Source organism: Silurus aristotelis, assembly GCF_946808225.1.
Source record: "Silurus aristotelis genome assembly, chromosome: 24".
NCBI lineage: Eukaryota > Metazoa > Chordata > Actinopteri > Siluriformes > Siluridae > Silurus > Silurus aristotelis.
Genome location: NC_139597.1, coordinates 14,539,628 through 14,611,716, shown reverse-complemented (window position 1 = coordinate 14,611,716; position 72,089 = coordinate 14,539,628). Strand labels below are relative to the sequence as shown.

General features: G+C 35.8%; 3 protein-coding genes across 5 annotated transcripts; 2 read left to right on the top strand and 1 right to left on the bottom strand.

Moving 5' to 3' along the window:
• The first annotated feature begins 2,213 nt into the window (after positions 1-2,213).
• pfkfb3 (6-phosphofructo-2-kinase/fructose-2,6-biphosphatase 3) lies at positions 2,214-12,183 on the top strand. 3 transcript variants are annotated; one of them, XM_083528490.1, is made up of 17 exons: positions 2,214-2,466; positions 4,165-4,299; positions 4,451-4,547; positions 4,642-4,708; positions 4,791-4,865; positions 4,956-5,012; positions 5,131-5,255; positions 5,587-5,794; positions 6,887-7,033; positions 7,121-7,225; positions 8,001-8,130; positions 8,232-8,294; positions 8,526-8,590; positions 8,697-8,876; positions 9,176-9,198; positions 9,863-9,913; positions 11,073-12,183. In XM_083528490.1, exons 1-17 carry the CDS (start codon positions 2,385-2,387, stop codon positions 11,077-11,079), a joined length of 1,617 nt encoding a protein of 538 aa, XP_083384616.1. In that variant the 5' UTR covers positions 2,214-2,384; the 3' UTR covers positions 11,080-12,183. The 3 variants fall into 3 exon arrangements, with proteins under 3 accessions (XP_083384616.1, XP_083384615.1, XP_083384617.1); XM_083528489.1 differs by lacking the exon at positions 9,176-9,198 and having other exon boundaries at positions 2,215-2,466; positions 4,171-4,299; XM_083528491.1 differs by lacking the exons at positions 9,176-9,198; positions 9,863-9,913 and having other exon boundaries at positions 2,216-2,466; positions 4,171-4,299.
• An 18,933-nt stretch (positions 12,184-31,116) lies between these two features.
• On the top strand, positions 31,117-35,581 carry LOC310718778 (FERM domain-containing protein 5-like). The gene is made up of 2 exons (XM_083527770.1): positions 31,117-31,457; positions 32,830-35,581. The coding sequence occupies exons 1-2, from the start codon at positions 31,241-31,243 to the stop codon at positions 33,375-33,377; spliced, it is 765 nt and encodes a 254-aa protein (XP_083383896.1). The 5' UTR covers positions 31,117-31,240; the 3' UTR covers positions 33,378-35,581.
• An 8,772-nt stretch (positions 35,582-44,353) lies between these two features.
• Positions 44,354-71,541, bottom strand: prkcq (protein kinase C, theta). The gene is made up of 18 exons (XM_083528408.1): positions 70,893-71,541; positions 62,621-63,251; positions 58,804-59,003; positions 56,920-56,980; positions 56,448-56,631; positions 52,507-52,538; positions 52,295-52,380; positions 51,379-51,508; positions 50,803-50,912; positions 50,493-50,646; positions 49,503-49,663; positions 48,429-48,602; positions 48,210-48,301; positions 48,026-48,088; positions 47,813-47,951; positions 46,707-46,895; positions 45,213-45,341; positions 44,354-44,892 (listed from the first exon to the last, which is right to left on the bottom strand). The coding sequence occupies exons 2-18, from the start codon at positions 62,736-62,738 to the stop codon at positions 44,734-44,736; spliced, it is 2,181 nt and encodes a 726-aa protein (XP_083384534.1). The 5' UTR covers positions 62,739-63,251; positions 70,893-71,541; the 3' UTR covers positions 44,354-44,733.
• Positions 71,542-72,089: the final 548 nt, after the last annotated feature.

Below are 72,089 nucleotides of genomic sequence, written 5' to 3'. Positions count from 1 at the left end.
AGACTGTCTAAAACTTTGAAAGTTTGAGGTCTCAGTGTAGAGGAAATATCAATGTGTATCCACACTACATGCATCATTTTGATGGAATCTGGATGCAGTCTGACTTTCGATTGTCATTGCAGCAGGTGTTAAACCCAGCAGGTCTAAAGTACACAGTGGTCAGAGGTGATGTTGAAGAAGCAGAGGCACTCTACATGTCTACACGTTCACGCGCGGATACGTGCGGGCTCGCGCGTCCGCCAGGAGGGGCTTGGGTGGTTTTTTTTTTTTTTTTTTTTTTTTTAATAAACAAAAGGGTGAACAGCTGCACATTAATATACCAGGTACAACAAAGAAAAAGTTGCAGTCTAGACAAAATAAGAGCTATTTTAATTTACAAGAAGACACAACAACCAAACATCGCATTTCTTTTCCCGCAGTCAATGAACTACAGTAAACCGTTACTCCGACACGTGTCGGTGCGTATGATCAGGAAATGAATAAAGGGTCGGTTGTCTGTTTCCATAGAAACCGATCATCCCACGGGTTGTTGGGGGAGGGGGGGGGGTGGCTTTATGACACTTTGTCAAAAATTATTTTTTTTACGATATCGGTTTGCCATAAAAAATTATAGTCGGAAATTGTTTTAAATGCATGCTTTATTTAATCATAAGCTGAAACCCAATTCGGTATTTTAAATATAGTCACTTCTATAACGCTTATATAACCCACAAAAAAATAAATAACATACAATAATTTCTACATATTTATTTTTATGCTTTTTCTTTCTTTTTTTTTTTTTTTTTACCTACAAATAATTTCTTTATATATATATATATATATATATATATATATATATATATATATATATATATATATATATATATATATATATATATATGAAATTCTAATTTAAGTCAAATGAGCTGATCAAACAAGCTTGGTGAAATCAGCCTATAGTAATAAGTATTAGTATAATATAGTATTAGTTCTATATTTTTTTTGATATTATATAGTAATAGAGTTATAATTATTTTATTTTATATTTTTTCTTTATTATTATACTACGTATTTAATGCTTTATTATATTGTGCGTTATATTGTACGCTATATTGTTTATTATATATTTATTCTCATTAAATATTTACTCCTAACTTGGTATAACATTTTGTTTATTGGAACTTAATCAATACATTATGCTTAATAGGCTGCGCATTTATGCAAATTGTAATTGTATTAAATTCTGTGGTGAATGAAAAGCCGAGATTCATTTCGTTATGCAATGTACTGAAAATGAATGTATGGATGTTATAATATTTTTTTTTGCCTTTAAAGTAATCCGTGCAAACATGTTTGCATTTTTATTTGATTTTAATAACATGTTTTTATAATTATGGTCAGTGAAAAAATGACTTTTTATAGACCAAACAGCAAAAGAGAAGAATAAGTTTAATATGAGAAAGAGGAATGCAGAAGTGGTGTGTTTGGTGTGTGGTTTTTTTTTCTCCTGGTGATGCAGTGACAGTCAGCACGTAGGCACTTGGTGGAGAGAATGATTTGGTGCCCTGGTCAGATTCATGGTTTAGGCAGGTTTTGGAGTGTGTTCATCTCAGGGCATTACAGTCCAGATCAGCCTACAGCTGATACACACCTGGTGCATGATGGATCATGCATCTAATAAGTAAAAATAACGTGCATATTATGTAGAAATGTACTATAATTCGTCTGAATAAAAAGATTTTTGGTTCTCGATTTGGTCTTTTTTGGCGTCTCATGATTTCTTCGTCTCACCACAGCGTGGCGCAGCTTGATCATGCCCCGCGCACGTGCACACTCACGGCTCCCAACGAGGTCACGTAGGGCGAGGGGATGGGGAGGGGGATGGGGAGAGGTTGTGGGGGCGGGGTTATTCCCCTAACTCTCGTCTGTATTCTTTTAAGCCCTCTTAAAAAGAATTGCCATTTTCCTGGGCTGTTTGGTTAAACACACACACACACATATATATATATATATATATATATATATATATATATATATATATATATATATATATATATATATATATATATATATATATATATAAATAAAATGTTAAAACTCGGAACAGGAAACAACTTCCGCTTTAAGTGTTGCCATGGTGATGTGAATGGCTCCTAAAGCAGCCAATGAACGCGCGTGTGGGTGTGGTTTTTAGTGCCGGTAACACTTATGGAAGTCACGAGGGAGGAGAAGAGGTTTAAAACAGCTCGCACCTGCCGGCTCCGGAGTTCAGTGTGAACAGGATCGTGTTTTGAAAGAGAATACGGGTTTGATCATATTTTAGATTTCATTTTCATCTTCTGAAGAAGAGTGAAAGATCGAATAAGCTGTGCTTTGGGTTTTCTTTTCGCTGATATTTACAAGAGATGACAAGAGAACTAACACAAACTAGGATCCAGAAGATCTGGGTTCCATCCAAGGAGGAGAAACCCACAGTGCCTCGGAAATGTAAGTGGGTTTATCTGACCACTTGTCTGATGATGATGATGATGAAGATAATGATGATGCAGTGGTTCACACAGGGCTTTACAGCATCCCTCGCCTAATAACACTGATGTTTGGAATCAGGATCAAATGAACATCCTATAACCAAGAATGTTTGATAAACTTCCAGTTTGCCATCCTGATATACAGGTCAATCTGGTCATGTTTCAAAATGGATGTAAAGCATTTTTTTTGTGTATATTTTCGATTTTCTGTGAGCTTATATAATTCGGATCAGTGCACATATGGGTGTGTGAATATAGATCACGGATTCGCATCATTAGCAATTCATGACTCGATCAGGAGGCTCTCAGGGTAACAGAGGTCACCAAGGCAACTGCCTAGAAGAACAGTGTGTCACGCTTAGGCTTAACACCATTGAGTGCAAATGACTTAGTAGTGGACAGGATGCTCTACACAGGGTGTGAAAACTCCTGTAGAAACTTTATTGCCAGCCTGAATTAGAGTGACATACTGTATAAAAGAAGGACACAGGAGGTCCCTCAGACCCACTTAGTCTGGATTCAGAGGAGATCTTATATCGTAAATCCATAAAACCATTCACTAACATTTTTTAGTTGAAAGCAGGTGTATTGCTTGTATGTGTATGCTTAGCCTAAACTTGTGCACGGTACTTCACAGTTCTGTCAGAACAATCTGAGTCAACACCGCAGAATATGGATGCCCTCCGTGCTCATTTCTGCATAGACACAATGCTTAATGAGGCTGGAGAAGTTAGAACGTACTAACCAGACGCATCGCTGTCTAACCTATGACTGATCAGTCAGAGCCGGGGAGGTTAATGAGATCAGCAGGGTTCTGCTGACTGAGTGGAGTTGCTTTGTCCTGAAGGAGAACGGATTACTTACTTTTTTTGGGACCATTCATGCTTCTGCCTCAGTAATTGATGCGTGCAGGCATGCGCTCACAGCTGTAAAGGCACTCGATCTTTGCTTTATCAAGATTTTTATGTACAAAATGAACATTATTATGCATCACATAGACAATGTAACATTGGTGTTAAACTTTTTCTATGATATAGTGCTTTAATACAGACGTTTTAATACTGACAGAAATGTATTGATTGTTTTATACAATCAATAGTCTGATTGAAATATTTATTACACTGGGAAAAGAAAATAAATTCAGATGTCCACCTTGGTTTAGTGACTCCTCAAAATCTCGTGTGCGACTTCCGTCAATTAGTTGGAGATTAGAGTAAAGAAAATGATGGAGAAGTAGGAGAAAAGCTTTTGTCATTATTTGTTCTCTCTCAATTTATTCAGTCTCTATGAGAAAATGACCTGATTGAAGGAGACGATGTGCTAGGAGAGGGTGAGCTGATCAGAAAGGACAAAATATCACATGCAGACCATAATCCCTCGTTCAGTTTAAGTCATTATATCATATATAACTTGTCACCTGAAGTTGAAACATTGTGTGTGTTCAGTCACTTATATTAGATAATGTCAATATAGTAGAAATACTTTTCCTGATACTCCAAGAAAAGTGAATTGCTATAATTTGTTTCCCCAAAAATGTTTTACCCAACTCTGGGATGGATGGATGGAAAGATAGATACAAACAATAGCATTGAAAATATGCTATAGCCCATGACATTTGTTCTACCCCCTTTTTATTTACCCCTTTCTCACTTTTCTGTTACAGCTGGTGGAGGCCCTCACCTGGCCAACTCCCCCTTGGTCATAGTAATGGTTGGTCTGCCTGCCAGGGGCAAAACATACATTTCAAGGAAACTCACTCGCTACCTCAACTGGATCGGCATCCCGACAAAAGGTAAAGCTAACCAAATTTCACATTTTGCATTTATACAAACGTAGCATGCGCATGATCAGAATCCAAAGTCCAAACTGAAGGCTAAAGTAAGTTGTTTCCCGAAGATGTGTCGTTCAATGTTTAATGCACTGTCCTGCTTTATTTTTTGCAGTCTTCAACGTTGGGGAGTATCGCAGAGAGACAGTAAAGAACTACAGCTCATATGACTTCTTCAAATCAGACAACAAGGAGGCAGTGAAAATAAGAGAGTGAGTCAGAAATCCTTTTTAGTACACTGTAGTCAGTAAAATGAGATTGTAATAAAGGAAATAACTTATCTATTTTTTTTTTTTGCTTGCTTAGAAAATGCGCCTTAGCTGCTCTCCAAGATGTCAAGCTGTACCTCAATGAGCTGGGTGGACAAGTTGCTGTAAGTGCTTTCTCCTCAGATGAGTTACAGTATGTACCTATATACACGAGGTACAGATTCTTATTGATGTCATCGTCTATAGGTTTTCGATGCTACAAACACAACCAGAGAAAGAAGAGAGATGATTCTGGGGTTTGGTGCTGAGAACAGCTTCAAGGTTGGTTATTTTTATCATTTCTCATTCATTCATAATAATCAATCTTAAACTTAAATAAGGCACAGTCCAAAACATTCGTTCATCTTACAGGTTTTCTTCATTGAGTCTGTATGTGATGATCCAGACGTCATTGCTACCAACATCATGGTACGTTTTTACAATAAAGATGTCAGTCTGGAGTTTATGCAGTGATGAGGTCCTGTTTCGATTTTCTAAAAGTGTTAAATGTGAACTTGTTTTACAAAAAAAAAAAAAAAAAAAACAGGAAGTGAAGGTCTCCTGTCCTGACTACCAAGACTGCAACAAAACGGACGCTGTGGAAGATTTTCAGAAGAGAATCGAGTGTTACAGAGTAAACTATCAGCCTCTGGACCCTGATGATTATGACAGGTACTCAAACACACAAGTCAAGGCGCCCCCTAACCCCAAACGCTGTCTTCATGTGCTTTTGAATGTATCATATACATATAGACATTTTCCTGAGCTTACAAATCTCCTTTTAAATCCATAAACATTCACATCAATGATAATGTCAGTGCTTGATGGTAGATATTCATATAGTTCTAAATAAAACCTAGTAGACATTTTGTTTCATTTATTTATTAATAATAAAATCAAAAGGTGACTAGTACGCCGCAAAATATGCATCCATTAATATAAAAAAAGAAGTATACAGTGTTCTCTCTCTCTCTCTCCAACCTGGGTTTTTCTTTATTTTCAGGAACTTGTCCTTTATTAAAGTGATCGACGTCGGCCGCAGATTCCTGGTGAACAGTATCCAGGATCACATACAGAGCCGCATTGTCTACTACCTAATGAACATCCATGTCCAGCCACGCTCCATCTACCTGTGTAGACATGGAGAGAGTCAACATAACCTGCAGGGCCGATTGGGAGGAGACTCTGGCCTCTCTACTCGTGGTAGAAAGGTACGCTTATACAGGAATGACATGTCTTTCATTTCATTGGGCTGAGCTATGCACCGAATAAGCGTTTAACAACTTACCACACAATTATTCTTGCATATCAATTTATGTAGAAGCTTATATAGTAATCTGGCAGAATCGGCCCTGTGATATGAAACAACTTTAAACTATTACAGAACGATGTTATAACCAGAAACTTACCTTTCTATCTATCTATCTATCTATCTATCTATCTATCTATCTATCTATCTATCTATCTATCTATCTATCTATCTATCTATCTATCTATCTATCTATCTATCTATCTATCTATCTATCTATCTATCTATCTATCTATCTATCTATCTATCTATCTCTCTATCTATCTATCTAAATGAGCCATACTTGAAGTTACTCTTCTATATCTAAAATGTTGACAACCAAAGCCTTTGCTAATGAAGCTAGTTTATTAGCCGTGTCCCAGCTGGCTAGCTGTGTGCTAATGTGAACTAACATAGGAGAATGGTATTCCATACACTCTTTCAGTCTGTTTATCGTACCAGATGTCATACCGGCTCAGTAAAGAAAATGGCAAATCTTGTCCTGTATGCTTTGTATGTGTTGACAGTATTCCGAACACATGCATGCAAGAGAAGCAACAGTAATCCGTACTGGGAATCGCTGCACAACTGGGACAGCACTAAGTGAAGTTACATTTGAATACTTTTTTTTTTTTTATACTGATTAGAGTACTGTTTGTACTGAAATGATCATGTTTTGTTCTCTTTGTCAAAGTTATCCTCTGTAATACATTTCCTCATGTTTAATCAGTACAGGCAAAAAAAAAAAAACCTTGTGTATGGAATACGCACTCTTACGTTAAAGCAAAGTTCAGTAGTTGAGTTGTAGAACACGCTGAAGAAATCTGAAGAAAAAAACCTTACCATTCAGCAACTTGCTTTTCTAATTCCCAAGTTTAAGGTTTAAAATACTATTGAATTTCCTCAACATGGCTTTTTTTTAATCAGTAGTGTAGCGTGTTAAACTAGAGAGCACATGTCAACCAGGAGACAATGGTACGTGTTTCTAATTTGCATTTTATCTTCCTTCCTGCAGTTCGCCGGCGCTCTGGCTAAGTTTGTCGAGGAGCAGAATCTTAAGAACCTGAAGGTTTGGACAAGCCAGCTAAAGCGAAGCATTCAGACCGCCGAGGCGCTGAACGTGCCGTATGAGCAGTGGAAAGCCCTGAACGAGATCGATGCAGTACGTTCATCAACATGTCCATCTTCTATTCAAATCTGGCTAAATAGTCTGTCTATTAAGTCTAATGTTTGTCGTGTATATTGACAGGGTGTGTGTGAAGAAATTACCTATGAGGAAATGCGTGAGCGATACCCTGAAGAGTTCGCACTCAGAGACCAGGACAAGTATTATTACCGCTACCCTACTGGAGAGGTGAGTGCTACTGAGTCACACATAATCCACCATTACATTACAGCAACAGAGCCACAATTATTTCCAGAGGTGAAACGAGTAATAAAATATTCTACTCAAGTAAAAGTAAAAAGTAGCTCATCTAAAATTAATTGAAGGAACGCTTTTTTTAAATGAAATAATTCTAATGAGTTATGCACTTTTGCAACAACAAAAAAATATGTTATAATGTCATTTAAGATGAGAGAAATCCCAGATTGAAAATTCAGACAGTGAGCACACGCATTGAACAACCTTCGATTCGATGGTATTTCCCTTTCAGCTGGGTCTGCATCACTGGCGTCTGTCTCCAATGATTGCATGAGTTTAGTGCATTTGTTCTCCGGCCATCAATCAAACAGTGCAGTAGGCGTGGCTTTTTTTTTGTTTTTTCACCTTGCATTATTCTTGTTGTTATTATAATTTTTTTTTAAACTCATTAACAAATATGATTTTAAATGTAGTTAAATAGAATACTTCAAACAAAAACATACAGAAGTAAAATAAAAGATTTTGAAAACTACTTTAGAAAGTACACAAAAAAACTACCTGATTACAGTAACACGAGTAAATGTAAGTCGTTACACCTCTGATTAGTAGCTACACTGTACGAACCTACGGAACAAAAATATACATAAACAACACCAACACTATAATTTGTATATTAATGGTAATAGGGAACTTGTATCACACATGGCCAATGCAACAGTACAAGCAGTAAAAGGAATAAAGGAAATCCAAATTTTTTCCCCTGCAGTCCTACCAGGACCTGGTACAGCGTGTGGAGCCAGTGATCATGGAGCTCGAGAGACAGGAGAATGTCCTAGTCATCTGTCACCAAGCTGTCATGCGCTGCCTCCTTGCCTATTTCCTAGACAAGAGTGCTGGTGAGACTATGTATATAACGCATCACTCCAAATGAGCTTCTTTTATTGGATGCTTTGTGCTTGAGGCTCATGTGACTAATTCTTTGGCTTTCTGGCTGCAGATGAGATGCCGTACCTAAAGTGTCCACTTCATACCATATTGAAGCTGACCCCAGTGGCCTACGGTAAGTGCCTTGAGATTTTTCACATTTTTTATATTAAATATTAAACACACCCCAAAGATTTTATAATCCCATGGTAAGGTCAGATCTTGATGTAAAAACGTAGAAAAATGTTAAACTTATCAGTGCCTCTGGAGAAACAAATCAGTAGGTTATTGTCCAGACAAGTTTATCAGCAGTGTTAATTTTGATATTTAAATCAATAACTGCTATTGTTTCACACATTTTTTTCAGGATGTAAAGTGGAGTCTATCTCGTTAAACATCGAAGCAGTAAACACACACCGGGACAGACCTGAGGTAAACGCAACACACGTAAAAAAAACAAACAAACAAAAAAACGCATACAGGCGCATACCAACTTGGACCCCAAGCCTGATTATCTTGATTATTTTTGTCTTCCTAGGAGATAAAGAGAAGTCAAGGCACTCTGATTCGAAGGAACAGCGTGACTCCTCTCACGAGTCACGAACCCACTAAGAAGCCTCGCATGGATAGCCTAGACGGCTCGGCCATCCCGGAGCTCAATCCAGCACCAATGAGTTTCTGCACCAGCGCAAACAACTCCCTTGCACTGTCCACACAGGTATAAACTCTATAGTGTGTGTATCTTTGTGTGAGCTGTGTTTTTGTTTAAATGTGGCAGCCTGGAAAAACCTCAAAGTTAAATATTGACACCTCCTACTTTATATGAATTATATTCATTATTATACTATATACCAATTGTGGTCAAAATTAGACAACTTGGAAGCACATTATACAGGGTTTTCCACACTGCCACAGTGCTCCTATCGTTTGTGTGCTACTAACAGATCTGAAGGCTTTAATCGTTTAGTCACATTCTTCCCCATTTTCCTCATTTTCTCTCCTCTATTAACACTTAAGCACTGGCTTGGCCTAGCTTGTCTGTAAGTATCAATGTTTGTCGTTCTCTTCATTATTTAACCAGAGCTTGTAGATCAGTTCAGATAGCTCATTTCACTGGTGATATTCGGTCTTCATGAACACATCATAGTAGTTTCGCTAGATGCACCATGTATTAATATTATAATAGAATTTTGCAGTGTGTTCTGAGGTAAAAACTCATTAGGAATTATAATGTCCTCGTATAACCTCACCCAAGCCCTCCCTTCTGCAATTACATCACTTCCATAACTGGCATTTTCCCCCCTGCATCATTATAACACATCATTATATAACCCTGGTGTGTGTGTGTGTGTGTGTGTGTGTGTGTGTGTGTGTGTGTGTGTGTGTGTGTGTGTGTGTGTGTGTGTGTGTGTGTGTGTGTGTGTGTGTGTGTGTGCGCGTGTGTGTGCGCGTGTGTGTGCGCGTGTGTGTGCGCGCGTGTGTGTGCGCGTGTGTGTGCGCGCGCGCGTGCGTGCGTGCGCGCGTGCGTGCGCGTGTGTGTGCGCGTACACGCGCACGTGTGTGCGCGTGTGTGTGCGCGTGTGTGTGCGCGTGTGTGTGCGCGTGTGCTTGTTCCAGCTGTCCGTTAGTGTATTGCTCATATTTCTTTTGAACACTGTGTAACGCTCCTCTCGTCTATCCTGCCTGTGTTTTGCATGCCTAAAGACGCACCATGTTCCACTACCTGACCGGCATGACCGTGTTGCTGTTTCAGAGGTAATAGTGTTGCCACTGGTCCTAGATAGAAAAGCTTTTATTTCAGTGACTGGACAATGATATTCCAATGTTCCTAACGAGCGTTTTTGCTACTGTAGGTCACATGAGAACACACACCCACAGGTTTTTACTGATGCAACCTCATATGACCTTGGTTTACTCTATGCCACTACATCTCCGTTCCACCTACAAATTAGGTTACACTGTACGCTGACGGGAGGGGCAAGTGAACAGAGCGTACCGAACAATTAGACCAGTTATAACCTACACAAAAAGGAAACGAAATGTTGCCGGGGCTCAGCGTCAGATCTGTTTAAAGAACACCCCACGAAAATGTTTCTTGGAATGTGTGTCATGTTGGAACATTTCTGGAGAGTAGAGTACTCCTTGTGTTGTATGGGTTTATTTATTAAGCATTTAGCATAATCAGGTTGATTGCTATTAATATGCACTCATGGTCACTTTATTAGGAACATAATAGTTATAATAAAAGTTAATTTATACAATTAATTATTAAATGGCGAATCGTTTCAATGCCACCGATTGTTTTCTTCCTGTCCAGTGAACCTTCAGAGTGTTGTCTGTCTGCCTCAATGTTTAATTTGTTTTGTGTAGGGATACTTTTCTGTTCACCGAGGCTGCACTAGAGGAAAAATTTGAGCTACGGTAGCTATCCTGTGGTGGAGCTCACACCAGTTTGGCAATTTACCTATGATATCTCTAATCTCTAAGGCATTTGCAAACCCAGAACTGGATTTTCTTTTTTTTTTTTTTCTTTTTCAGCATTTTGAATGAACTACTGGGACTATTATGTATTAGAAAAAAAAAAACAACTCTGGGGATCAGCAGGTTCTGAAATACTCAACCTAGACCATCTGGCAAGAAAAACCATACCATTGTCAGTCACTGAGATCACACACTTATTTCGCTTTCTGATGTTTGTTGTGAATATTAACTAAAGCTCTTGACCTGTATCTGCATGATATGCGCATTGCGTGGCTTCCACATGATTGGTTGACTTTCTAAGTGCATGCATGTGCCATTTATTCGTTTCTTTATAGTAGCTTTGCTGTTATTTCCTGGTATATTAACATGTCAACATCATTTACATTTTCCTATTAAACATTTATTGAATTCGTTGTTGTTTTTTTTGTTGCAGGAACTGAATCACCACATCACAGAGAATCATGACTTTGCCCAGCTCTGCCAGTGAGTTGAAAGATCTCTGACTTCATTATGATGGAAGTTAACTCAACCAAAAACTTGCAATGGACCAGTTGAGTCCTTTTTTTCGTCAAGGACAAAATGAGCACTGAGGGTCTTTCACCTTCAACGAGGATAAAAAAAAAAAAAAAAAAGCGTGTGTGTGTAAATAATGTACACTATGCCTCATGTCAGGCATCCAATACTAAGTTCTTTACGTCATTTTTATCTTATGATGTCGTATATTGTTTTTTTTTTTTTATTTACTCCTGAATACTGCTGCTGGCTTTAGGGAAAAAAAAAATTTGTTGTTAATGTTAGTTTTTCATTTATCTGTTGATTGTGTGAATGATGGAATGTGTGTTTAAGCAAGAAATATTCTGATGATGAGAGGTGTCTGCACGATTGAGAACACCATTATGTGTATTTAAATGGAATTTATTTGTATTGACAGGGTATTTTATAGTTGTTTAATATGAAGGAGAAAAGATGATTTTCCTTTTTGCTTGATAAATGACTGAACAAATTCCGTTGAGTGCCTAGTGCTTCGGCTTTCAGGCGACAACTATTTTCCGGTACTATAGATCTAAGAACATACTATTTATACTATGTAATTTAAATTTTATTTTTATTTTTTTTTTAAGAAGGAAGTGTCATTTAATTTTCCATATACAGTTCATACAAACCAAATGTTTACTGTTTGACTTCTGAGGTTAAAAAAAGCTTTACTAAAAGCTTTACTGTTTGCTATTTTGGGCAGTATTGTATTATTTAGCGAATGTAGTGAAGATTTTAATGCACTTTGAGGAGTCTTGGCTTGGCTCAAATGCAAGTTATGTAAAAACATAACACAAATGTACTGTGTTGCTCCGAACTGTAAAAGTACTTTTTCTTTCCCCCTTTTTTTCCTCCTCTCTAATTCTGTATTTTGTAATGCTTTTCTGTTGATCTATTTATTTTTAAAGTGCAGCCTAAATTTGTATTTTGAGTACAAAGCACCTCTCTGTTAAGTTTATTAAATAAACATACATGTTCCTTTAACTGGACCAATAAATAACCTGAAGGAAGTAGGAATGCCTGGGATTTTTTTCCCTCTTTCAGAGATCTGTCTCATTTCCTTTTAATTGTTTTCTCAAGATTGTCATCAGCATGACATCATTACCATGCACTCAGCATCTTTCAGCCCACAACTTTTCCTTTTTTTGGCACCGTATCTGTGGTTAATTTAAAATTTCTCCCACACTTCAGCATTTAACTTTCTAATGGATTATGTTATATTCTTATATGAGGGAAGACAATGCAGCCCAAGTCAATTTTGTCTATCAGTTCAAGACACTTGCCAGTATTTCCGGTTGATGCAACATGCTAGCAATACTAAATGAGTCAGTGAAATTCTATGATCTCTTTAGAAAAAGGGAAACAAGTAAATGAAAGGGAAATGTGTTTTTTGCATGTTATTTCTTTTTATGTGGCCTAAATATACCTAGCATTTCAGGGATTTCCAGCAGAGCTGATGAACATGAGAAAAATGAGTCTAGTTTTCTGAACAAGAACCACAGTTTCTCTGTAAGATCATTTGTAGCCACATCCTTACATCATACACATTTATATAGTAAATTATTTACCTGAACGTGGCTCATGGGATGAAAGATTACTGTAACTTCAGGGCTAAAGTCTGGGGAGAGTATGATAAGAAATTTGGAAATATCATTCTTGCGGCATACCTTGCTTAAAAAAAATTCAAAGATGCATGGACATAGTATGTTCTATGTTCTAGCATTGCCATATCAAATTAGATGTATCATCCTTGCTCTGATGTGAGTCATGAATGACTAAGATGAAATAAATGCAATTACAGTGGAGACAATTCTACTGTATCTGACCTTGATGCATAAACATGCTATTTCAGATCTGGATGACAAAAACACCCTACGCTAACGAGCCTCTCTACACCCAGTGAGTTGGAAGATTTCGTTTCAGTTCCTTACACGAAAAGGAAGATAGCAAATCCATTTATGGAAAAAAGAGATTTGTATCCACCCATTGTTCACTGTCTGACTCAAATCATCTTAAGAATGTAAAGGGTGAAATCTGTTCCCTGAATCCAAGCCAGTTATTTAGCTCATTGCCACTACAACAGGCCTTTTCACATCCTATTTTGAGGTGACAGAAAGACTGATGTATTACTGTAATAAACAAAAAGAAACGTTTCCTTCGTCACTAGGTAACTATAAACGTATCATCAGTCATGCAACAGCCAGCAATACTGCATGAGTAAGCTTTTGAAATCAAGAATAGTTTGTAACTGGAAAGTAAACAAGCAGACATGCACAGGAAATAACTTTGTCCAATAAAGCAGTTATGAACAAATATATTTACATTCTGTGTAAATATTCTGTGGCTTTTTATTGGACATTAAAACAAAATTTACATTTACATTTGCAGCATTTAGCAGACGCCCTTGTTCGGAGCGACATACAAAAGTGCTTTGAGTCTCTAGAAATGAATAAATCTACACTGGTACGCAAGATTACAAACTTAATATAAATATAACTCCTGAATTCTACAAACTTGGAAAGTACTAATTCTAGTGTTTCAAGAAGAGGTATGTCTTCAATCGTCGCTTGAAGATAGTCAGAGACTCTGCTGTACGGACATCTAGGGGAAGTTTATTCCACCACCTCGGTGCCAGAACAGAGAAGAGCCTTGAAGTATACTTATCTCTCATTCTGAGAGAAGGTGGTACCAGTCAAGCAGTGCTGGAGGATCTCAGACAGCGTGGTGCAGTGCGAGATGAGGTCTCTAAATTCTCATTAAATGCTGTAAAAGATTATAATTATATACAATAGGCTAATATACTGACATCAAGGTAAATTCTTTGTGAATTGTAACACGCCCTGCCCAGTTATTATCTTATCCACAAAACCTAATAATGGTTCTCAAGACAAAAGTTGTTGATAAAAGCTTGACTCATCAGTTTAGATAGCTGTGTGGATGTGACATTAGTCAGGCACAGCATTATGAGCTCTAATAGCTATTTATAGGACAACATCCAGTTAGCCTGAAGACTTTTAATGATGAATTGTGTGTGGTCAAATGCCACAAATCGAGAGTTTAAGTTACCACTCATGCACACACTTCTTTATTTTATGTGCAGTCACATACCTCACTGGGTGTAATTAGGGTGAACTTGGGTATACTCAAGACACATTCAGTTAAAAGGGACGTTTAAACTTAGCAGCATTTATTTCTGTTCTTGTCTTGCAATTCACAGTAAAAATGTATGTAATTAAATCATTGCATAAAAATTGAAAAAATGTTTGCCTATTGCTGTAATTCTTTATGAACAAATATGATGACCAATAAATTGCTTCCCACATACTTATTAAGTATGTTTAATCTATTCAATGATGAATAATGAATAATGTCAAGAATGATTCTGCTTAAAAACCTCTAAATAGCAAAAATAACCAAGGAAATGTTTTGGTTTTGTCCCATTATACCAAACGCCACTGTGTTTTTCAGTTTAATTTAGTTTGAAAACATATTACTTTCATTTGCATTTTACACCTTGAGTATTTCAGAAATGTTTTTGAGGTATTTAGTTGTTGCTTTAAAACAGTGCCATTTAGTTCACCCTACAATGACAATTTGGATAGTTATACCATTATTACTTGGGATGTCACCTCAGTTTGCTTTCATTCTTTTCCCATAATACTATTATCTATCAAAACATGTGCCTGGACTAGTGCAGCATTAGCTTTAAAAGGAAGAAAACAGGAAGCTCGATTTGGCAGCAATGTTAAAACCACAGCTTCCTCTTACAAATGTAAGCATCCATCTGTCCTAACCTCTAGAACAAATTGCTGCATTTATTCTTGTGTATTATTGTTGGAGTCCCATTAAACACATTGAAAAAGAAGTGTGGAGAGTATGTGTGGTTGTGGACCAAACCCAGGCAGCTGGAGACTCAACATTTGTTACTGACTTGACATGACTGTATTAATGAAACATTTGCATCATAGTGGCAGTTTCATTTAATAGTGTGGAGTGTGGATGTGACTTCTCTCATGTCCACTGGTGAGAGCGGTTTCTCGTCTTAATTCACAATATTTTGGAAGCAAATGGGAGAAAGGGAAGGAAAGCTTTGCGTTAGCCTGGGAAAGAGCTCAGAGAACATGTTTTCATTTTATATAGCAGTTTATGCAGGCAAGGGAATGAGGTAACACAAATCCATTTTTGGACTTCAATGGCTTGGACGAGGCTCCTCACATTCGTATGCCTGATCCGAGTCTTTGCTTTGAGGTCTTGTATATCTGAACTGATTTGTTTTATTAAGTGTCTTACATTTACACATGTCTGTACAAGGGGTTTGATACGATCCACTTAGGTGTGCCTGCTTGAAATAGATAGATAATGCTCTTCATGCAGATTAGCTGACTGACTAATTACACTCTTACACCCGCAAATGTTCCCACGCTCCTTAGCATAATCGTCTTCAACATATGAAGGCACCAGTCCTTAAGAGCCTAAAGAGACTTGGACCCATGTTGGAAGAACAGGTCACTGAGTTCTTTAAGACCAAGCAAACAGACAGAGCTGAGTCACCCTCAGAACAAACACCTTCCTGGTCTGGGCACAGTGACTTCTTATACAAGTGCTCAGTGGATTTTTCAGGTTTCATGGTGATTTGAATGCTAAAGAACAAGCAAAGTAATGCTGTCTGTCAAAGATGTTTGTAAGGCAGCACTTTTCCTGAGTCATAGGAATGTAAAGCTGAGTGACTTACTTGCAATACAATGAGAGACAGGATGTTCTTGTGTGGCCTTTTGTGACTTCTCTGACTGCAATACAGGGCTTTATTGTTCTTGCACAAATTTCAAAATGTCTCAGTAATGAAACACAACTAGTGAGTTGGTGCACAAATGTCACGTTATAATTATTGGGTAATTGACTCTAATTATTGTATAATTGATTCAATAAAATATATTTTTTTGGTTTATAGGTTGTGATTTTCACCACTGTATAACAAAATAAAAAAACAAAAAAACAAAACTGCAAACTGTGTTTTTTGTAATTTTCCCCTTTGGGATTAATAAGGGCACCTGTCTGTCTGTCAGTTTGTCAATCTGCACATGTTGTGCCAATGTCCGGAGGAAAAAGAACTATGCTGACTCTTATCTGAGTGAAAAGCGTGACCCAGAATGGCAGCCAGACAGCAGCCCAGTCAGGAGATTAGAGGTTTAATCCCTGGTTGGGGGACAGGGAAAGTAAATGAATTGCAAAGCCGGATTTTTAATTCGAGTTGTACAGTGAGATAATCACTCATGTCCCTTGGCCTTATACTGCATTTTTCTCACTTCCAAGAGCAAGACGCAGAAGATGAATCGATAAAGAGGAAGGGCAGAGTACTATAACAATAGGGTTAATGATAAGTTATAAATGTTTATCTTTATACAACAGTTCAGACAAGTGACTTATCAAGATTGCTGATATTTAGCATAATTAAAAGTATTGTATAATACAGAATAACAACAGTACTGTTAATTTGCTGTAATTTAATTCTACACATTAATCCATGTAGAGTCATGAGGTTACTGTGGAGTGTTAAACTTAAGAACCAGGATGATGGACTCTAATGTCTACAGGTGCTTAGGACTGCAATTGCTATGAACAGTTATATATTCAAGTGAAAAGATGATAACCTCTATTTCATTTTATTATCATTTTTTTTTATTCTGTAAAAACTGCTTTGATATGATATCCATTGTTAAAAGTGCTATACCAGAGATATCCAAACTAGGGCCCATAGACCAAAGTTGGCCCACCATGCTAAATATGAGAAGAGAAAAATAAGGGGGAAAATGCCATTTGGAAAGCCTTTGGAAAAATAAGCAGCAGCTTCATCTCTTTCATTAGAGATCATTGAATATCAGTATTTGTCATTGAACTCAATAATGAGTTGGATTGTTTCTCATTGTATTATAAGTTTCACTAAACTTGAACTTTGAAAATAAAACTGCATTAGTTCAGCAGAATATTAGAGTCATAGTTTGTAAATATTTCTATATATTAAATTATAAGAGGAATCATGGCAACTTTTATATAACATTTGGTATAATGCTACATTTATTATATCAAAAGGCACTCAGTCAAGATTAATTTCAGGAAACTGAAAACTGAAAGACTTTAATGATGTTACAAACATTTGAACAACTAAAATGCACAATGTGGTTTAATGAAAATATTTGCACACATTGCCATTTAGTGATGTTTATTGTATACAAATGTCAACTATTTGCTATAGTAAGAGGATTGTTTTCCTATAACACCCCAGATGATGTTTTCCTACATTAATTATGGGGTAAAATTGATTTTGGAGGTCATGCACAAACACTAACCATGGAAATTGTTTAACTAAGGTTTCACATGGCAGCAAGGATAACGTAAACTAATGCGACTGGTATTCAGTTGTAAATGGCAGTATGTAGGGTTTAGTTTAATTCCAATATTTTACCAGCAGCCTCACCTACATGGCATTACATAGTTGTCCTCACTTTCCCTTAATCCCTCACTCCATCTCTTTTTTTCTCTCACATGGCTGAATAATTGATCCCTGCGTTGTGGTGTGCCAGAGATCACGTACTCCACTCTGCACTTTCTCTGCCAGTCTCGTTCCCCGCCCCTTCCAGTTAGGTTTCTAACTTTTTGCATGCCGCTGATGCAAAGCCAATACTCACATTCACACGCCGATAGAATAAGAATCCTTTTAAACTGCGTTTTTATGCTCCATTTGAATTTTAAACATATTTGGTTGCACTCTGAATGCAAAAATGCATTGTGACTGCAATGTAAAAATCTCTATTATTGTCAAAATCAGGTTCATTATTTAACCTAAGGGGAACGCAATAAACAGTTAAAAGGCGCACATATACAAGAGCCTGACATGTCATAACTTGCAAGAACTCTCTAAATATTGTGAATTTTGCTAGTGAATATTTGCACAGGGATATTTTTTAACAGTCCCTACCTAGTTTTATTTCTTCAAGAATGTTGGATCACTTGTTTGATTGTTTGGTTAAAGATATTTCATTGGAAATTTGAGCAGTCCAGGGCTCTGCTCATCCTTAGCACTCTGAATGCCAAATACAGAATGCCAACACTTCTCCTCTGGCAGTTACCAATACTGGCTTTGGGGGTGGAGCAAACACAGGGTAGTTGCTGAGAGAAAGAACAAGAAGAGAGGAGAAGAGGAGGAGAGAAGGCACTCAGGTGTACGTGATTCCACTCACATACTGTGGGCAGGCAACATAGAACTGGAAATGATCACGGCCCTTGAAATGCTAACGTTAATTAAACGCTTCTAAGAATTAGGATATTGCTAAAAACCCAACAATGACAAGAAAAATTATGCAAGAGCAACAAATTACACTTCCTCAGCAAGGGCAAAAAAAAAAAAAAAAAAAAGGTCAGGTTGTCTTACGTTTTCGCCATTCTTATGCTTGTTTTCAACATTAAACCATTGGTTTTCAACATACTGCAGTGTGTTTACTCTCTGTAAAGTTTGTTGAGATGCTGCTTCAGGTTTCAGAGACATGAGCAAAATGAGATATGACCCTGGATGACCCAGTTAAACTCTATCAAAACATGACTGTCAGCCTTAGCTCAGGTTAAACTGAGATGCACTGTAGTACAAAACTTTCCAGACTTTCACACACACACACACACACACACACACACACACACACACACACACACACACACACACACACACACACACACACACACACACACACACAACATCAAGATGGATGGAATTTTTAAATTGGTGACCACACACGGGAAGCAGACGGCAACTTACAGAATTTGTGTATTTGTGTGTGTGTGTGTGTGTGTGTGTGTGTGTGTGTGTGTGTGTGTCAGGTTGCCAGGACTGAAAAATCCTGACTGTGCAGAAAAACCCAACTTATTTTTTCTTTTTTTTTAAAAGTTCAGTTAAATTTATTGAATTTATTTTTATTTGTATAACACTTATAACAATGGATACTGTCTCAAAGCGGCTTTACACAGATAATGTGGAAAAAAGCATTAATGAGATAAGAATAATAATTACATTTTTACAAAGTGTAAGTTTGTCCGTTTGAATGAGCCGGTGGTGACTGTAGAAAGGAAAACTTCCTGAGATGGCATGAGGAAGAAATCAAATAATCAAATAATTAATACTAAAGTAAAAAGGTTTAATTATTTTTACATATAAAAATACAGCTCATGCTGCATCATAGGGCAAATTTAATATGATATATCTATATAATTGTTTTTAAATTACAGAGCTTAGAATAACTACATTTTTAAGGCACATATTGAGATTAGAGAAAAGATAATAATATACAAGAGAATTATGCAGAATGAATTACAAGTTGATAATGAAAGCTTCAGATGTGTTATATAACAAAAATAACAACTTTAGAAACTTTAACATCAAATGAGGCTTGATAAAGCAGAGAATTAGAATAAAAGATCAGTACATGTTCATATGATTGTATAGAATTGTCTAAACTGGAATCCAGACCATTTGCATTAGTAAACGATGTGTTTTGATGTCCTGAGTGTGTTCTAATAAACAGCAGGTCTCAGTCCTTTCAGTCTCTACTTTTATAATGCGATGAGCCAAAAAACTATTTTACACACAAGGTATAAAATACTGATAAAAAACTGAGCTCATGCTCATCTGAGCATGACGATGACAAAAATTCTAAGTTCTCAGTTTTTATTTAGGAAGACACTTTTATTTATATCTTAGCAAACTAAGATAAGAAAACCTCTACATATAAAATGGGAAGATTTAATGTTTTAATGTATTTAATCTTAGAATGTAGTTTAATTTTAAAAAGATAACTTGAAGAAGTCTTTAAGGTTTTTACTGGTTATTGTTGTAAAAATCTTTAAACTCTACCTAAGCAATCTAAATATTAAATTTAATTATATTATTTGCATTTATATCATGTGTAGGGACCTATTTTAAGTCTATTCTATTTTATTCTATTCTATTCAATAGAATAAAATTATCAGGACCCCTGATATCTTTTCAGCAGGAAAAACCCAAGTTATGACAAGTTTCTAAGATTGTTTCCATCTTAACAACAGCATTTTAATTGTTTAATATTTTTAAGCAGAACGGTTTTAAGGTTTAAAAGAATGTTTGACTTTTGTTGTAACAAGTGTAACACAATGGCTAGTGTTGCCACCTGACAGCTCCATGGTCCCTGGTTTAATCGTGAGCTCTGGTTAATATCTGTGTGAAGGTTTTTGGCATGTTCTACCTGTGTCCCTGTGGGATTTCTGTGGGTTATTCAGTTTCCTTCCTAGGTGTGTATATGTGTACAAAGATCTATGTGTTTGTGTATTCCTGACTCATACTCACTGTTCCTGTGACATGACGCTGGCTCCACCATGACGTTAACCAAGATAGGTTCCTGAAAATTCCTATATTAGGGTCTAAGACTTAAGTCTAACTTACTAAGGGTCGTTGTTTTCAGTCCTCATTGACTCATATGCTCATTAGATGGTTTATGTTTACCTTGACCTCTTGACTTTTCTTCTCTTCCTACATTGCCTCATTTCTTAATGTGTACATGTACTCAATACTGGAGTTTTTATACTTCAGGACACATGCTTTTGAAATGCAATGTGACACAAGTCTTGCTAATCTTGACCTTGAGTCACGTTTTCACTACAGGTCAATAACTACCGGCACTATAGATAAAAGTAGTGTTGTGTGTGTAATACAGGTGCATACAATGTTTTTAGCATCAATTCTTCTGTCAGTAGCTGCAACGTCCTTACTTCTGTATTCACTGCCATGTCAGCTAGACCTTAATCCTGTTATACACACTCACAAAGGATCATGCAGAACTTCCTGTACAATTCCTATGACACGTTTCTGTGACTCAGTCTCTTCAAATAAACTGATATACCTAATGGATTAGTTAATAGAGGAAAAAATATTATAGATAGATAGAAGGAGGTGGTACCTCAGTGGTTATAGGTTGGACTTCTGGTCAGAAGGTCACGAGTCCAAATTCCAGCACCACCACCCTGCCACTGCTGGGCCATTCAGCAAGGCTCTTAACCTTCAACTACTTACTGTAGTTGTACGAATAAAATAAATGTACTTCTAAGAGTGAAATAAGAAATAAGAGTATCTGATAAATGCTGTAAATGTAAATAAAATAAAACAACACAAACCAAGTTCTGGATTGCATGTTGAGGAACACCCACTCATTGTGATCTATGCATTTGTCTATAGTAGCTCACTTGTTAAATGAGATAAATTTAAGCTTGTAATCCTAACTACAATACCCTTGTACACTACACATACATATAATATACAGTTTCTTTGCTTTGCCACATCAATAAGGAACAGAAAACAACAGCTCTCTGTTTGCACATCCTCTTGTATTACAAAGTACCAAAGTCTGCTTAAAACGCTACATATCTCTGCCGCACCACTGCAGTATGCTTATTGTGTTGGTATCATTAGTGTTTGATTAATCTGGCTTATATTCTTGGGAAGCACCTTTTCCTGGCTAACTGCTCAGATGATGCAGTGAGGATGACTCAGAGATAAACGTCTGAGCTACTGAACAGAGTTCATTTCAATTTCCCAGCATTGTCAAGTTTCCAATGATGTGGAATTTAATTACACCATTTTCAAAATATTTAACTCACTTCAATACCTTATAGGACATGTTTTTATAGTGCATCAGTGCTACAGGGACAGCTTTAAACATTTTTTTGATAGTGTAGACACATGTTTCTTCAAGAGTCAATATCCCAGTTTTTGAGATTCCCACTGTAACCACCCAACGAAACAACCTCTAGCCAATGCTTTACTAGTGTGCCATAAAGACCAGTCTGCAGACTGAAGTCCAGTACGTGGGGAATACTTACAACACAAGAGAGTGAATATTAGCAAGTGGGAGGGATTTTTCACCAGATGTGAGTCAAAACCAACAAATGAGAATGACATACACTAGGTGTGTGCAGATACCCACAAATGGGAGGGACTTATACCAGGTGTGTTTGAATACCAACAAGTGGGAAGGACTTATACCAGGTGTGTTTTGAATACCAACAAGTGGGAAAGATTTATACCAGGTGTGTGCGGATACACCAAGTGAGAGGGTATTATACCAGGTGTGTTTCAATATCAAGTGGGAGGGACTTATACCAGGTGTGTTTCAATATCAAGTGGGAGGGGCTTATACCAAGTGTGTGCGGATACCACCAAGTGGGAGGGAATTATACCAGGTGTGTTTGAATACCAACAAGTAGGAAAGATTTATACCAGGTGTGTGCGGATACACCAAGGGAGAGCGTATTATACCAGGTGTGTTTGAATATCAACAAGTGGGAGGCATTTATTCCAGGTGTGTGTGAATACCAAGTGGGAGGGACTTATACCAGATGTGTGTAGATACCAACAGGTGTGAGGGAATTACACCTGATGTGTGCGGATACCACCAAGTGGGAGGGACTTATACCAGGTGTGTTTGAATACCAACAAGTGGGCGGGCCTTAAACCAGGTGCGTTTGAATACTAACAAGTGGGAGGGACTTATACCAGGTGTGTTTGAATACGTGGGCAATACTTACAACACAAGAGGGTGAATATTAGCAAGTGGGAGGGATTTTTCACCAGATGTGAGTCAAAACCAACAAGTGAGAATGACATACACTAGGTGTGCGCAGATACTCACAAGTGGGAGGGACTTATACCAGGTGTGTTTGAATACCAACAAGTGGGAAGGACTTATACCAGGTGTGTTTTGAATACTAACAAGTGGGAAAGATTTATACCAGGTGTGTGCAGATACACCAAGTGAGAGGGTATTATACCAGGTGTGTTTCAATATCAAGTGGGAGGGACTTATACCAGGTGTGTTTCAATATCAAGTGGGAGGGGCTTATACCAAGTGTGTGCGGATACCACCAAGTGGGAGGGAATTATACCAGGTGTGTTTGAATACCAACAAGTGGGAAAGATTTATACCAGGTGTGTGAGGATACACCAAGTAAAAGGGTATTATGCCAGGTGTGTTTGAATATCAACAAGTGGGAGGCATTTATTCCAGGTGTGTGTGAATACCAAGTGGGAGGGACTTATACCAGGTGCGTTTGAATACTAACAAGTGGAAGGGACATATACCAGGTGTGTTTGAATACCAACAAGTGGGAGGAATCATTTTAGGTGTGTGTGAAAAACAAGTGGGAGGGACTTACACCAGATGTGTGTAGATACCAACAAGTGTGATGGAATTACACCTGATGTGTGCGGATACCACCAAGTGAGAGGGACTTATACCAGGTGGGTTTGAATACGAACAAGTGGGAGGGACTTAAACCAGGTGTGTGCAGATACCTACAAGTGGGAGGGACATGTACCAGATGTGTGTGGATACCTGAAAGTGGGATGGACTTAAAACACGTATGGTTTACACAGCTGGGCAAGTTGAGATTTTATTTTTTTTCTAACTATAGATCAAAAGTCTTTTTCTGTCATCACCAAGTCAACAATAATTACACATATTAAGGCACATACCACTGCTTCACACTTACAGTGACATCATCAGAAACTATGACTCAGTTTCCTCTATCTGATGACCTAATGCGTCACATTTTCATTCACCACATTTCCCGGAAGAGAAGCGTAGGAAGTGAGGAATGTTTTGAAGGATCTCCTGACACCAAGTGGACAGTAAAGGGAAATGCACATTATAATATACTAACTGCAACTGCAAGAATATTAATATTTACAAAAAGGGTAATACCTAAAATAACCACTGGACTGAAATGTTCCTAAAAAAGACCCCTTTTCAGCAGACTATGATAGCTGGCCTCTGAGTTGGAGCATGTTATTTAGGAGCTGAGGATTGTTTGATGAAAAACAAAAGACCCAAATAATGGACATGTAATGCTCCAATGTATGTTATTTGCATGTAATATTTTGTTAGATGAGAAGACTGGATTTTCCTGTATTGGTTAATGCATAACAGGGTCGTAATTATGTTCCTGCACTGGAATTTTTTGTTTCTCTTTCCCTGTGTAAATACAATTGTAATAACAAACCTCCTTTGCAATCCAGAGTGAGATCATGACAGTCTTGAATAATTAGGAAATTACACATACACACATGTTTCACATGGACATCATCCAAGTCACATTAGATAACCATGAACAACACAAGGAACAACTCCAGATTGTTCTTGGAATTTTGAAGGAAAAAAACAGAGCTAACAGAGACTAACAAAACACTTTCTGTATCTGCTAGGGATTGTGACATTATATGCAGCATTCCCAGACGGTATACAGTCTGTCAAAGTTTTGGAAACACCTTTTATGGTTTTTGAGACACATGCATCTTACTGCTGTTTCTATGCTATAAACTAGGTAAAAAGCAAAAACACAGTAAATGAGTGGAAGAAGGTTCTGTTAAAAGTCCTAATGTGACATTGTCTATAAAAGAACTTGTGTAAGTTGAAAAACAGGAGAGAAGATGATAGCAGACTGTCTCAGCCCCACAGTCAACCATAAAGGTTGAAGCCTAATGGTTTGGGATTGTTTTTGGGGTTGGGGAGGGAAGGTTGGAGGTTTATTGGGGTTGGAGGTTTATTAAGGTTTATTGGCACTCCATACTTCAACACCATGCAATTACATCTGGACTGCGGCTAACTGGAACCGACTTCAACATACAACAAGACAATGACCCAAAACATACGTAAAAAAGCTCTGTAAGCGTTATTTACAGAGCAAACAGTTGGCTGAAGTGTTATCTATCATGAAATGGCCCAGTCACCGAAGCTAAATGCTAATTGAACTGCTCTGGCATGAACTGGATCAGAAAGAAATCTAAAAGGTCAGAAATAAATCTCCAACTAGAAAAGAACATCTGTAATTCATGCTAAAGAAGGATTTTCTAATGAAAATAAAGTGGAACGTCTGTAAATGTATATATTTGTTTGGCCAAAGGAAATCTTGTTACATTACTCTTTCAAAAAACAAAAAAACAAAGACTTGGTATTTCCAAAATTTTGATAGGCTCTGTATTTATGCCTGTCACATGAGTATTGGAAAGTTGAGAATGAATGAATTTTAATTAGCTTAAGTTATTTTAAGTTTATTTTTATAATTATTAGCAACTCCTCACCTGTCAAGAAAGTTTAAATGAATTGTAATTTCAAGTTGATTCAACTTCATTAAAATGTAATTGCAACAAGGCTTTTTACAGCATAGACTGACATTAACTCATTTGTTGTGTTTCTTTATTGAACAAAGAGACAATATAGAACATAGTAATTTTATAAAGTGCATAACTGCCTCTAGCTAAACAAAGAACATAGTAAGTTTATAAAGTGCTTAACTGCCTAGCTAGACAAAGAACAAATATTTTGGATCACACTAGACTGACATTCAAAATCAATAAGTTTTCTTATGAGTGTACAGACTTGCTGGTTGATGAGTCCTTTCTGCTTCTTTGACTTTGTGCCTGTCTCCAGATTAATGCCCAAAAAGCACCTATAAACAGAAAGGCAGAAAGAAAAACTGTTAGTTTCTTCCAAGTGCGATGAAAAAGTAGCCTTCAGTTGGTCAATGCTTTTGCAGTACAGAGCAAAACTAAAGTTAGTTTAGTTCGAACAAGGTGACATTACTTTGGTCCAGTTAAACCCCAAACATTTAAATAAACAATTTTGGTATGGATTTTCTCCTCAATAAAATGAACATTTTATCAATTTGCTTGAATTTTCTCCACCCAACAGGAAGAATGTGCGGTGACATGGATCACAGAGTGCCTCCTAATGTATGCTTCAGTTTCATCATTTTCACATTCTGACTTTCATAATTTGCAATGTGTCAAGTTGCATTCAAGTTGTCAAGACCATTTACATCCTTATATGCTAACAGTTTTTAATAGTAACTATAAAATACTATACTATAAAACTATACTATAGTTTTTTTTGTAACTAAATGACATCTACAAGATTTCCAACATTTCCACAACAATAATCACTAAGTATACTCATCCTTTGCATTATACGCTTACTCGATTTAACTATTTACAACTATACAGAAAAACACATCAAGTCAGATAAAAACATGTCTCAAGCAATCAACAGAAGAAGGGTGACTTTTAAACTAATGTCTTAAACAAGCTAAGATTATGCACAATTTAATGATCAACTTTTTCTTTAGCATCACTGTGATGAGAACACAACAGAACAGAATCATGTACAACAAAACAAAACAACAAAACAGGACCTGTGTCACTGTTTAAAAACATGTTATTATAAAGTACACCCAATAAATTTGCAATATCTTGTGTATGCATTTTTACCAAAGCAGTTTGCTCCACTCGTCCTGCCTTTTTTCCGCTACCTCTGTCATATTTAGCTTAAACTGCCTCTGGAAAAGAATGGTGGAGAGCAAGAAGTGATACATCACACATTTTGTATGATGGAAGAGGATAGTAGTCCAGCAAATTTGATGCAAAACATAATCCTCTTGGGCTACTCCTAATTTGCAATAGACACCAATGTCACTTAGCTTCACAAAAGTATATTTTTGAGTCACAAACTACACAGACTTAATAAAAACAATGATAAAATTAATCTTTCCAGTATTACATCATTTCTCTCAAGCAAAACATACATCCCCTTTCGGTATACTGTGCCTTTCACTGTCAATTTATTGCAAGTGCACTACTGCAGATTGTGACTCCAAATTTTGACCAGGAACTGATGCCCTGATCCTGTGATTATAATCACTTACATAAAACTCTGTACCCTTTTCAACATGCACAACCAATGGGAACAGACTGCCTGAACTTAAGAAACTGATCTTGTTACTTAGGATATAGATAGCAGATTGCCCTAATAACTCAAAGTGAATATATTTGGTTCACACACATGAAAGTTACTAAACACTACTGAACAACCTAAAAGTTAAAAAACATCTTAAACACAATAAAGTATAAAACTAAAGGACAAGATAACTAGTGTGTCAACCCTAAAATGAACAATGTGTGTAACTTAGTTAGAAAGCTCAAACAAGATGATTAAAAACCAATAATTATAAACGTATAAATTACGTTCAGCTAAAAATCACAGTAGGCTAACGTGTGTGTACTTGCAAACACAAGGGTTTAGCTTAGTCTAACAGTGAGAACACTGCCGTGCAGGCGCACATTTATCAGTGGTATAAAAAAACATTTGGCAGTGGAATTTTTCTGAGACAAGACAATAGAAATATTATTCTTTCTTTCTTTCTTTCTTTCTTTCTTTCTTTCTTTCTTTCTTTCTTTCTTTCTTTCTTTCTTTCTTTCTTTCTTTCTTTCTTTCTTTCTTTCTTTTTTTTTTAAATGTTCAAACATTGACATGAGCACTTCATTTTTCATTTGACGAGACAGATCGCGGCTGATCTGTACCTCTCTCACACACAGCTGAAGGCACAAGTTTGAAATGAATTTACTTTTGTCCTAATCCACGACACTACAACCTGGTTTCACTGAAACCGGGCATATAACGTTCATTTTTCTAGCTGATAATAAACAGCCATAATGTCTCATTTATATACATTCAAGCCACAGAATAACGTTTTACCTCACAACTTTATTCCCCAGAGTGAAAAGAGTAAAAACACACTAACTTGTGGTAAAGCATCTCTGCTATATTGAGCATTCACTTAAGTAAATGAAAAAGGAGTGAACAAAAAAAAATCTCAACTAAGAATATGTAAGTCAAAGATCTCAAGTACTGACATAATAAAAAAAAATCTATATCTGAGTGGCACACATTTTTAAACAAATATCTTCAAACATTGAGCAGTGATTTATGCTACATTGAACAGCACCTGAATTAGCAATAGTATATAAAAAAAGGCAAAGTTAGTATAGTTTTTACCTTTATACCTTTTTCATTATTGTGCTTTTTGTTTTGTCATGTATGAAATATATTTTTGTGGTATGCAGCGAAGTCAATGTATTCAAAGAGCTGCTTGGTGTGTGATTAGAATCAGCACACATTTAAACCAGTAATGAGGAAATCATATCTTGTTCTTGATGGGTGATTTGTCAAAAATAATAAATGTGTCAAAAGATAGCAACAGATAGAGCAAATGGCAAAGATTTGAAGTGGTGGCCACGTTAGAGGGTTTGTGAAGCGGCCATATGCAATTTATTAGAAAATAATGATTAATGGGGTTCACTACTATTATCAGAAAAAACATTGTAATTCCAGGAAAATTATGGTGGATAAGGGAATGTTTGTCAATGAAAAAAGATGGGCGTTATAAGATGGTTGAAGAGAGTAGATCAGGACTGTGTGCTGACTGTTCATTAATGGAACCTGCCTAGCTTGATTTCTGGTGAAAAATTTTTATTGACCCCACAAACATAACTATTGATAATAATTTGCCACGACATTAGCTATTAAACTTAACCTAATGCAACTACTGATTGAGTAGCATCCTAGTTCATTAGTTAGCTCATGTTAAACCATACATTTCAGCTGCGTAGTTAGCTATCTAGCAAAAATATCCAATTAACATTATCCTAAACATTACCAGTAAGCTGTAGATATATTTAACACAACAGACTTTTGCTACTAAACACTGAAGTGACATCACATGTTAAAGACAGAGCTTTTAAACTGTAAAACATCATGTGCAGTATTGTACTAGACATACAGCAGTTACTAAAATATTCCTAGTATAGACTTAGATATACTTCAATGATATCGTGAGGGAAAGAATTAATAAATATGCGTTTAGATAAATAAACTGGGAGTTTAAGGGGCTCAAGTGCTGCTCTGATGCTAAATCAATGCAGCTAGCTTAGCAAGTCTGTTTTTAACTACTGCACCTGCTACATGTATGTTCTTAAAGAGTGTACAGCAGTTCACAGATTACAGTGTACAGCAGTACTGTTTCACAGCAGACTAAAATAACTCTGGCAACCTTTCCTCCACAATAAAAACACAATGCGTATTTATATAATAATATACTTTATAGCTTATTTGATGATATACATTTTATGATCTAATGGTAAGTTTGCCATCAATTATTCCTATTGGTCTGAGAATATTACAAAACTGCAGATGTCTTCCTCTAGCGGTAAATCAATCTGTAATATGAGAGCACTTGTCATTGTGCAGTTTGTTCACCTGGACTTGTCACTCTGATTTATACTGGGGAATATTTGTCTGAGTACACCAAGTATGTTCTCTGTAAGGTTTGTACCATGATTTCTATCTATCTATCTATCTATCTATCTATCTATCTATCTATCTATCTATCTATCTATCTATCTATCTATCTATCTATCTATCTATCTATCTATCTATCTATCTATCTATCTATCTATCTATCTACATACATATAATATCTACACATATTTAAAATAATATGGTTATGATGGAAATCTGAATCTGCCTTGAAAAAGGACCATAAATACATGTACAGACATATAAGAGTAAAAAAGGCATATCCTTACATTTTTTAGCACACTGGGTGTTTATATATATATATATATATATATATATATATATATATATATATATATATATATATATATATATATATATATATATATATATAAACACCCAGTTATATATATTATAAAAAATTATATATATATAATTTTTTGTTTTTCCCATCATAGCCATTTTTTTTATATTTTTTAAAATATGTGTATGTACCTCACATTTCAGCAACCATTTTAGTATATATTCATAAGGGACAATACTATAGAAATGAAACTTGTATGGCAGTATTGATTTACAGTCCTCTGACAAAATTTTTGTCAAAATAGCTGTCATAAAATGTGAGTACATCCTAACTGCTAACAGCTGTACTGTACTGTATGTCGTGTAAAGCCCTATATAATGTACTATTCATTATATCCATGTTTTTGACTGCTTGACAGGACCATACAAATTTGTGTTTCTTGTTCAGAGCAGTTAAACTTTGACGCTTTGAGTACAATTCTCTCATACTGACCCCTGGATGTTCAACATGGCACCTCATAGCAAAGAACTCTTCTAAAGCTGGTTTACAAGAAAGCCTGCAAACAGTTTACTGAAGAAGTACCAAGAGAATTGTGTCTTGCCTACAGTCATGCATGGTGGTGGTAGCATTATGGTCTGGGGCTGCATGAGTGCTGCTGGTACTCGGGTGCTGTGGTTCATTAGGGCAAACATGGATTCCAACATGCCCTGTGTCTTTCTGAAGCAGAACATGATGCCATCCATTCAGGATGGGCTAAACTGTAGTTTTCCAACATAATAACGACCCCAAACACACCGTCAAGGTGACAACTGCCTTGCTGAAGGTGAAGATAATTGAGTGGCCAAGTATTTCTCCAGACCTAAACCCTATTGAGCACCTGTGGGGCATCCTCAAGCGAAAGGTGAAAAAGTGAAATGTGGATAACATCCAGCAGCTCCGTGATGTCATTATGAAGGAGTGGAAAATCCTTCATAAGGGTCCCAGCAACAACCTGTGCAGCTCTGGTAAATTCTATGCCCAGGAGGATTAAGGCAGCGCTGGATAACAATGGTGCTCACACAAAATATTCACACTTTGGACATAGTTTTCACATGCTCACTTTAGGTGTACTCACTTTTGTTGTCAGTTATTTTGACAATGTTGAGATATTTTGAGGACAGTAAATCTGTACTGCTATACAAGCTGCAAATTGACTACTCTAAAATATATTTTTCTCTTTTGTGAGAGACTGTATGTTTATATAGATGTTAACATATATGTTCCCATCTTTGCTAATTTCTCTTTAGAGAGACAGACAGACAGACAGACAGACAGACAGACAGACAGACAGACAGACAGACAGAGACATAAAGAGCTGTGTTACTGACTACAGTGCTATTTATACTGGTGCTGTAAATAGAAAGAGCTCCACTCTGGAGGAGGAACTGGAGGAGGTGCAAAATAGTGATGGCTCACATGTCCAGTGTTTGACCCACCAGCCTTCTATCTCCATTACGCCCCTCTCACAGGAACACACAACGACAAAAAACACCCTGATCCAAGAGTTTTTTGCATTCACAAAACACCATGGTGAAGTGTCTGATTCGGATCAAGACGAAGGTCAACATTCACCTGCGGATGATTAATCACTGTTACCGGGATGTGAAGGTGCGAGTGCTGACACTGGGCCCCAGACTTCTGGGTAATGTTTTGGGTGCTTTACCCATCATACCCTCTCTACCAGAGTCCAGTAGCTCCTCGGGGATCAGCCTTTCTCCATATGGACGAAGCCAGAGAGCCACAGGTAATATTTAAGAGTCATTATGAAGTGTACAAACCTTGTAAATTACTTTTACAATTTATGAAAACTATAATTAGCTTCATGATACATGCCATTTACTTTGGTTCTTCACTTTTGAAGCTGCACACAGTTTTAGATGGCCAGAGTGAACTGAGTGCAGAATGTAATGTGCAGTGCTCAAATTGAGTCAAGTCTTATGGGGGGGGTCCACATTTGTTGTGTAATTCATATATTTTTTACTAAAATAATCTTGGGGATCCCCCTACGTCTAATTTTACTTGTCATAGGGGGGTACCTAATGCCTTATGGGGTTCTCAGATCCCCCCAGCCCCCCCTCAATTTAAGCACTGGTGCTGTGTATATCTGGACTCTGCTAGAATATTATCTCTGAGAATGCGGTAGATGATTTTTAGTTTTTAGAATAAAATGCATGTTTTTACCAAAAGGTGAACATTTTGGCACACGATGGATGCACAGAGAGAGCTTATATTTATGAATTATAATTTATTAATTACATAATTATATTTATTCATTTATATGTTCATGTGTATTTTATTTAGCACTTTTTCCATGATTCAGTGATGGTTTTCAGTTGTTTATATTTGTAATAAAGTTCAGTACTATTTTCCATGGATTTTTATGTTTGTTTGTGGTTTAATCGGTTATTGGCAAGTACGATCAAACCTAGCTATAGTTTCTGTAAAATTTGTCGACCTTTAGTCAAGAGCTTCAGTTAATTTTCACATCAAACATCATAACATTGATTTGCCTTTTTGCCACCTTTTTTTTTATTTATTTTTATACTTTGCAACCTTTAGTGAATATAGCATAAGATTCCCATGATAGAAAAGCAGCCCATTGTGGTCTTCTGCTGTTGTAGCCCATTCACCTTAGTGTTTTACATGTTGTGAATTCTGAGATGCTTTTCTGCTCACCGCAATTGTAACGAGTGTTTAATGTGAGTTACTGTAGTGTTCTTAACAGTTTAAAACAGTCTTTTTATTCACCGCTGAGCTTTCTCATATATCTGCTTCTCACCGGATGTTTTATTGACCATCTCTAAAGACTGTTGGGTCTAGGATCCTAGTATAATCCTAGCACCAACAAACATGCCAAAGTTAAAATCATGGAAAAGACATTTTCTCTCTGTTCTTATGTTTGAAGTAAACATCAACTGAAGCTTTTACCCTGATTTTATACAATGCTTTGCTGCCACATGTGGATGATTGGATATTGGATATGACTGGGTAGATGTACAGGTGTTCCTGTTATAGTGGCTAGCAAGTGTACGTATAGTTACAAAAGTTATTACACTCATTTAAGAAAATAAATTGATAAACCATGTGATCTGCTGTTTATTGCTTTACTCTATTAGATTCACTACCCATCAGAAGTCTGTCCACTCCTGACCACTCAATCGCTAGTAGCACTTCATTACTAAGCACACACTCCACTGGTCCAGAGTGTGGAAATAAGGAAGCAAAAATTTCAGAAGGAACCTACAAGCCCTCCAGTGATGTGTTCCCCACACCTGAATTTGAAAGCACACTTGACCAAGAGGTTGAAGATCCAGAATCAGTAACTCCAAAAAGAGCTACATTGGCCCAGAGTGTAAGCCATAAACCTGGAGGTAGAGCATCTCACCTGGGAAATCTCAAACCAAGCACTGGAGGCAGTGAGACGCACCAGACCTGTGAGATTATTGGGCTACTGGCACGGCTGGTTTTAGTGACGCTTGCTTCACTCTTGGCTCTCCTCCTGCTTCTCATCGCTATAACAGAATCCAAACTCGATGTACCATTTCTGAGAGACATCCGCGAGACACCAGAATTCCAGCAACTCCACTATACCTATTTTTGTCCTTTGAGACGCTGGCTGACCTGCACCCTGCGGTGGATAGGGGTCCATCTCATAAAGGAATGAGACTCACATTTACCTTTAGATTTTTTCACTTTTTTTTTCTTCACATTGCTGCTAGGTTGCAACTTATTTTGCTTCTAATAATTTCACTGAGCTTATTTTGATATATTTACAATCTTCCATGTGGGTTTACGCTGATCATCATCATGGCTTTGGCTTGTTACAAAATACACTATATAGACAAAGATTTGTGGACACCTGACCATTAGATTTGTATATGCTGTTTGAGCAGCCCTTATAACATTTAGTCCCCATTTACAGTTATAAAAACTCTTCTGGGATTATGTTTCACTAGATTTGATTTTTAGGTGTTATAAGGGTGTGACAGTTGGGGAAGAATTACATATATTTGGAAAAGTCTGGTGTCTGCTAGTTTTGTCCATATAGTTTATAATTGTCCAAGTGCAAAACATATTTTAAAAATATTTTATAATTTCTCCCATTGTTCCTTGGCTTACCCCTCATTATTTGAATTGAGGACAAAATTTCAGTCTTCTCCAGGGCACTGTTCACAGCATATAAAAAGAGTGTAAGAAGCAAGAAGAATGGAGAACTTGAAAAATAGTGAAAGAAGGAAGAGCAAGCATGCAGAGTGACTGTTCTGTAACTATTTATATATAAAATGTTTATTTATTGGAATTATGGTTAACACCAGCATAGCATAAAATCTACACAATATATGGACAAAAGTTTGTAAACACCTGACCATTAAATTCATATGTGCTTTTTGAGTGTCCCATTCTGCATTTAGTCCCTATTTGCCTCTAAGGCCTGCTGTGTAGTCTGCTTGCTGCTTTATATCACACACAGTGGTAGTTCTCTGTTTAAGATGTTGTACTTCTAATTAAAATTTTGTGAGTTTAATATCCCAGCACCACCAAGCAAAAACTGCCCCTGAGCAAGGCCCTAAACTTTCACCTGTTCAGCTGTATAAATTAGATAATTGTAAGTGTTTTGAATGAGGGCGTCCGCCAAATGTAAATGCAATGACTTTGTGCTGCTGTCATTTCATTTGGCAAACAAATTTCTTATGTTTAGTGCAAACATATTTTGAACATTTCATTCCACATTCAGTCTCCATTTGCTCTTATAATAACCTCCACTCTTCTGGGAAAATGTTCCACTAGATTTTCAGGTGCTTGTGGAGATTTGTGCTCATTCAGCTACAAGGGTATTAGTAACGTCAGGTACTGATGTAGCTGAGGTGAGGAGGCCTGGGGTGCAGTCAGCGTTTCAATTCATTCCTAAGGTGCTTAATACTTTTAAAGTCAAATAGATCTGCAATATCTTTTACTTCAACGCAGGTAAACCATACATGGTTTGTGCACGGGGGCATTGCCATGCAGGAACAGGTTTGGGTCTATATGCTATACTATAATTGTGTGGCTCCAACTTTGTAACAGTTTAGGGAAAAATCACATATGGTTGGAAAAGTCAGGTGTCCCAATACTTTTCTCTATATAGTGTATATGAACAAAATAAGAAACATCTCCATGCCTCAAATAAATGGATAAAAGACAGGAGATTTTTGTAATAATGCACAAAAAAAACAGCAAATATGTTTTTTGTTAAGTGCACAGATGCACATGTTAATTTGGTGGGAAGTGCAAATGTAAAAAAAAAGATAGAGTTTAAATAAAAACATTATTAAGAGGAATGTTTTTGACTTTCAATGCTGCAATAATGTCAATCAGCTCCTGTCCTTTTATTTTATAACTGAATGTATGAAGTACAACAATTGAAGTTAAGGTTGTCATGTAATAAGTATTGGTACAGTCAGGTTTAGTATCAACAAAAGCATTTCACTGCATGTCGTACTCTGTATGTATATGTGACAAATAAAATTTTATTTGATTTTAACAAACATGATTAGAAAATCAAACCAGAATTAAGAATAAGGTACAAAAAAGTATCAAACAAATTTCAAAAGGCTTTTAAAAAGAGAGAGCGATTAATGCAACTGAGCATATAGAGTAAGAATGTAAGCGTGTGCCTAATCAGTAAGTGTGTGACTGTGAGCACTGTGGTGTGTGTAAGTGGTGGGAGATAGCGTCCATGTTAGAAGGCTGCAGTGTCTGCTGAGAAATTGAGTTTGAATAAGACAATGCTCGGACAGATGTATGTTTGCAATTACTCAAAATTATACTACACTGACTGTAAATAAGCATAAATCTTTGCCTGAATTGCCTATAAATCTGAACAAAATATGGATTTTTTAGAATTTGACAAATGAGCCGTTTTGATATATAATTATAAGAATATCTGACAAAAAACCCCATACATGAATCCAGAACTAAAGATTTATATGAAATATTTCTCATATGAGCATTTATATTTTTATTCTTATAATATTTATATTTTGTCAGCTCACATCAATTATTAATTGTGTTTTTCTTAACATAAAGCTTCAACAATGTGTATGTTCTTTTATTTAAATATTTTTAAGCATTACTAATATTTAGCTGTTAAGAAGTTTCCTCTCAAGTTCAAAGGACCAAATAATAGGGAGTTATTCCTATCTAGCTCGAAGGACCATATAAGGATTTTCACTATCTGGTATGCGCTGATTAGGGGATTATACTCGCCCCAGCGTGTCAGTATAGAATTGATTGTATATGAGGTGATTCTTGCTGTCTTCTACTTGCTGCTGTTCAGGGGGTTGCGTGATGCAGAACGCATGCCACGGCTCCATGTTCTGGCCTTTTATGCTCTTGGTGGAGGACGGTGTATTGTGATGTCACGGGTAGCTTGTCATTGCTTGGTAAACTGTATATCTGCCTCTACTGGTGAAGCTTGAAAATACAACTAAATAGGAATCCTTTCTTACATTAGCACAGTTTAATTTATTAAATACAAGCCTTTGTAATACTGTACATTTATTCATATATTTTTGGTGGACAATTTCTGAGCAAGATGACAGAGATACACGCATAAGTGCATTTTGACTGATGAATCTGATAATAAATAAATGCTGCCACCAATGATAGCGAGTATTTATAACTTGGTGTGATGTTTCAGACACGTGATTTGTTGATTAAGAAAAAACACAAATACATTGTTTATTTTGAGGAATCAGTTTGTTTTCAGTCTCATCTATTTAATGCTTTAGAAGTTGTTATTATACTAGTGTTAGAACAAACTATCTAAAGGCCGAAATATAAATTAACTCAGTTTGCTGAAGTGTAAGTTTCTGGAACGCAAGAGCGTATACTATGCTCTCTTCTTCCCAACCCAAAAATAGGCAAAGGACAGGTAATTTTCTTTATTATAACACAATATCTTTGTGCTACAAAACTGGCTGCAAGTCAAATCAGCTCCTTCACTTCAATGTCAGAAGTAAGCGTACAGCAACGTACAGCAACTGGTGTTAATGTTGTCATATATTGCATTAGGTATAGAATCAACAAACAGTCAAAAGTCAAGCATTTGGCAGGCAAAAGTAAAAAGTACAGTATCTAGGGTCATACTGGAATCCGGAATTGGGTAAAAAATATGTTTGAGATTTAAGTAGCAAACTAAATGCAAAAAGCATTTAAAAACAAATTTAACTGAGCATATACTTTGCAGTAAAAATTATGAATCAGACTGTGTCCAATCGGTATGTGATTGACTGAGCATTGTAGTGAGATTGAGTAGTGGGTGATAGCAGTTGCCGATGTATGTAAGATAGTAAGTAAGTTTGCAGATAGCCACAATGTCTGTTGGGAAATTGAATTAGGCAATGACCTGACAGATGTATTTTCCAAAACATGCTATAACACCAAATTATATTATACTGACTATATAAACCAATCAAAATAATCTCAAAATAATGACTTAGAGTAAAATAATGACTTAAAGAGTCAAATAATGACTTTGCGCTGGTATCCGGTTCATTTTTTGTGCCCTGTGCAAACAAAGTTTTAGCATCCAATTCCACATTTAGTCCGATTTGCTTTTGTAATGACCTCACACAAGTCTTTATAACTTAATGCTGGAACAAAGTATTTTTTAAGCATTTCTGATTATTCAATAATGTTATATTCTTTTTTTTATATATTTGCACATTTCTTTTTCTTTGCTGCTGTAACACAGAAATTTCCCCACTGTGGGATAAATAAAGTTATATCTTATTCAATTCAATTCAATTCATTTTTATTTGTATAGCGCTTTTAACAATGAACATTGTCTCAAAGCAGCTTTACACAGATAATGTGGTGATTAAAAGTAAATGTTCTTTATGAGTAAGTTTGTCCCTGATGAGTGAGCCGGTGGTGACTGTGGCAAGGAAACACTCAACGAGATGGCGATAGAGGGACTCAAGAGGGAACCCATCCTCATCTGGGTTGCACCGAATGTCCATTTATAGCAGATATACGATGTTGTGGAGTACAGTGATAATGATCAGAAGCGAAAGGTAGTCCTGAGTCAGTGTAGAAGACTGTTGACATTAACTACAGTCCAATCCATCCTCAAAGCGGAACCACCCAAGGCGTTGATGAGAAACCGTCCCAAGCTGCACAGACTGGCCTCCAGTCAAAAAGAACACTATCCAGAGGCCTGGATGAAGTGGGAAGATGATTATCTTATCCTATCTAATCTTATCTTATAAGTTACAGTTTAATATGTATTACAAACTTGCAATAGCTTACAGGGATATCTGTTTTGTTGTACAATTTCTGAGCAAGATAACAGAGATACTCTATATAAGTGCCTTTGACTGACTTATGATACAAAAAATAAGGAATAGAAAGAATCCTGATAGTATGTGCTTTTAACTTGTGTTGTGGGCAGTTATTTGGCAATCAAATGCCTTAAGCTTTTGCAAATAAAGAATTAACGATAGTCTTAACAACATTACAGCAGTTCCACAATGACGTGCATTTTGCACAGTATTTGCATTCTTTTGCATTTTTCCTGTAATGAGAAGATCTGTGCAGGTCTTTCACCAGATATCTTCATACCACCAGGTTCACTGCTCTTTCAGTCAGGTCTTAAACATGCCACAGAGAGAGATGAAGTCTGCTCAGGTTCTCCTTCTTTTGGCAGGTTTAACAGGATCAACAACATGCCTGTTATTAAGAAAATATATTTTTGTGAGCATATCTTCATCTTGGAATAATGCTCGGACATACTGCAGAGAACACTATATAGATATTTCAACCATTGACTCAGTAGAGGAACTAAATCAATACAAAATGGATATAGCAGATCATCTTGCTTATCGAAGTTGGATTGGACTTAGCAAAAGACCAGATCAGAAAAACTTTGTTCAGTGGTCTGATGGAAGTGTATTTGGATTCGCATCATGGCTTGCTGGTCAACCAGACGAACCTACTACTCAACATTGTGCTACTATTGCCAATGCTTTTTTTGCCGATTTTTTTTGTACAAACATCCTACCATTCATCTGCTACATATGGGAGCCAAGTCTAATCATGGTGCAAGAGATGAAGACCTGGCATGAGGCACTGGTATACTGCAGAACACAATACACTGACCTGATAAGCCTGAACACAGAAAGAGATTTATTAGCTGTCAATAACATGGTTGGGAAATTTTACAATGTCAGCATGTGGATAGGTCTGAACTTTTTGGATGGCTCATGGTTTTGGGTGAACAACGAAACTCTGAGTAATCCAGTCTTACTGCCTTCATGTCCCATCCAACCTCTCCATTGTGGAGCCAAAGCTAGAGTCAGTGTCTTGGAGAACAAAGGCTGCATGAAGAAAATGAACTTTATATGCTACCACACACAAGGGTATGTTAAATTCATGAATCATATGCACTATAAATAGTTTGGAATATTATATATATAATTATTGGAAGTAATATGACAAAAATCATGTTTTTTGTATTCATCTCTCAAAAGGTGACCCAAGAAAAAGAAGAAGAAGAGAGATCTGTACAAACATACACACACACACGCACGCACGCACGCACGCACGCACGCACGCACGCACACACACACACACACACACACACACACACACACACACACACACACACACACACACACATATATCCGTGTGTTCATTTTTAGTAAACATTTCCTGGAAATTTCTTGTGATCATTTTTTTCCTCTATTAAATATTGTATATTGTGATCAAGTGCTATAAGTCTGTAATATTTAACATTTTCAAGAAATTTGACAACAATGCTATTGACCATTATTGTATCGTATGCTATTAACCATTGGTGTACAACAATAAATCACAACCTTACTGAGCGATGCACAAAATATCTTCATTCTTTTTTATCAACAAAAGTACAAAGAATAGTTAAAAAAGCAAGTACTTCATTGTTGTACTTTAAATTCGAGTACTTCAGATTGGTTTAGCATGATATATGAATGACCTGGTATTGAAGCATTGAAGACAAACAAGGGACACTGATTGTGGTGCAAAGTGTTTCCTTATGCATGGAAGCCTGTGGCATAAACCCGACATGTTGGAGTTGAAAGGAAGTCTATATGAAATGTTAAGTTTTTGATTTGGGGCTAATTTGCTTAGAGATGGACACAAGTGTTTCCAAATTTGTCAAACATTGACAGAATAGCATATGGAGACTACAGAAAACTGGTCCAACAACCTAAAAAGAAAAATAACATGGAACACACACATAAACACCTCAGATTACTGTTCCTCTAAATCTTCTACTTTCAGATGCTCCACTTTCAGACCAACCACCTGCATGTCTTCCCTCATCCATAAACCTTCTCCTTGGCCTTCCTCTTTTTCTCCTGGAGCCTGGTGACTCTCCTCAGCATTTATCTACAACCCTTCGAATTTCATTGCAATTTATGTCTTTTATTTGTTTTTGTCTTTAATGGTTCCCATCATTTACTTTGTTTCACATTTAGGTTACGGGTTGGTACGTGGTCCATTGTTTTGTGTTTTAATTTTGAATGGTTTTCGTGTTTTTTTCTGCATTTGTATTTGCTGTCTGTATCCACTATCATCTGCATTTCTATAAAAAATTCTGGAAAAAGCCATCATATGAAGTTAATAAAGGAAAATCTACTGAGGAAACTGAACCGAGTTAAGCTGATCTCATCATTCTAACCAACTGCATCCATGATGTCACTGATGTCACATCCATGATAGCACTTACACCCTGCACTGAAATATTCTCCCACCGATCCTCAACCACTCCTCGACTTGTCCAACCATCTCTCTAGAATCACATGCTTTTCCTTTGTTCTGGCACTGAGGTGATGGAATCTCTGAACAGCTGAGTCACTAGCAGTCTTCAAACAATGTCTATATCTCTACTAGAGGATTTTTAAAAAGAGCACTTCTTGGATTAAAACTGTTTTTCTATTTCTTTCCCAGCAGAATTGTAGATGGTATTCCTAGCCTGTGGTTTATGAACCAGCATTAAAATGTATTTATTGACATCAAAGCAATTTGTTAGTCACTTTGAATAAAGGCGTCGGCCAAATGGCTAAATGTAAATGCAAAAGTTGGCGAACTAATCTATCATGCAAAGAAAAGATAAAAAGGAAAGGAAAGAAGATGCAAATGCAGAAAAATAGGCAAATGCAGTGTTGGAAGTGTCTCAGGAACACAATACAGTCCCCCCTCGGTCATAGGTAGTGATGTTTGATGCAGCATCATGGAACAGAGTCTGGGGATTCATGCTGCTGCCTGTACAGAGGAACTAGTTAAGTAACAGTTGTTTAGTGACAATGTATAAATCTTTTAATAATGTAATGTTCAATGTTATGAGTGTAACAATGAATGAATCTGAATTCAAAAATAGTTTTTTGGCAAAACATATCGATTTTTTTTTTGAGAATGCATAAATGTCAATTTGTAGAAATTTTGGATTCATTTTCTATATCCTTTGAGCACTCTGCTAGGAATGTCGTCTGGTCCTTCAGCTTTCCATGGGTTAACTCAGCTTAGAGCTTTCCTCACGTCAGCAGTAGAGAGACAGAGCACCTGTTCGTTGGAGTAAACAGAATTTATATAAACTCAATTTTTATCATCAGAAGAAAATCAAGTTAGGCATTAAACGCTTTCTCCCACGATTGTATGGTTAATCTCTATCATTTGAGGTTTACAGATAATCACAGACAGATTGGTCCTTACTCTGTTTATAAAGCAGCATTTCTCCTGTCATAATTAAATGATCAGTAGTATTTGTCTTACTTTATGGTTTTGTGTTTTGCAAATTCAATGTCTTCTTATGTGTATATTTATACACACAGGAGCACACTTAGGATTAATTTTTTATTAATATTTTCATGAATACGTACGTACACTTAAAACTTGCCTTAAAATAAATAATCTTTAACTTAAAAAACTGAAATTCTACCTTTAATATGTGCGGCACCTGGGGAATCCGTTACGCAGTCAAATTTCTAATATAGTATAGATAAATACATTTAGCAGCTTAATCATCCTTTATGAATGTACACGGATGTCAGTAGCCAAAAAAACAGTAATGTATTCAATTGGATAAAAGATATAGCAGCAATTATTTAAATAATGTCATCCTTCTGTTAAAATGGCTGACCAGAAGGGTTTCTGGTGTCTAGAAAAGTCAGCAAACTTGGCCATCAGAGCTTTTTTTATTGCCTTAAAACCATTAAGAATAACAGCTGGAGTTCTCCCAAAATACAAGTTGCAAGCATTTCCTTGTATGCAAATACAGTTTGTATTTACAAAGCTAAGCACAAGGCTAAAGGAGACGAAATTAGAAGTTGAAGATGAATAGAAGTAGAAGACGTTGAAATGCGACTACAGTTTGATATGAGAGTAAATAAAAATGAGCTTGACCATACCGATATCAACAGTACCTTTTAAAGAGTATTGTGTTAATTGATTCATTGAATCTAAGATGAAATTGACCATGAGATTGAACTTAATGTTGACTTTGCTGCTTGTGTGAATATACTTATGAGCATTGAAATGCATAGTGCTGAAAAACAACCATTAGAAAATAACAGCTCTCAACTCTCAACTCATTTACCATCCCATTAATAAGGTTAATGAGATCATTCTAGTCCATTACCTGTACAATTGTCTTCTAAATCTCCCTGTATAGAGCATACATATGTAATTTGAGACACAGCTTAGCTTTTTCCTATTAAAGCATGTCCTGAATTTAGGTCGATATACAACAATCAGGAATAACATTATGGCCTTATAATATTATTACTAGTGAAGTGAATAACACTGGTTATCTCTTTATCATGCCACCTATTAATGGGTGGGATATATTAGGCAGCAAGTAAATTGTGATGGCTAGACGACTGGTTCAGAGCATATCCAAAACTGTAGCTCTTGTGGGATGTCCCCGGTCTGCAGTGGTCAGTATCTATCAAAAGTAGTCCAAGAAAGGAACAGTGGTGAACCGGCGACAGGGTCATAGGCGGACCAAAAAAGTGTGACCAACACAAATTACGCAGGTGGTCATAATGTTATGCCTGATTGGTGGCCATGACGTCATACCTGTTCAGGGTACATGACAGCAATTTTCAAACGATTACTATTATATATGATATATTATTACAAATCTGTACCTCCTTTAGGAAGACTGTCCAGCTTTTATCTATTTTAATTATTTTTCTTATTTGTAGAAATTGGCCATAAACTTTCATTATGTGCAGTACTGAATTTGTAATTTCTCGTTTAAAGTTCATTGGAATATTATTACTAGAAATTGTGTTGTTTAAGAAATGTAATGTAATGCAGAATAGCAAGATTTCGTAAGCTTTGGATTGGACTACTATAATCTAGATGTTAGAATAACGTCACTAACAAGGTCTTCCAGTTAGTCCTGAATGTAGCTGTCACATTCCCTGCACAAATAGGTAAAACAATTACAAAATAGTTTGATCATGCTATTCCTTTGTTATCTAAACTGCTTTGGCTACCAAGCTTTGATGCTTAAAAAAGTGCAGGTTCTTTATTGGTACCTAGAATAATAAAGATTATGTAGCCATCGCCTAGTTAGAGTACAGGCTATTTTCATTTATTTTAGAAACCTGCAGTATTTGTTTTGTCAAGCTTTTTGTTAACAGATTTTCTCAAAGGTGGAGATTTTGTAGGTTTCTTTTGGTATAAAAAATACTTTCAGGGATACTTCCTGCTTCTCACTTTTAGCTATGCTATCATAGCTATTCCTGCTGTGTCCCTTAGATCATAATGTTCTACACCATAATGTACACCCATTAAAACTACTATATTACAAAAACACATCATAATCTATCCTCTCTCTGTATTTGCATTTGTTAAACTAAAAACAATACCAGATGGTCTACTTTTGCTTTAAGCTGCCTAAAGTTGTGAATCACTTGCTGCCATGAATTGCCTCTTTAATGGATACATGAATTGTTATTTTGAAAGGTCCTACGTGGATACTCTAGGATCATAAGACTTGCACTAATCAGAAACGGTTTATACACTCGTTCTTTTATAGACACCATCACTTGGATATTGTAGACTTGTACCGAAAAATTTTAGTTGTGATCATAATGCACCTCTAATGCTCATAATGCCCAATCTTTCAACATACTAAGTGCTGTTTGACTTTATAGTATAGAACTTTTATGACTCATAATCACACTATTTGCTGATGACGTTTCCCTTTTGAATTTGGTCCCTTTTAATATTGCCTTATGTAATCTCTGCTGTGCTCATTAGTGAACTAAATCTACATTCAGATTTCTGTAAAGCTGCCTTGTGACTATGTCTACTGGTACAATCATTATATAAATAAAATGCAATCTACTTGAATAGAGAGCCTAGTCTTCTTCTTGCTTCTAGAGAGGTTTACAAAAGACAGACATTTCTAACAATGAAATATTATTAATTGCCATTTACAGAACTTACACTGGCAAACATTTTAGGCAGTGAAAATAAAACGTGGTATAATATTCCTATAAGTGAATCTATATGTCTGTATATTCATTTACATTCATCAATTTTCATGTGTAGACTATATTTTTTGCATATTGTTAAGAATGAACACCTTGTTGTGTCACAAAATGTAATTAATAAGCTTTGTTAACTTTAATTAAAACAACATTTACAACAAATAATTGTCATATAACTAGGCAATTAATCACATTGGCTCTTCTATTACAAACAATTAAACCTCAAACACAGAGAGAGACAGACTCAGCTGGATTTTAACAGCAGTGCACACTCCTTACAGATGACACAAATCCAAAAATCCACATGTGCATGCATGCAAATGTAACCTTTTTTTATTAATACAAGCATTAGGAATGGTTTGTGCAACCTACATCAGCTGACTTCTTGTACAGTAGAGATTAGACCACTATTGGATAATCTTTAAATAATATCCTTAATCACACGAGATTGTCTTTCCTGTATGTAGAGATGCTGAATTGTTTGCGCATGTTTTAGATGTTCTTAAGGCGAGCCATTCCTGGGTTAATAAAGGAGAAGTTCTTAAACATAGTCTGGTCCACGCTGTTGATGAGGGTCCGATCAGCACAGGACAGCCGAGGCTTCTCGTTAATGAACTCCTTATCAAAATTACTGCAGTCGCTCGGTGATTTCTAGAAACAAGGCAGAATTTATAAGAATCATTAAATAAAGATATAATATATAATCCATGTAACAAATATAATGCATGTAAGAAATGCATTAAAATTTGTGCTATTCAATATTTACAGTGTAGCTGCACCTTTCAGGAAAAGATAGACATTTCCTGCACCTACATTACTTAACTAACAGGCTTAAGATCTAATATTAATTCTTGTATATTTTAAACTGCAAAAAAGAAAAAAGAAATCCATTATCCAGAAATCCAAAAATCCAGTATCCAAACCCAGCTTCTGAACAAATCTATATATATTTTAAAGCATTTCAAGCGTACCACAGTGGGTTTGAACGGAGGCTCCACTTGTCGCTTTTCCAGTGCGTTCCAGTCAGTGTCTCTGAAGAACAGATGTTGCCGAATATTTCCCTTCACACCCAATCTCCGCTCTGGCTCTCGCACAAAAAGCTGTAACAAACCCATAAACAGCATTAGAGAGAGGTTCAGGCCACCCACTTATAGTGACAATAAGGCCACAGTGATTATACTGTTATAAAAAAGGTATATTCAAGTAAAAAGTCAGTATTCCTGATGACCTTTTTTATGAATGTTGTTAGACAAAAAAAAAAAAAACAGCAGTGAAACAACAAATACTGTATAATTTGATATATCCGAGTTAGTATGAGTCACCCTGACAAATCTTTCATACTAAGATTGAAAGAGTTTTATTAGAAAGAAATGTATTACATTAAACATAACATTTTAATTAATTACATTAATTATAATAATTAATAACATTATTAATAGGGTATTTGTATCAATAACCATGGATTATCGGCTCTAGCAATTTGGCTGGATTGTATACCGTAATTTCCGGACTATAAGGCGCACCCAAAATTAAGCCGCACCCACTGAATTTGGCAAAGATTTTTATTTTGAACATAAATAAGCTGCACCTGTCTATAAGCCGCAGGTGTGTACACTGAAACTAATGAACTTTACACAGGCTTTAACAAAAGACAGTGTCTGTTACACGGTGTAACGGGTGAAATATGTTGTGGCTCCTTTAAGAGCAGAGCGGCATTTTGGGAATAGACTGCCGACGCATTTTTCCGGTATTACTGCATGTGTGCAAGACCGAGGAATATGTCCTTATTATTTTCTGATGCTCATTTCTAAGTTTCTTTGACTAACCCGTAACGCTGTTGCCAATAAAAATAAAAAAGCACGAGTTTTGGAAACCTGTCTGTGCTTATATGATTTCTGTTGCAAATGGAGTTAGCGAGCTCTCCCTTCACCCAGACTCAACGCGTTGCAACGGCTTGTATCTAAACAGTAGCCTACCAAGAAACTCATTGTTCACTGTCTTCCTCCTTCCTTTTACAACCATTTCTCTCAGGAGTTTTTCTTTTGGCATCGTCGTGCGTTTAAAAATCAACACCGGTGAAAGTTTTTCTCCCGATGCCGTGCAGCTCAGAACACAGGTGAGGTGCGTTTTTTCGTTTCCGTTAAGAAATTTAATTGGTCTAATGTTATGGGTCTCAGTTTTTTGGCTTGAAGTTTGTGAAACCGGGAAAAACACAGGAAAAATTAATAAATTAGCCGCTTCGTTGTTCAAGCCGCGGGGTTCAAAACGTGGGGAAAAAAGTAGCGGCTTATAGTCCGAAAAATACGGTAATATAATTAGTAAGTACATTGGAAAACCTGCGTTTCACATTCATTCACTGTTTCTATGAATATGAATGAACCAATACTTTTCTTCTAATTTCTTTTCGTAAACATTTACGAGTATAAATTATTTCTCACTGAATAAAATATATAATTTTAATATACCTTAATGAGAATGTCTCGTGCATCTCTGGTCAGCCAGCGTGGGTAACATGGGTCATCTGTGCGGATGGACTGGAACAGTTCCTCTTCGTCGTGCCCATGGAATGGTGACTGACCGATCAGCATTTCATACAAGAGGACTCCAAATGACCACCAGTCCACTGAGTTGCTATATTTCTGGCCAAGCAAAATCTAAAGCAGGACAAGTTGATATCTGTAATGTTAAATGTGATCTAATATGGCTGATTCTTTGATTAACTCATGTTTAGCTGTAATTAAAAGCCAACAATCACACAGGCCCTAAGACTGAATAAATGGTCATAATTTAACTGATTTATAATTAAACTTTAATCAAATGACATTCCCAACACCGCATTAGTCATCTCTTTGAATTATATTACAATCCAATTTTATACACAAACAACTTTAGAATATCCATGACTCATAATCACACTATTTGCTGATGACGTTTCCCTTTTGAATTTGGTTCCTCTCAATATTTCCTTATGTAATCTCTGCTGTGCTCATTAGGGAACTAAATCTACATTCAAATTTCTGTAAAGCTGCCTTGTGACTATGTCTATTGTTACAATTATTATATAAATAAAATGTAATCTACTTGAATAGAGAGCCTAGTCTTCTTCTTGCTTCTAGACAGGTTTACAAAAGACAGACATTTCTAACAATGAAATATTATTAATTGCCATTTACAGAACTTACACTGGCAAACATTTTAGGCAGTGAAAATAAAACAGTACACGTGGTATAATATTCCTATAAGCGAATCTATATGTCTGTATATTCATTTACCTTCATCAATTTTCATGTGTAGACTATATTCTTTGCAGGGCAAAAGTATGTGGACACCTGATTAGTCCCATCTATTGCCTTGCTAGAACTCGATTGTGTGAGTTCCACTGAAAGGAAATATTGATGGTACAACAACATTCTAGATAATTCTGTGCATTACACATTAGTGTAAAACTGCATGAGTCTGTGATGGCCAAGTGTTCACAAACTGGTCAGTTGGCCATTTGGTGCGTGTGTTTATGTTCTATGTGAACGCATGGACAATTTGAACTATTAATTGCATGTGATAAGTGCTTCACCTCAGGGGCAATGTAATCAGGAGTTCCACAGAAGGTAGCTGTTCGAGCTTCTCCCAGCATGTTCTCTTTACACATCCCAAAGTCTGCAATCTTAATGTGACCATCAATATCTAGAAGAATATTATCCAACTTCAGATCCCTGCAGCGGAATGACAGTGTTACACCTTGTAGATGTAATTCCTTTAGTTATATCACTACATTAAATGTAAATACCTGTACACAATGCCTTTTAAATGTAGAAACTGCAGACCACAGATGATCTCAGCAGCGTAAAACCTGAATCACAGTGGCGAGATAGAGATTAAAGAAGAGATTAAAGAAGAGATGAAATACAGTCATGGGTGAATTTAGTTTCCCATGTGTCTGTGTGTATGTAGGATCAGCATGAACGTCTCACGTGGAACGCGGGAGATCAAATCTGTGGCATGCCTGGATGTGGAACATTAGATCACCACCATTCAGATACTCCATCACAAAGAACAGATTCTCCTATAAAAGATATCCCCAAAAACAAATATATAAACACACACGTAACTATCTATTAATGCTTAATATCTCATGTTAATAGAAGATAGGTGTAAGGGTTTTAGGCTGTAGGTGTTTGTAAGGGTTTTACCTTTGTCTGAAAAGTGCAGTAGAGATGTGTGAGAAATGGATGCTCCCATGCGAGAGACAGAACTCTCCTTTCGACCATAGTACACTCCACATCATCGTCCATCAGAACCACGTCTTTCTTTAAAGCCTTCACTGCAAAGAACTGCCCTGTGGTTTTCAGCTCAGCAAGAAACACCTAGAAAAATGTGTATAGACACTGGAAATCTATATTCAAATATGGATACAATGAATTCAACTGTAATTACCGTAATTTCCAGAATATAAAGCACACCCATATATAAGCCGCACCCACTGAATTTGACAAAGATTTTTATTTTAAACATAAATAAGCTGCACCTGTCTATAAGCCGCAGGTGTGTACACTGAAACTAATGAACTTTACACAGGCTTTAACGAAAGACAGTGTCTGTTACACGGTGTAACGGGTGAAATATGTTGTGGCTCCTTTAAGAGCAGAGCGGCATTTTGGGAATAGACTGCCGACGCATTTTTCCGGTATTACTGCATGTGTGCAAGGCCGAGGAATATGTCCTTATTATTTTCTGATTCTCATTTCTAAGTTTCTTTGACTAACCCGTAACGCTGTTGTCAAGAAAAATAAAAAAGCACGAGTTTTGGAAACCTGTCTGTGCTTATATGATTTCTGTTGCAACTGGAGTTAGCGAGCTCTCCCTTCACCCAGACTCAACGCATTACAACGGCTTGTATCTAAACAGTAGCCTACCAAGAAAGTCATTGTTCACTGTCTTCCTCCTTCCTTTTACAACTATTTCTCTCGGGAGTTTATCTTTTGGCATCGTCGTGCGTAAAAAAGAAAATTTTTTCTCCCGATGCCGTGCAGCTCAGAACACAGGTGAATTGCGTTTTTTCGTTTCCGTTCGGAAATTTCATTGGTCTAATGTTATGGGTCTCAGTTTTTTGGCTTGAAGTTTGTGAACCTGGGAAAAACCCAGGAAAAATTCATAAATAAGCCGCAGGGTTCAAAACTTTGGAAAAAAGTGCCGGCTTATAGTCCGAAAAATACGGTAGATGTTTTTTTTTTTCTGTAATACATTCTTTGTGTTCGTATACCTACCTTGCCAAAGCTGCCCTTTCCCAGCATCTTGTGCAGGGCAAATTCATCTAGGGAGAATTTGTGATGCTCTTTGTGTGGAACAGCATACAGTGGCTCTGAATCTTCTCTGAAGCTGTGACTGTCGCCCTCTGGCGGTAAATCCCAGGCAACACCCGGCATCTCTGAAAGTACATTTCTAGCACATGTAGTGTATATATATATATATATATATATATATATATATATATATATATATATATATATATATATATATATATATATATATATATATATATATATGTATGTAAATATATAAAATATAAAAAGCAAAATGTAGATTTTCTTCAGCTAGAATGTTCTTTTATTTTGTACTATAATAAAACTTTCTTTCGGCTTCTCCCATTAGGGGGCGCCACAGCGGACCACCCACATGTTTGATTTGGCACATGTTTTTACGCTGGATGCCCTTCCTAACGCAACCCTCCCCATTTATCCGGGCTTGTGCAACCCTAATGGCTGGGGTTGGTATTTTGTACTATAATATATAACATATATTATATATTATATATATTTATTAAATTATATATATTTTATATATAAGGATGTTTTTTGTCTAGATTCTATTGCCAAGGTGTTTTTCTGCACAAGCTGTGTTAACAAAACACACAAGGACATGCTTAGTGTATATTAGAGTCAGTGTTGTGTATGAGTGGCGTTCATACAAGAATTGCTCTGCAATGCACTTAAAAAAAAAGTAGACGACAGTCTTCTCAGGTGCAGTTAATGTTGTGTGATGGTACGTGCCTGTGACTTTATCTCACCACTTAAGAGAGCACTTCTCTATAGTCCAGATTTCAATCGAAAATGTTTCTTACTCTGCTTTTTACATGCTTTTGATTATTACATTGGTAAATATTTGTTATCTGATTCTTCATACTGAATCATCTGATCTCTTCCTTGATTAATTTCACAACTGGCAAAAAAATGTGTTGCTGTGTGTATGTGTCATACCTTTGCGTGGTGGTGGTATTGGTGCTGCATTAGGTGTTAAAGAATTGATTGAAAGGGATGGCGCACAGCTCGAGGTCTCTATGATCATTCCAGCCTGTCCTATATTTACTGGCCCCTCACGTCCGATTATATCACTATCTCTGGAGCTCCGGGCCTGTGACACAAACACACACACAAGAATTTTGTACTTTGGATCTGTTCACTGGGCTATCTATATATCTTTTATATTTTCAATATTTTTATATTCTAAGTGCATTTTAAACTATTGTAAGACTTTATTGAATCATTGACAATTAACATAATGTTCAACCTGCTGCGTGCTCTCAATCATAGCCAGAGCCTCGGCCATGAGCTTCTGGTTCACACCACAGAGGTTGGCTACTTTCTTCTGGCATTTATGATGAACATTCATGCCACATTCTGCAAAAAAATACACACACAACCACAAAAAATTAACATTGCTCACAAAATCATTCCTTTTTCTATGTTTTTGTTTTTATGCTCTCTCAACCTTTTCTTTTCTTCTCATTGATTTTTTTCTCTGCATTTCTTATTGTGGCTTTAAATGATTAACAGCAATATTCCTTAAATTAAACTTTAATGACTAAATGGCACAATAATGATTTTTTTTTTTACTTTTTTTGCATATTTTAAAGATTTTCTTTTCTTATCTATTATTGATTATCTTATTGATTATGTATTCAAACAGTTTATAGGTGCAACAATTATTTTACCGATCTTAAGCTTTAATTGTTGTGCAGGATAAACTGGACACATGTACTGATAAAAAATAGTAAATGTTGTTTATTACATACTGGATTTTGGTATACCTTTACTGTGGTCACATGATTCTGACAGTGTATTGCAATGCCATGTGAACTCTCACCTTCACATTTAAGGCCCTGCCGTGCCAAACCCCAAAGCAGTGTGCCACAATGTTCACAAAAGGTTGGGCTTTTGTAGTTATACACCTTAAACCGATGAGGCATGTCGATCTTGAAGCGCTCCTTATGGATCTGAAGCAGATGCACAGATTTTGTATTGAGTTTCATTCTGTATTATACATGTAGAGGAAACATTAGTGCAGGCAATCAAAAGCGATGATTTGTTACCGCATCATACTTCATTATCCACATATAATATACTGTAAATACATATTATGTATTGTGTATTTATACCATAGATAAATCTACAAATTTGATGGTATTGATAACAGCACAATCCTGACTATAATTCCAACTATAATTTTACATCATATATAAATATAAATATATATATATATACACACACATACACACATTATCGTGTGCTGTAGAATCAAAGACCAATAACAAACTATGCAAAATCCATTGAGATTTAACCAACGAAATGGAAAAAATACAGACTAGTTAGACAATAAGATATATTTATCTCACAAATGCTTCCAACATCGATTCTAACAAGAAATGCTTGACCTGTCAAACATAAATATATTGTGAAGTTAAAAACTTGATTAGTATAAGAGGAATTAAACATCATTATAGGAAAATAATCCTGGTTCACATCAAGTTTTATTTCTTACATACAGTAGTTCCTAGTTGGGAACAAACACTTTTCCTTCCTCTTAAAACCTCTCGTAATTGCAAACATATGATACTACAACAGGAACAGGATACGCCTATGACTTCATGTGTACAGGATGTGAAACAAAATTAATCAACCAAGCTAAGAATGGTTTTGCTGTTCATGTAACAGTAAGGTCATGCTGGAAATCTCTGACTGAAAATTGAAGAGGACTTGAATTGAACGCATGCAGGAGTTACCATAGTTTCTTTACTGTTAATGGCTGAGCCTGTACATTTGGCAATCACTTTGTCAATGCACTTCTTGTGGATGGCAGCGTTGCATTCTAAAGGACATGTAGAGAAAAGGGTTTGAAAGAAGACAAGAGAAAAAAGAAAGAGAATCAGAATGTTGAAAAGCTTTATGAAAACCCATTAAGCGGCTGTAAATAAAGAGAAATCTGTATACTTACGTCGGCACTGATATCCCTGTTTGTTTAGACCCCTGAGAGACAGAAAGAGAGAGAGAGAGAGAGTGCAGGTTATTACTACTGATAAACATTTTTCTTCCCTCAACTAAACCTTAATTTTAGTACTATTAGTAATGCATCTTCATATTGTCGAATTATTACACACATTGTGTATGTTAGCAGTGTATACAACCGAAAATAGTTTTTTTATTTTCTATTATTAACTCAGTGAAATCACCTAGTGTGTGCTTCACATGCTGGGTTTAAAAAAGAATTTAATAAAGTGGAGCCAGTTCCTGCAGTTGGTGTTAAATTTTGGTGTGACAGAAAAACTTTTATTTGGTCAATAAGCTCAAATTCACCCATCAAATTCACCCCTCATTTCTGTTGTGTATTTGAGAGATAAATATAATCATACACATCAAATACACACTAATATGTTGCTTTGGTTTTGTCAAAGTTTTTAGCAACCAGTGATGCAGATATGTTTCAATACAGAAGAGGTGTGACTAGCAGTCAGTCAATTCACTCTGTTCTGCTTTAACCACAAGCCAAGTCTGTTTGGTGTATACACATTATTTTACAATGCATCTGGAAAGTATTCACAGCGCTTCACTTTTGAGGAAAATAATGAATTTAATCCATTTTGTTACATTAAAGTCTTATTCTAAAATTGATTGAATTCATTATTTTCCTCAAAATTCTACCAACAAAACCCCATAAGGACATTTTGGGGTTTGTTTGAAATCTTTGCTAATTTATTAAAAATAAAAAATAAAAAATATTACATAAGTACATAACTATTCACAGTCTTTGCTATGACACTCAAAATTAAGCTCAGATGCATTCTGTTTCCACTGATTATCTTTGAGATGTTTCTACATCTTGATTGGAGGCCACCTGTGGTTAATTTAGTTGCTTGGACATGATTTGTAAAGGCACACACCTCTCTATATGAGGTCCCACAGTTACAGTGCATGTCAGAGCACAAACCAAGCCATGAAGTACAAGCAATTGTCTGTAGACCTCCGAGACAGGATTGTATCGAGGCACAGATCAAACCAGACACTGCTCATCACCTGGCCAATATTAGCCCTACAGTAAAGCATGGTGGTGGAAGCATCATGCTGTGGGGATGTTTTTTTTTCAGCAGCAGGAACTGAAAGTCAAGTCAGGATAAAGGGAAAGATGAATGCAGCAATGTACAGAGACATCCTTGCTCCAGAGTGCTCTGGACCTCAGACCTGACCGACGGGTTATCTTCCAACAGGACAGTGACCCTGAGCACACAGCAAGATCAAAAAAGGAGTGGCTACGAGACAATTCTTTAAATGACCTTGAGTGGCCCAGCAAGAGTTCAGACTTGAGCCCGATTGAACATCTCTGGAGAGATCTGGAAATAGCTGTGCACAGATGCTCCCAAGTAACCCGATGGAGCTTGATAGGTTCTGCAAAGAAGAATAGGAGAAACTGCCCAAAAATAGGTGTATCCAGCTTGTAGCATCATACTAAAAAAGACTTAAGGCTGTAATTAGTGTAACAATGTTTTGAGCAAAGGCTGTGATTTACATGTGATTTTTTTTTTTAGTATTTTGTAATAAATTAAATTAATACATTTGGAAAGATTTCCAACAAACGTCTTTCACGTTGTCATTATTATTTGCATTGGGTATTGTTTGTAGAATTGTGAGGAAAATAATAAATTTAATTCATTTTGGAATAAGGCTGTAACATAAAATGTGGAAAAAGTGAAGCGCTGTGAATACTTTCCAGATGAACTGTATTTACAGTGGTACTTAAAAGTACAATTTTCTATTTTTCTGCAGAAATATGACTCAAAACATCATCAGATTTTCACAGAAATCCTAGAAGTTTCACAAAGTAAACCAAGTCAAACAAATGGGTATAAATATTATGCTTGGTCATTTATTTACTGATATAAATGATCCAATATTACAATACATATCCATGAGAGGTGAACCAAAAGGAATGGCAGTTCAATTTGAAGGTCAAATTGAAGGTCTTTTCAATCAATGGGATGACAATCAGGTGTCACTGAGTGTTCTGTTTTATTTAAGGAACTGGGTCCTAATTCTAATCTTTCCAAGACATTTTTCTGGTGGTGTATCATGGCATAAACAAAGGGCATTTTTTAAGTCCCCAGAAAAGAGTTGTTGCTTATTTCTTAAAGTTTTGATTCTACAAATCCTCAGTCAGAAAGAATGTGTACAAACAGAGGAAAGTTTAATCCTTTGCTTCCCTCCCCAGGAATGGCCACCCAACAAAAATAACCCCAAAAACAAGAAATGGTAACTTGAGGTAATGTTGAGCAGCTAAAGGCCTCTCTCATGTTGCCCAATGTAAACATTTATGATTGCACCACTAGGAGAACAGTGACCAACATGACAGAATTGCAAAGAGAAAGTAGCTACTGTCCTAAAGGTACATTGCTGCCCATGTAAAGTTTGATAAAGATCATGTGGACAAGCCAGAGGACTACTGGAAAAAGGTTTTCTAAAAAAAAGGTTTTTGGTATAAAATTGAAGTGTTGTGTTTGGAGAAAGAAATACACTGCATTTTAGTATAAGAACCTTATTCCATCTGTGAAATATGATGGTGGTAGTATAATGGCTTGGGCCTGTGTTGCTGCATCTGGGCCAGGATTGCTTATAATCATTGATTAAACAATGAATTCAGAATCATACCAGCAGTTTCTAAAAGAAAATGGGTCACACAGCAAGACAACAACCCCAAGCACACAAGTAGTTCTACCATAGATTGGTTAAAGAAAACAAAGGTAAAGTGAACAGTTTTTTTCAGTTGCTTTGGGGCATTTCTCGAATCATTCTTTATATTTGCAAACCAGTAAGTGCATTCTCAAAACAATTTGTACAAACAGCACAAAACTTTGGATTTCTTGCAAAAGCCTGTACTTTTCTCAAAAAGTAAGTTCATCTCTCAAAAGTAAGTATCTGTGTCAATGATCATGTCATTCCCATCAGAATAAAAAGTGCCTTTGCCATTGTTCACAAACAAGACCATCAAAATGTTTAGGCATGTTAGGTGGATAGTTTTAGGGTTTCTTGATATAAACTATGGTTTGGATCACAGTGACTGAAAATTTGACTTCCTTCTGTATGGCATCTATACATTTCAGCAACACAAACTTTTATTTAATTGCATATACAATTTATATTGATTGCAAGAGACCAGACAGGATTCATACTTTTACTATACTATACAAGTGTTCGTTTTTATAATTCTTTGTATTGCTCTGTCTGTATACAGTCTCCTATTGAAGGTTCACAACAGTCACCTTTGACCTGCTTTAGTGAACTAGTTGATTAAATTAATGTACAACTGCATTCGCAATTTAAACAAAGCAACAAGAAATATTCTAATGATGTGCACAAATAACTAAATGCTGTGGAGGTTGAACAAGTAGTTTTGAGAATTTCATTTCTGATCTAAGAAACGCTCCAAAGCAACTGAGAAAAACTGTAATGCAATAGAAATATTGTGGAAGGAACATAAGCAAACAGAAACCCACCAATTTAGCAGATTTGAAACTTTTCTGTACTGGAAGATTGTGCAAAAACTTCTCCAAACCGTTGTTCATGACCGATCAACAGTTACTGGAAATGTTAAGTTATTACTGAATAAGGAGGTCACACTAGATACTGAAAGCAAAGGTTTACATACTGGTACCACTCACAGATGTGTAATATTGAATCATTTTTCTCAGTAAATAAATAACCAAATATGACATTTAGAAGTGATATTGAAAATTCTACTTGCTAGTTTGCTACTTTAAAAAATATAAATATTTTTTTATAAAGTATAAAAACTGATTAGGGAGAAGCTGTCTGTAAGCTTTATGTGTTACAGTATATATATATATATATATTTTATAACTGAGTGCTTTCAACACTGTGGAAACATACCAGACAAACTCCTTGCAGACTGAACAGAAGGTGGGTTGGGGGAAAAAAGTGGCTGTGAACTCATGACACTTCACAAGGTGGACTTTGGCCTGTTTGATTGCACCACGTCGTTGATGCAGCGCAAACGCACCATCTCTCTCTCGTTCAGGCTCTCCATCACCGTCTCCCTCACCATGACCTGCATCTGAACACAAAAAGTACGTACACATATGCAGTTTCTTCTTTCAGAATATAAATAAATGTTCACACACAAGACTGTCTTTGTGCTTTTCTGTTTGTTAGAATTCTGTTTTTTTCTTTTACTTTTATAAAAGAGGGCTGCATTTTTGCAATTATTCTGAATGAGCCGTTTTTAATGTATTGTCATAAAATCCATACAGTACAAATATTTATGTAATCGTTGGATTTTGACCCATCCTCTATGTATATGGGCAAGTGTGTGTATGTAATTGTGTGTGCAAGACAGACTCACCCTTTTTTTCTAAGAAATATCGTGCCTCCATTAACAGACGTCCCTGTGGCTTTAGTTCCACCTTTATTAACACAGAAACAGTAATTATGTTTACACATATTAGTGTAGTCTGTCTAAAATTACTTACATTTTCATTATGAATATGCTTTCAAGTTTTCATGAGAATCCATCGAACCTGGTATGAGTTACATTACAGTTTTTCTCAGTTGTTTTGGAGTGTTTCCCAAATTATACTTAATACTTGCAAACCAGTAAGTGCATTTTGAAAACTATTTCTACAAGCAGCACAACAGATTGGATTTCTTGCAAAAGCCAGAATTTTTCTCAAAATCTTCAGTTCATCTCTCTTATATTGATTGCAAGAGACCAGCCAGGATTCACACTTTTACTGTACTGTACTAGTGTCCATTCGTTTCTTGGTTGTTCATCCATTTTCAGAAATTGTAATTTTGTGTTTTACTTCATTGACGTTCGTCATCGGATCAACCAATTATCAACTGGTTCTCTAAAACAGGTCAAAGGTGAACCTTCAGTTGTCAACGCAAATAACAAAATTACAATTATTTTACTGATCATTTACCGATCATTGGACGACAGTGTAGAATTGTACAACAGATGGAACGTATGTGTAAACGTGTACAAACTAATCTTTATGTCATGATATACTGCAGCATCTCCAAAATCACTTTATATGAATGTCCTTCCTCAAAGCAGCTTTGAATTAATTCCATTTTCTGCTTGTTTGCTTATGTTTACTTCTGTGTTATTTTCTTATATTTAATTGTGCACTAATTGAGATAAAAAATAGTTTAAAATAAACTGAGAACTTTACACATGAACAAAAAACAAAGTTATAAGATTTCATGATTATATATATATTTGTATCCATATATGTATCTGTATCGGTATATCTTGAATGACACGTGTCTCGTCCAATGATCCATTCACAAACTTCACATACAGTTTGTCTGAATTGTCGTTGTGTTTTCGGATTTGTTACTTTGTTTTTTGATTCGTTATTTTGTTTTCGGATTTGTAAGTGTTTTCTAATTTGTTAATTTGTTTTCTGATTTGTTAATGTGTTTTACACTTCTCGGCCACCGTAGGGAAACAGCAGACGCTTCTACACAAATGATTAAATAAATGTACTAAATCATTCGCAATTTGATCAAAGCAACGAGAAATGTTTTTATTATGTGCACAAATGACTAAATGACGTAGAGGTTGAACAAGGAGTTTTGAGAATTACATTTCTGATCTGAGAAACGCTTCAAAGCAACTGAGATATACTGTAAAGTCAGCCATATAATAAAAAAAGATTTTTAGATTTTGAATCATTAGTGAGAACTCTTTTGCACAAAAGCACTAGAATGATTTTCGAAGTATTTTAGTGCAAATTCTGTAAATTATTTTTAATAGTTATGAAAACCGAGGTTGACTCTTTTACAGAAAAACTAAATGTTTTCTTTTTTTTTTTTTTTTACTAAGCAGCATAAAATGTTAACTGTAACTAAGAGCTTCTTCTCAAAACTCTTCACGGAACTGTTTAGAAGATCTTTGGATAATGACCTGAGCTTACACTTTCAATTACAGGGAAATCATGGTACACACTTCAGAATACACAGTAATCAAGTGCAGTTCTGCTGAAATGCCTAGTATGTGGGCAGTAATTAAACAGAGCATAATAAAATATTGCATATTTTGAGATTCATTTCAACCATTAGGATAAAATGCATGATAACCTTTACACAACATTTCATTAAAATGCCATATGTAAATGGGAAACCTGTTCTTTCTCACACAACAGAATGACAAAACGAATGTTTTGAAAGTATTTCAGGCCTCTGCAATTACATTATATCACAAGCAGACAGACAAACTCACCCAGATCTCAAGCTTCCCATTCTCTTTTTTGCATCGTGACGCAAGTGTGTCCAGCTGTACCGTGGCCTCTGTCTTTAACTCTGCTGTTTTGTCTTTTACCACAACGTGCATCACTCGGCCTTTGTGAACATGGGCATCGAATGTGCTGCTCCATGGTGGGTACATGGTGGGCCGCTTCTGTTTATACACCTGACCTTTTTCTGCAGACAAAAATGTATACACACAGCAAATCAGCACATCTCTGCCATATTGTCCTGATTACAGTCTAATAGTACTCTGTATTAAACTTCAGGTATTATTAAAAGCCAGTATTTGGCTTTGCAATAAGAAGACCATGCATTCTGTTACTTGTCCCATGTAAATAATGAGCATTATTATTTATTCTGTTTCTATCTTCAGATGCACAGCTTACAATAAATACTTAGTAATATATACAATATTATACACATCAGAGCAAGAAGATGGTATCAAAATTTCAGGCTTATCAATTTCCTGTTTCAAAGTATGTGTGAAACATATCAAATCTCATCAAAACGTGGGAAAGTAATGCATTCAGTTGTCATTGAAAGTGGAAACAAACCAAATATAAGAATATTAAACCTGTTTCAAGCCACTTGCACTATAGTGTATAGTATATATATATATATATATATATATATATATATATATATATATATATATATATATATATATATATATATATATATATGACACAGAAGTGTTTAGAAACTTTGCCAATGCTTTTCCAGCTGATACACTTGTACATGCACAACACACAACACTACTCTGTTTCACTATATAAAATCTGGTCTGTGACACTTCTATATAGTCAATATCTATATAGTCTATAGTCTATATAGTCAATATCTATATAGTCAATAACATATAGTCAATATCTTATAAATCATCAAAAGATGTAGATTCCAGATCAATTGCTGTTCCTTGTGACTGGTATAAATGCTTTACAGCACTTTTTACAACTTTGAGGTGAGGCCGTTATACACCATATACTAGTGTGGTATGAACTGTCACTTCATGCTTACCATGTACTGACAGGAAATATAGACAACATAGACAAAAAATGTGACTTTGTTAGTTCAAGTAGAATTTAGCAGGTGGAAGTGTGGTTTAGTGTGGGTGTCAACTGAGAGAGAGAGGTGGATGGGTATGAGCTACATAGGCAATGACTAATCGACATGCCCCAAACACACAGGGATACATTTATTAATTAAAAAAATTTATATCCTTTATATAGTTTCTACAAAACTTCTTTGTTGACACAAAGCATGTTCATTGCTGATATCGTTACTCTAGAAAAATTGAATTGAAAACTAATACAAATCTTTTTCTCTTTCTCTTTTCCCCGAGCAATGAGCTGATCATGCATGCATGTGTGTGTGTGTGTGTGTGTGTGTGTGTGTGTGTGTGTGTGTGTTTACTTGTCCATGAAATGCATAAGAAAACAGAAAGCAATGACTAAGCAAGAAATCAGCAATCTGATCTGGTTTTAAAAAAGTTACTTGTAGTATCTTCCATAGCAGAGGCATAAACACATAAAAAAGCATAGGCAAGTTTAGCCTAGGGTCTGCTGTGTTCTCTGAGCAGTATAAGCAGTTCACATTTTTGGAATACACACTACAGAAGAATTTAAAGCCCACACACATTTGGCAGTCTTTTGCATTAGGTTTTTTCATCCTTTTCCTACAATAACAGCTATATTAATAGGATATGTTTCCACTGAACATATTCAGAGTCCCTTGGCTACTGGCCTCATGGTTTGTCACAATATCAAAATATTATCACATGCTCAGTCTGATCTTCTGTTACTTAGAGTGGAATTTCCAAAAGTAGGAGTCCCTCTGAGTCTCACTAATATGGAATATTTCTTTACCTCCTCAACTATGCTAATCTGCTTTTTCAGTCAAGTGTTTTTCATGGCATGCTTTGTACTTAATACGTGTATTTTAAGTATGCTCTTTTTCATGCTACAGACTTATTTAAAGTCGGTTTTTAATTAAGGTAAGGTAATTACAATCAATCAATCAATCAATCAATCTATCTATCTATCTATCTATCTATCTATCTATCTATCTATCTATCTATCTATCTATCTATCTATCTATCTATCTATCTATCTATCTATCTATCTATCTATCTATATATATATATATATATACAGCTATACAACGGCCAAGCATAACACAAGAATTTGCATAACACTAATTAACACAGGAACTAACACTGGCACCTGTTAGTGGGTGGGATATTTTAGGCAGCAAGCAGACATTTTGTCCTCAAAGTGGATGTGTTTGAAGCAGGAAAAATGGGCAAGTGTAAGGATTTGAGCGAGTTTGAAATGGGCCAAAATGTGATGACTAGACAACTGGTTCAGAGCATCTCCAAAACTGTAGCCCTTGTGGGATGTTCCTGGTCTGCAGTGCTCAGAATCTATCAAAAGTTGTCCAAGGAAGGAACAGTGGGGAACCGGTGACAGAGTCATGGACGACCAAGGCACATTAATGCGCGTAGAGTGAAGGCTGGACCGTGTGGTCCGATCCAACAGACGAGCTCCTGTAGCTCAAATTACTGAGGAAGTTAAGGCTGTTCATGCTTGACAGGTCAGGACTGTTTTGGCAGCAAATTAGCAACAAAATATTAGTCAGGTGGCCATAATGTTATGCCTGTTTGGTGTATATACAGTGCCTTTAAAAACAATTTAGACCCCCTTTACTCTTTTTAATGTTGTTTAATGTTTGACACTACAATCTGCAGTCAAGCACACTTAGTATGTGTATTTTTATCATGCCACAGACCTATCCACAGTGGTTTCTACATTATCTATCTATCTATCTATCTATCTATCTATCTATCTATCTATCTATCTATCTATCTATCTATCTATCTATCTATCTATCTATCTATCTATCTATCTATCTATCTATCTATCTAACACTACTATCATACTACAATAATTCAAATAGATTTTTTTTCTTATTAATCTACACACATGAATCTACATAGTACAAAGTGAGACATTTCTTTTTAGAAATGCCTGTAGTTTGTTTTTAATAATAATAATAATAAAAAAATAGTATTCAGACTCTTTGCAACAAAACTTGATAATAAGCTCAAATTTTTTCTTGATTGTTGCTGAGATGTTTCTACACCTTAATTGGAGTCCATCAGTGGAAAAGTTTATTGATCAGACATAATTTTGGAAAGGCACACACCTATCTGTAAAAGGCCTTACAGCTGACAATGCATATTAGAGCAAAAACCAAGTTATGAGGTTAAAGGAAATGCCTGCAGAGCCCAGAGACAGGATTGTTGCAAGGCCCAGATCAGACCCTAATTATCATATCCAGATGAGATAGTTATATAACAGTAGTCAACAGTAGTTATTTGATGAGGAAAATATGGTAATAGTGGAGTTGGCATTTCCCACCCACTGACTAGTTCTCGTCGATCACTCTTATTATTGTTATACATATGTTATACATCAGCTCACAGACAGCCACAATTGTTTTTTTGTCATGCATATTGACAAGGGAGAGAGTAATTCATGCTTAATCCTAGTAAAAGAAGCATATAATGGTGAATAGAAAACAGAAAACCAACATGATGCCTTGACTGATGTGAATATTGATATTTTGAGACAATTTTTAATGCAGCTATGTTTAATCATAATGCTTGTTATATACCAAAATCTAACCTGAACCATAGCAACCAAAAGAAACTATGTAAAAACACAGTATTGTTTACTTTTTGGTCACAAAGAGCTACTTATAAGAACAAACCCAAACACATACAGTCATACCTGTCTCCACAGCCTCCTTCATGTACACCGCACAATAAGGGTTGATCACTTCTTCATGGTAAGCGAGTCCTGGGTCCATCTCAAAGCTGGAGAAGCCGATTCTCAGAAACGGAGACATGATCGAACACAGTTGGCTTCTTCGTACAAGAGTCAAAACTTCAACACTGGTGTGTTAAATCGAATTCCCTCAGCAGGCCTGATCACAGCAGATAATCTTGGCAATGGTAGTAGAGTCCATTCCTGGATTTATGCAACACAGGAAGATTCTAACAGCATATGAAGTTATTTAATACAGTAGCACCCACAAGAGTAGGTGTGTGGGAGCATCTGTGCACGTGTGTACTTCTCAAAGAGCTGGTTTGGCTCAGCAACCCCTCTAAGTGTAACTTTTTTCTGCTGGACTTTCTCTGTGTGTGTGTGTGTGTGTGTGTGTGTGTGTGTGTGTGTGTGTGTGTGTGTGTGTGTGTGTGTGTGTGTGTGTGTGTGTGTGTGCGTTTAAAGGTTTAGAAAATGTCAGCTTCTGATTTGCCTCTGTGCCCTTCTTTGTTGGGTAGACTTGTGAAGAGCAAGGGATGGTGGGAACACAGAGGAGTAGTTCCTCAGATCTCGATCGACCCGATCAACCAGAAACCTGAAAAAAGGGGAAAAAAAATTTTAGTGCTGTAGTGCACTTCATTACTTTTTACCAGTTCACATAGCTCTCTTAACTAACGAATACTTTCATCTGGTACTGAATCAGTAATAATTGTCATAAAGTGTGCCACAAGATTTGTGCATTTTATATAGAAAAATAGATAATAGAAGCAAATGTTTTGAAAACAAGATATTTATATAGATTTAAATTTCATATGCACAAAAAATGATTTTCCTTTTTTGTGTTTGTTACACTTTATGTGAATAAAAGCTATAAGCTGATAATAAAATTCATATAATGCATCAACAGAGCATACATATTTTGAATATTATGATAAGGATATCTCCATACTGTATCGTCTACTAAATATCAAGTGATAGAAAATGCTCTCACCAAATAAAGCAAAAGGTACAAGATACACTACTAGTAACTGGATTTTCAAAGTAAAGTGAAAGTAATAAGGCACAACTTATAAGTCTGTTAAATCCAACTAATGACATATTATTTAGAACTAGTACATAAGCCGGTTTATGAGTGACCCATCACCTATTTATATATGTTTTTATATACATCTTATTTGCATAAAATATTACAGTCCACCATATGTTATATTCACACATTTTAATACACATTTTATACCAATCGCTGTACTTCAAAGTGTCTATTACTCTTTTCCACAGTAACTTTTATCAGTGGGTGGTACAACTAGCATTCTACTTTTGTCAACAGATCAGTAAATGGATCACATGCTCTCTACAATTTTCACCCTTATTTGTAGTCATTCAATATATTAAGTTTCTTCATATATGCATAAAGCTACAAATGTCCTCATTTTTTTCAGCTCAGTTGCTGGACATGCCTGTATGAAAATATCTCACATCACTAGCGCTCGCTAAAAATGAATCATCTCTGATTGTTTGTGTGAATGTAACTGTGAAAAAAAACAGTGCCCTCCCTTTTCCCCACATATTTGATTCTCACCACCTGAAATCTGTATCAATCTGACTAGAAAATGTAATTATAATGAATTTATGGAATCAATATTTATTAAATAAGAAATTCATTCATTTACATATTAAGTGAAAGGTCAGCAAACAGTGACTTCAGTCACACCCATTAACTTTATATTTGTAAATCATTGGCATTTATAGATGAAGAAACTTTTATTTTAAAAAAAGTATATTTGAAATATGAGACAAAATACTGATACAAATAATCCAAACACACTGTATAATGTACAGATTTTATATATATTATATTATATATGAAAAATTGATAGAAACTATAACGAAAAATATAAAAAACTGAAAAATTATTTTACAATGCAGCTGAAATGCAGCTCTTATTAGTAGGCTCACTGGTTTGAATCTTACAGTATTAGATTGTAATTCTGTAGCCCTTCGCTAGAGCATTAAAGAATTTAAAGTACCATGGCTAATCTGCTTAAAGCCTCGGTGTATTTTGGTTTTATTATTAGTGCAGAAGGAACAAAAACAGAAAAAGGAGGCCTATTTCTCATGTACCAAGGCAATACTAGATCACCAAAAATAATCATGTTGAACCACAAAGCAAACAAAGAAAGTTGTTTATAAAATCTGTGACCATTCATTTATGTGACTGAGATAGAAAGTCACATAAATTGTGAGAAGAACTAATGCAATATAGAAATTACTTGAAACTTAAAATGGTGTTGATTAAAAATCTAGGCAAAATTAAAAGAGCTTACCTATAAAGTCTGAAGTGCCCTGTGTTAAAATTCACCTTGGAACATTGGAGTTTAACAAAAGAAAATACAGGTTGGAAAGTCAGTAGAGATTGAGAGACAGTGAAAGAAAAAGATAGAGGGAGCGAGGGATATCTATTAATAGATGTGTAATACTAAACTACCACCAGAATTGATGCTTGCTCACAGTCCCATGTAACTTTACTGCACAGCTGCACGACTACACATTTTTCTCTGTGAACTGATCAAAACACATACTGTACAACGGTGGAAATGTCTGACTTATACCTTTAACACCCGAGTGGGCATGATCCACTTTTTGTCTAGTGATCAAAGTCACAACAACGAAGCCCTTTTAACTTTCCATTTCCACATAGCAGTGAAGTACTTGAGCATTGAGCTTTACAAAATGAAAAAAAAAAAAAAAAGACAATCTTAGTAACAAGTATCAATTCATGATCATATACAAACAGGTATAGAATAAGTATCAGTACATTATACCTAAGTAGAAGTATAGATAAAAATAGTAAAAAAATAAAAATAAAAGTAAAAGTTGAGCTAAGATAAACTCATGTAATTATAACCATGCTGCAACTTTTGAACATTCTGTATTAATAAAAATTATACTTTTAACTGATAAATCTGATGAAAGTGAATGTTACTTTTGTGTGATAAATTAACATGTATTAATAATCTACAAAGCTGTAAGTTTGCTTATACATGACTAGTGATACAGAGTTTTCACAGTTTTACAAATATAATGTAACTAAACTGTAACTAATGTAACTCAACAAAATTTACATTTAACAAGGATTTGATGGACTTGCTGCCTGGCCAGTTATATTAGCTATGCTAATTTAACCAGGCATTAGCAAATGTAACAGATTTAGTTCAATATGATCAGTTAATGTTAACAAAGTAGTAGTTTGTTAGAAATTGCTTTTTAAAACCATACAGCATAATAAAATGTAGGGCCATGGGCAAGTTTAGTTACTAATCTGGTGACTAATCCATAGTCAGAGAATTATAGCACTAACTTCTAGTATGAGGTCACCATAGATTACAATTTGGCCTGATAATTGATGGTTTAATTTCTACCTTGATGAAATTTACTGGATGATTTAAAATGAAATGTAAATTAAATTTGAAGGAGCGTATTCTAATATAACACATAGTTAAGTACAGCGTATAGAAACTGACTGGATGAGAAAAAGTCGTTAAGTTTTGTAATACATTTGTATTTTCTCGAACATCAAGAGAACAAGTATTTGGCTTTAATAACAGTACAGTATAAACACCCTAAAGTCAGCTTAAGAACAATTACTGAATTCCGTTACAATTTCAGTACACACAACAGGAGGAGTATTAATATATTGGCTCCAGAATACTTATTAAGAAGCTGTGATGACCCAGTTGAGTATGGGTTCCCTTTAGAGTCTCATTCCTCTCAAGTTTTCTTCCACGTGCCTTGCAACAGTCGCCACTGGATTAATCACTAGGGATAAACTTTCAATTATGAGTTACAAACTTATACACTCTTTTATAACCGCGTTATCTCTGTAAAGCTGCTCTAAGACAATGTCCTTGTTTGCTCTACAAATAAAAATCAATCGAATTGAATTAAGTTGAAATCACAGTGCTGCCACTATTGGGTACTTGAACACTTTACTTTGAACTATTTATTTAAATACTAAGTCACTTTGGATAAATAGTACCTTCAACAAGGATAAATACAAAATGTAACATACCCAAAAAGGCCGGCTGTTCTATTAGTCACTCCACTACCTTATTCCTCTCTAAATACCTTTCATACACGAGACATGCAGGCAAATTCAGTCAAAATCAATTCAAATAAACTCAATTCAACTTTATTGTATTGTGATTTTACCAGAGATAAAGGAGTTAAAGAGATAAAGGGGTTATGAAGTTAGAATGTATAAGTTTAGGGCCTATAAGTTTGATCCTTATAAGTTTATCCCTAATAAGTGAGCCAGTGGCGACTGTGACAAAGAAAAGACTTGTGATGTTATGAGGACGAAACCTTGAGAGGAATTGGACTCACAAGAGAACCCGTCCTCATCTGGGTGTCACAGATTGTCCATTCATTACAGTTCCATCATAGAAAATTACATAAAACATTATGCTGATCCCACAAACTCTTACTAGGCTCCCTAAGTATTTGAAGAATGTGAGGAGCAGAAATCAGACACATGCGCATAGTATCTGCTGCGTGGGCATATTGAAGGATCATAGAATACAGGCACTAGCACCCACACACATACAAGCATGCACAGTCTACATACACATTCACACATATCTGTGGGTGGACAACTTTATGACTTATCCAAACTTCTGACTTTTGGTGTAGCGCTCAACTTATTTTACATATCGATGCTTCGGCTTTTAAAAACATTTCCACGCTGTGAGATCATACATGTCTCGATGTTTGCCACTTCCTGTCTTTATGTAATAATTCAAACAACACATTTCCTGTGTTAGAGAAGTGCTGCTCAGGTGTAAAGAAAATACATAGAGAGAGAGAGAGAGAGAGAGAGAGAGAGAGAGAGAGAGAGAGAGAGAGAGAGAGAGAGGGAGGGAGAGAGAGAGAGAGAGAGAGGGAGGGAGAGAGAACAAATAGAAACCATAATGTCATGGTCTTGTAATTAGACCTTTTCTGCCCTTCTCAGTGCTATCTTTAATATTTCATCAAATGCTTTTAAGTGAGTGAAGTCCAGCTCTAATCCTCCAGTTCAAATGTTCCAGTAGGGATCAAACATCAATGACCTCTTTCATCAACTAAAAAACACTCATACACATACAAGATATTTGGCACAGTATAACAGTATCCTATATCCATGTATCCAGGATCCTGGCTTTCCAGTCCATTGCTTACTTGACAGAAAACAACTAATCATCTGACATCTAAGTGCAATTTTTTCAATGGTTTTATGTAATTTTGTTTAGTTTAAATGGAAATAAGTGAACGGGCGAGCGCTCAGATGTGAAGTTCCCGGTACAAACATAATGTTGCATGATTGCATTTACATTTAATGACATGCTGACAGTGCTGACACCACTATCTTTTTTTTTTTTTTTTTTTTTTAAATTAATGCTTTTTAGGCCACACCTACTTTCAGTTTAAATAGAAATTCATATACAGATGCCAATATATTTGCAGCATTAAAAAGAAACACATACAGATCGATGTGCTGGTGCCATCAGTCAACAGTCTGAGACCATTTCAAATTGGATATAAACTGTATATATATATATATATATATATATATATATATATAAATATGCAGGTCAAATGCAATTTCACGATAATGAAAACATTATTAAAATATATTTATGTATACATACATATATTTTAAGTAACTGTTTTTTATTTTGAATAATTCTCTGCACTCTTTCTAGCTATATATTTAAATGCTAGGAAACTGCTTTGTACAAAATATACGACTTTTCTACCTCTATGAAAGCGTGTGATCAGATGACACTTTAATCTAAAGCAGATTATTAAGGTTTTGTGGTGTCCATTCCAGCTTAGCATATACATACTTGAGAAAGTCATAAACTTCATGATAATATTTAAAATATTTAACCTTTTACTCAAGTTAAATACCAAAAAAATTATACATTTGCAAAAACTATTTTACTGAATTATAAATAATATATATAAATATAATTGTATTAGTGCTTTCGCGACTTTTTAACTCTACTGTAAAAAGAATTCTGTAGACTTTTACCGACAGCATATGCAAACTGCACATAAGAAATGGAGAAACATCAAGACACAATTACAGCACTGATTCATGTGAGTGTGTGGGTGGATGTAAAAGAGAAATGCTTTTATTTATTTATTTATTTTTTGATACAAGCTGCACATTGTAAGACTTGTTTTAGAGTCAGCACCTAGTACCAGTGACTCGAAATGCCCTCACTTTTAGGCAGCAACTCAAAACCTGACTTTTTAGATCATTGCCTGATAACATGGCAAATGTGTGATCATTTAACCAATGCAACATAAAAAAAGGTTTTCACATATAAAATGTGCAAGACATGTGAGACACAGTAGGTAAGCCTAGTTTAACAGGAGATTGCAGCAGCACTGTCATACAACACATATGACTTGATATGTTACATATGACTGTTTCATACAGACTTTACTTCAAGTAACAGTAAAATATAGGAAATAAATAAGCCAGAGATAAGCCATGTGACCATGGAGATGAGTAGACCTACAATGTGATGCACTCACAGCATGTATTTAAAAGAGTTATACGCTTGCTAAAGAAAACCAAGATTTGAGTTTGAAAAAAGTGGATGGAAACTGCATTTGACCTGCTTTTAATGAGTGAATATTTCCAAGTTCAACACTTTTGTTTGTTTCAGTGGTCAAGGCCTAGTTGCTCATGAAAAGCTGCTCTGTTTTTTTCAGCACTTCTTGGTGAAAATACAGATTGAGAGTTGAACAAAATGTACCTCTAGAAAGTTAATGTGTAGAATTTTTTATTTATATCAACTTTTTGAAGTTTAAAAGTTTTAAAGAGGAGATACTTATACCAGATGAACACAGGGCCTCGTTTATAAACCATAAGTACAATCAAGTTTGATCTGATGTTAAAAGTGGATGGCAAACAGAGATTCATTAATCATGCAACTGACCACAGAATGTTCTTATACATACATACATACATACATACATACATACATACATACATACAATACACTTACACTGGATGAGAAATGTGTGAAAAGAGGAATAGATAGATAGATAGATAGATAGATAGATAGATAGATAGATAGATAGATAGATAGATAGATAGATAGATAGATAGATAGATAGATAGATAGATAGATAGTTATCATTTCAAAATCTATAGCATCTATTGCATGTTTTACATAGATTGAGAATATAGTATATTTGAAAAAAATATACTATATTACAAATAATACACAATACACAAATATACAACTACACAAATACAATATATAGCTAACATTTCACCTGTCATTCATACATGTATGATTTGAGATTATGTGTGGATATCTTTTGAACTGTTTGATTAAACAGTTATACATCCACATTTAGGATTGTTAATTAAAAGGGGGAATAACAGATGAATGGGTCTAAACGTTAACCTAGATCATTATTTACCATTACTGATCATTACAAAGATGTGCTGATGGTAAACACAACAGCAAGACAGCACTGTTAAATTGGAATGACTATTTTGTACTATTCATGTTTTTCTTGACTACATGTTTCAAAATGACAACTTTTTTAAAAGGACAAAAAAGTCTTAGTGAGAAAACATATTACCGAAAGCAAGAAATAGTTAATACTGAACTATATGTGGAGATTCTGGACTTAAGCCTACTTGAGCTGTTGAGCCCTTACATTTATAGTATATAGTTTGTTGTTTTGGGGTCTAATTAACTAAACCTGAACACCTCAAGACCAAAACACAACCAATTCCTACATTTCCCTGTTTTAAAACCTTTCCATATAAAGTGTATGTACATGTCATTCTCTTTAAAACAATTTAGTTTATTCCTTCAGTGCTATGGTAAAAGAGTTGATTTTTTTTTTCTTTTTTTTTCAGTGTAGTGTTGTTTATGTGGTTTTCTGTAGTTTCCTGTAAGTGATGCTTCTGGAGAAAAAGCTGTTACATATCATCTGCACTTAGTTGATTACTTATTACCTACACTGATGTGACCAATAAACTGTAAACTTCATGTATATTTTTTTAATTTTCACACATCGAATTCTAACTTAATTTGCCTACACACAATGTTTCAATGATACAGTCAGCCCTAATACTAATACTACCTAATAAGTTATTTGTACAAATGTACAGTACACATGTAGCACTGCAGATGAAAAGCTAAAGAAAATGCAACCCACTTACCAACAAGAATGATCTTTAAAAAGCTCCCAGTGTTTTGGGAATCAGGTGAATGTGTGCTGTGCTGTGTGAAGCTGAATTAGATTGTAAAGGTTGAGTGCACTTGCACATGTGCTGTGCTGGAGGTGGAGCCAAGCAGTATACTTCCTCCTGAGAAGCAAAAGCATATAAAGATGCAAAATATCATTAGGGCACACACTTATGTACACTCTGTACAAATATCCATACACTTATGTAAATGATTTTCTATTTCCTTAAACACAAGTTGCTTGTTGTATAATAAACAGATATACGGTATTAATACTGTAGATTACTTTACCTAAATAAACTAGTAATCATAAAAAAATTGCAATTGGAAGTGACTAAGTCACAGTGGCAGTTTTCCAAGAAGGATTAAGCTTGTTTTAAAGTCAGTAAGCAGCCATACTTGCTATTAGGTCATAAATATTTATATTGGTACAGGTTTATTTGGTCCAAAGGATCCCTGTACACACTGGGTTTTGTTAATGTTTGACCTTGACTGGGTCACTGGGCTTTATTAGAGGATTAGATTTTATCAATTAGGAATATTTGGTGAAATTCTTAATCGTGACCCGCATATTCGATTTGGCACATGTTTTACGCTGGATGCCCTTCCTAACACAACCCTCCCCATTTATCCGGGCTTGGGACCGGCACTAAGAGTGCACTGGCTTGTGCTTTGCTAATGATTGCAGGGAGAAGAGGTGGAGAAGGTGGTGGAGTTCAGGTACCTGGAGTCAACAGTGCAAAGTAATGGAGAGTGTGTTAGAGAAGTAAAGAAAAGAGTGCAGGCAGGGTGGAGTGGGTGGAGAAGAGTGACAGAAGTGATTTGTGATAGAAGAGTATCTGCAAGAGTGAAAGGGAAAGTTTATAGGACTGTGGTGAGACCTGCAATGTTGTATGGATTAGAGACAGTGGCATTGAGTAAAAGACAGGAGGTGGAGCTGGAGGTAGCAGAGCTGAAGATGTTGAGGTTTTCGTTGGGAGTGACAAGGATGGACAAGATTAGAAATTAGTTTATTAGAGGGACAGCGCATGCAGGACGTTTTGGTGACAAGGTGAGGAAGGCGAGATTGAGATGGTTTGGACATATGCAGAGGAGGGACATGAATTATATTGGTAGGAGAATGCTGAGGATGGAGCCACCAGGAAGGAGGAAAAAAAGGGAAGATCAAGGAG

What these genes read in the sequence shown, in the direction of transcription:
- pfkfb3 (XM_083528489.1), top strand. Translation starts at nt 2,385, where the DNA reads ATGACAAGAGAACTAACACAAACTAGGATCCAGAAGATCTGGGTTCCA. An exon ending in GATCGGCATCCCGACAAAAG is followed by an intron (nt 4,300 to 4,450) that starts GTAAAGCTAACC and finishes TATTTTTTGCAG; the next exon opens with TCTTCAACGTTGGGGAGTAT. An exon ending in GACCCTGATGATTATGACAG is followed by an intron (nt 5,256 to 5,586) that starts GTACTCAAACAC and finishes CTTTATTTTCAG; the next exon opens with GAACTTGTCCTTTATTAAAG.
- LOC310718778 (XM_083527770.1), top strand. Translation starts at nt 31,241, where the DNA reads ATGGTGAAGTGTCTGATTCGGATCAAGACGAAGGTCAACATTCACCTG. An exon ending in ACGAAGCCAGAGAGCCACAG is followed by an intron (nt 31,458 to 32,829) that starts GTAATATTTAAG and finishes TTACTCTATTAG; the next exon opens with ATTCACTACCCATCAGAAGT.
- prkcq (XM_083528408.1), bottom strand. Translation starts at nt 62,738, where the DNA reads ATGTCTCCGTTTCTGAGAATCGGCTTCTCCAGCTTTGAGATGGACCCA. An exon ending in GAAAGGGCAGCTTTGGCAAG is followed by an intron (nt 48,603 to 49,502) that starts GTAGGTATACGA and finishes ACATTTTTCTAG; the next exon opens with GTGTTTCTTGCTGAGCTGAA. An exon ending in TTAAAAGGCATTGTGTACAG is followed by an intron (nt 47,952 to 48,025) that starts GTATTTACATTT and finishes ATTCCGCTGCAG; the next exon opens with GGATCTGAAGTTGGATAATA.